General features: G+C 47.0%; 1 protein-coding gene, 1 long non-coding RNA gene and 3 other non-coding genes across 5 annotated transcripts; 3 read left to right on the forward strand and 2 right to left on the reverse strand.

Moving 5' to 3' along the window:
• The first annotated feature begins 24,771 nt into the window (after positions 1–24,771).
• Positions 24,772–24,844, forward strand: trnar-acg. Its single transcript has one exon. It is a non-coding gene; the product is annotated as a tRNA-Arg (tRNA).
• Positions 24,845–26,357: 1,513 nt separating this feature from the next.
• Positions 26,358–26,430, forward strand: trnar-acg. Its single transcript has one exon. It is a non-coding gene; the product is annotated as a tRNA-Arg (tRNA).
• Positions 26,431–28,336: 1,906 nt separating this feature from the next.
• On the forward strand, positions 28,337–28,409 carry trnar-acg. The gene has a single exon. It is a non-coding gene; the product is annotated as a tRNA-Arg (tRNA).
• A 2,278-nt stretch (positions 28,410–30,687) lies between these two features.
• LOC121558006 (kinesin-like protein kif7) lies at positions 30,688–47,387 on the reverse strand. Its single transcript, XM_041871492.2, has 20 exons — positions 47,267–47,387; positions 43,040–43,454; positions 42,341–42,541; positions 41,760–42,162; positions 41,280–41,627; positions 40,893–41,082; positions 39,957–40,100; positions 39,565–39,723; positions 39,272–39,429; positions 39,044–39,156; positions 38,797–38,931; positions 37,500–37,708; positions 37,197–37,394; positions 36,663–36,788; positions 35,127–35,303; positions 34,705–34,920; positions 34,296–34,502; positions 33,901–34,099; positions 31,850–32,011; positions 30,688–31,473 (listed from the first exon to the last, which is right to left on the reverse strand). Exons 2-20 carry the CDS (start codon positions 43,365–43,367, stop codon positions 31,082–31,084), a joined length of 4,065 nt encoding a protein of 1,354 aa, XP_041727426.2. The 5' UTR covers positions 43,368–43,454; positions 47,267–47,387; the 3' UTR covers positions 30,688–31,081.
• A 3,560-nt stretch (positions 47,388–50,947) lies between these two features.
• LOC121558025 lies at positions 50,948–60,356 on the reverse strand. The gene is made up of 2 exons (XR_005998452.2): positions 60,057–60,356; positions 50,948–51,338 (listed from the first exon to the last, which is right to left on the reverse strand). It is a non-coding gene; the product is annotated as an uncharacterized LOC121558025 (long non-coding RNA).
• Between the last annotated feature and the right edge of the window lie 11,452 nt (positions 60,357–71,808).

Consider the following 71,808-nt stretch of genomic DNA (forward strand, 5'->3'; position numbering starts at 1 on the left):
GGTACCACAGAGTGGGCTGCCGACATGAGACCCAAAAGTGACATGATCGATACGCCGTTACTGTGTGATTCGGACGACACTTCCTCGGGGCTAGTACAATGCTGCCTTCGAGGGTCGAAATTCGCGCCCTCATCATTACAGGTCAGCTGTAGTCCCAGGTAGACAATCTGATGACTGGGTGCGCTCTTTTTCCAATTCACAGCGAACCCAGACGCGTGAGATGAATCACTGTCTGTGTCGTGTGCGTGAACGCCAGCTCTGCTGACGGGGCGAACCAGCAGGTCGTCTAGGTAGGCTAATATCCTTATCCCTTGACGACGCAGCGGATTCCAATGCCGCCTCCACACATTTGGAAAACGTTCGAGGTGCCAGGGCGCCCAACGGCATCCTCGTGAACCGCCATCCCTTGAAAGGCGAACCGCAGAAACTTTCTGTGGCGAAATTGAATCGGCACATGAAAGTACGCTAGGTCTATGCTTGTACAAAAGTCTCCCTTCTGGACACATTCCAGTAGACGTTTTGTCGTCAGCATTCGGAAGGGCCGTTTGGTTATGCTCTCGTTGAGAATGCGTAAATCCAAAATCGGCCTCACTCCCGTTTTTGGGCACTAGGAAATAGGGCGAATCAGAGCCCTTTGTTCCTTTGCTCTCGGGGAACTACTGTGACCGCTTCGCAAAAGTTCCGTGATCTCTGATATCAGAGCGGCTACTTGTCCGGCGTTTTCATCACGTTTCCACCACTCCCCGAAACGGGGGTGGGGTCGATGGATTGGAGGGCATAACCCTTCTCTAACGTCTGTTCTAGCCAGCGTGAGAGGGTACAGCTTCGTTGCCACCGCCAGCAATGCAGAGAAAAGCGGACGTGCACGAAGCTCTTTACGTCAGTAGGAAGGACCTGTATTCCTCTATGGCCCTTGCCGCCGCTATTCCCCAGCACTGAGTTGGTGGAATAGCCCAGGGGCCCCTCGAAAGGGGAGAGGAAACATCAGCTGGTTCGTGAATCGGAGGCCTTGATACGTTGAGTTACGCCCGTAACTCCAGTAATCCGGCCCTCCGTGAACGCAGCACGGTTCTGAACTGCGCTGTCTGAGGCATTAACCTGAGACGGCGCGCTCTCCCCGGATAGCGATTGCGTCATACGTCATTGTCTGACTGAGACTGCCGCTTGCCATGAGATCCATCCATTACAGTACTCATCTGAGTCTGAAAGGTGTAATCTCTGACTGGTACCACACGGTGGTGCCATAACACCTCTTTACTGGTCTCATGCGGCTGCTCAACAACACACTCAGTGAGTGGTGGGCTGCGCTCAGAGCCCTGGGTATTGCTACGTTCATGATAGACCGGAGGCGTCCATACCTTGATTACACTTGTAACTCTGGTATTCCCGCTCTCCGTGAACGTCGCACGGTCTGAACTGCGCCGGCTGAGGCATTAGCCTGCAGCAAGGCGTTCTTCCGGCTAGCGGCTGCGCTTCATGTCACATTGGGACAGAGACAGCTGCCTGCTATGAGAGACCTTTACTACAGAGCTCCTAGGAGTCTGTAGTAAGAGAGATCTTTATTAGGTGAGCTAAGGCTGCGCCTTGCTACCTCTTCCCTTTTCCTCTCCTGGCGCGCTCAGCAACGCACTCTGGGTGGGTTGAGCTACACTCAGATGGTGAGGGGGTGCCATAGAACGTGAAGTGTTCTGTACCTTATGGAATACGTGTCTTTCTTTGACAATGTCAGTGAGACTCCGCTCTTTATTCACATAATTACACACAATGCCCTCACGCCTGAACAGTGGGGTGGGGAACAGTAGGCTCTCGTCACGCCCGGGCCGTCTCTGCTCTCTCCGCCTCGCTCGTCAGAGATGCCGCCTCTTTTGGGAGACCTTCTGGTGCTGCCAGGCTGGCTTCTGGACGACCTCTCTCGCCGGCGGAACCGACGCCGTCACCGTCGCTGCTGGAGGGGCCGAGCCCGCTCTCCTGCCGCCTGGGGTGTGCGCCTGTCGCCTGCCCTTCGCCTCCCAGCGGATTTACTGGGGGCGTTAGAGGTGGACGGGTTGGCTGGGGCTCTGCTGGCCTTCTTGCCAGCGGCAAATGCTTCGCCAGGTGCCTCTCTCCTCGTCCAGCGGCGATGCGCTCTGTGGGTCCTTCACAGCGAGGCCAAATAGGCCTTCGCTGGAGACGGGGCGTTGAGCAAGGGGATGCTCTGTCGGTCTCTTCATAGCCGTCATCGACAGCCAGAGGTGCCGCTCCGTGACCACCGGGGTGGCCATGGTCCTGCCCGCACATAAGCGACGCTTCGCGTCAGGTGGAGGATGGCTCCGGAAATCCTGGAGGCCTCCTCCACTTCCTCGCTGGTCACTCAGACCTGCCCGTTGTGAGACGGGACAGGAGGCCGCGAGGAGGGCGATGTGTTCGCCGCCGCAACGCTCTGGGCTCCCAGCGTGAAGGATTTCTCAGCCAACTGGGCTGTGAACCTGTCCTTCTGTGCTGGCAGGGTGGCCTTCTTGGAGGCTGCCCAGGGACTCGAACCCGGCACTAGGAACGCCGTCATGGCGCCCCTCGAGCCTGGGGGATTCCCCTAGCCGCCCACTCATATCCAGCCACTCTGGTGAATGGGGTGTACACTCTGGCGGCGACCGCCGCCAGAGGTGCCCCCACGAGCTCGACATATTTGCCAAGAGAGGGCAAGGCTGGAGCCATTGGCTCAGCCGCCCTTCTCGGCTTGGAGTAGGGGCCGCTCCATCAAATCCCACCTCCATCGGAGGGGAGGTGGGGGCAGCGCAATCTCCAGTCGAGTGGCCGCCTTCTCATGAGTTCGGGAAAGTCCGAGCCGAGAGGCAGCCGCGAAGGACAGAGCCTCTGACCTAACAGAGCTCATGTCTTCCTCGCACAGGGAACCTTCAGACCTCACGTTCCCGATGGAAAGGGGGGTCTTAAAGGCATGGCGCCAGAGCTCTGGCTTGCCCCACTGGGACATCGGCTCGGCGCTCTCCCCGTCATCCTCTGATTCCGCACTGCCCGCTGATGCCTCTGAGCCAGAGGCGAGCACGACATTGCATCATCAAGAGGACATCCTCCTTGAAAACGCCCAGCGCTGCTTTCTCTCCTTCATAGGGAAGGGAGAGCGCAGGAAGCGCAATTAGGAGGTCGCCGAGACCATCCTTGGCATGCAGCGGTCCCAAACACACGAAACATAGGTGGGGGGTCCGTGGTTTGCCATGGAGGTGGGCACAGGGCCCTGAAAAGGGCCTTTGGGGTGGATAACTTGGCGTGCTCATTTAGAAATGGCGTTCGGCTGGCAGTCACCAGCCGAAATTCTTCTTGAGTCTTCTAGGCTTCTTCACTCTAGTCCAGTCGCTGAAGATAATGGGGGGCAGATTGAGGGTTCCTTATATAGGGACACCTGTGCTCTATTGGCTGTAGGTGTGCATAAATTTGCTTCAGGCTGTTCTGCCCTGGCAGAGGGTTAAACCACTAGGAGCATAGCTCCTGAGGCGGAGCTCCACGATATAGAACGATTAGTTCTATATCGTGGAGCTCCGCCCTAGGGAGCTATGCTTCCTAGTGGTTTACCCTGCCCTAGGGCAGAACAGCCTGAAGCAAAATTATGCACACACCTACAGCCAATAGAGTACAGGTGTCCCAATAGGAACGTTCCCATCAATCTGCCTCCCATTATCTTCAGCGACTGGACTAGAGTGAAGAAGCCTAAGAAGACTCGAGAAGAACATTCGATGTGACAGCGTCAACGTCTTCTAAATGAGCACGGCAATATCCACCCAAAGGCCCTTTTTCAGGGCCGCTTTGTCGTTGACACTTCCATGGCCACTGCGGGTCCCCACGACCCTATGTTTCGTGCTGGGACCAGTACGCCAAGGACGGTCTCGACACCCTCCAATTGCGCCTGCGCTCTCCTTCCTATGAAGGAGAGAAAGCTGGCTGTGCGTTTCAGGAGGATGTCCTGCTGATGATGCAATGTCGTGCCGCCTGGCTCAGAGGCATCAGCGGACAGTGCGTGAATCAGAGGATGACAGGAGAGCGCCGAGCCGGATGTCCCAGTGGGGCAATCGGAGCTCTGGCGCCAGCCTTTAAGACCCCTTTCCACAGGCGTGAGTGAGGTTCCCTGTGCGAGAGGACATGAGCTCTGTTAGGTCAGAAGCTCTGTCCTCGCGGCAGCTCTCTGCGTTCGGGACTTTCCCGAACTCGACTGAGAAGGCGGCCACTCGGCTGGAGATTGCGCTGCCACCTCGATGGAGGTGGATTGATGGAGGCGGCTCTGCCGAGAAGGCGGCTGTGGCTCCAGCCTTGCCTGGCAAATGTCGAGGCACGTGGAGCACCTCTGGCGGCGGTAGAGGCACCCCATTCACCAGAGTGGCTGGATATGGTGGGCAGCTAGGGAATCCCCAGGCTGGCGCCATGACGGCGTCTAGTGCGGGTGAGTCCTGGGCAGCCTCAAGAGGCCTGCCAGCACAGAAGGACAGGTTACAGCCATGGCTGAGAAATCCTAGCTGGGAGCGAGGCGCTGCGGCGGCACATCGCCCTCCTCGCGGCCTCTGTCCCGTCTCACAACGGGCAGGTCTGAGATGACCAGCAGGAAGTGGAGAGGCCTCCGGGATTTCCGAGCCATCCTCCACCTGACGCATGCTGACGTTGCTATGTGGGCAGGGACCATGGCCACCTCGTGGTCACGGAGCGGCACTTGGCTGTCGATGACGGCTATGAAGGAGACCGACAGAGCATCCTTGCTCAACGCCCCGTCTCAGCGAAGGCCTATTTGCCTCGCTGTGAACGACGCTACAGAACGCATCGCCAAGCTGGACGAGGAGAGGAGGCACCTGGCGGCACGTGCCGCTGGCAATGAAGGCTGCAGAGCCCCAGCCAACCGTCCACCTCTAACGCCCCCAGTAAATCGCTGGGAGGCGAAGAACTGGCGACAGACGACACCCGGCGGCAGGAGAGCGGCTCGGCCTCCAGAGCGACGGTGACGTCGGTTCGCCGGCAGAGAGTCGTCAGAAGCCAGCCTGAGCAGAACGTCTCCCAAAAGAGGCGGCATCTTGACGAGGCGAGGGGAGAGAGCAGAGACGGCCCGGCGGCGCAGTAGCTACTGTTCCCCCCACCCCACTGTTCCGAGGCTATGGAGGGCTGTTTTTATAATTATGTGAATAAAGAGATGATTCTCACTGACATTGTCAAAGAGGGACATTTATTCCATAAGGTTAAGAACACTTCACGTTCTATGTCTCCCTCACCATCTTGAGTGTAGCTCAACCCACTACAGAGTGTGTAGCTGAGCGCGCTCAAGAGAGGAAAAGGGTAAAGGTAGCAAGGCACTGCCTTGCTCACCTAACAAAGATCTCTTACTACAGACTCCTAGGAGCTCTGTAGTAAAGGCTCTCATAGCAGGCAGCTGTCTCTGTCCCAATGTGACATGAGCGCAGCCCTGCGCGGAAGAACGCCTTGCTGCAGGCTAATGTCAGCGGCGCAGTTCAGACCCGTGCGTTCACGGAGAGCGGACTACCAGAGTTGCAATGTAACCAAGGTATGGACGCTCCGGTCTATCATGAACGTATCAATACCCAGGGCTCTGAGCGCAGCCCACCACTCACTGAGTGTGTTGTTGAGCAGCCGCATGAGACCAGTAAAGAGGGTGTTATGGTACCACCGTGTGGTACCAGTCAGAGATTACACCTTTCAGACTCAGATGAGTACTCGTAATGGATGGGTCTCATGGCAAGCGGCAGTCTCAGTCAGACAAGACGTGATGACGCATCGCTATCCGGGGAGAGCGCGCCGTCTCAGGTTAATGCCTCGGACAGCGCGTGTTCAGAACGTGCTGCGTTCACGAGGGCCGATTACTGGAGTTACGGCGTAACTAACGTATCAAGGCCTCCCGATTCACGAACCAGCTGATGTTTCCTCTCCCTTTCGAGGGGCCCCCGGGCTATTCCACCAACTCAGTGCTGGGGAATACGGCGGCAAGGGCCATAGAGGAACACAGGTCCTTCCTACTGGACGTAAAGCTTCGTGTACGTCCGCTTTCTCTGCATTGCTGGCAGTGGCACGGCTGTGCCCTCTCACGCTGGCTAGAACAGACGTTAGAGAAGGGTTATGCCCTCCAATTCCATCGGACCCCACCCCCGTTTCGGGAGTGGTGAAACGGTGATGAAAACGCCGGACAAAGTAGCCGCTCTGATATCAGAGATCACGGAACTTTTGGCGAAGGAGGCGGTCACAGTAGTTCCCGAGCAAAGGAACAAAGGGCTCTATTCGCCCTATTTCCTAGTGCCCAAAAGACGGGGGAGTGAGGCGATTTTGGATTTCACGCATTCTCAACGAGAGCATAACCAAACGGCCTTCCGAATGCTGACGACAAAGCGTCTACTGGAATGTGTCCAGAAGGGAGACTTTTGTACAAGCATAGACCTAAGGACGCGTACTTTCATGTGCGATTCAACTCGCCACAGAAAGTTTCTGCGGTTCGCCTTTCAAGGGGTGGCGTACGAGTTCACGAGGATGCCGTTTGGGTACGCCCTGGCACCTCGAAACGTTTTCCAAATGTGTGGAGCGGCATTGGAACAGCTGCGTCGTCAAGGGATAAGGATATTAGCCTACCTAGACGACCTGCTGGTCTCGCCCGTCAGCAGAGCTGGCGTTCACGCCACGACACAACAGTGATTCATCTCACGCGTCTGGGGTTCGGCCGTGAATTGGAAAAAGAGCGCACCCTGGCCCAGTCATCAGATTGTCTACCTGGGACTACAGCTAGACACTGTAATGATGAGGCGCGAATTGACCCTCGAAGGGGCAGCATTGGTACTAGCCCTGAGGAAGTGTCGTCCGAATCACACAGTAACGGCGCTATCGATCATGTCACTTTGGGTCTCATGTCGGCAGCCCACTCTGTGGTACCGCTGGGGGATTCTGCACATGCGCAGAACACAGCGGTGGTTCGCCAACTAAGACTAGACCCAGTGCGTCAACGTCATCGGTTGGTGGTGGTTCCTCTCTCGCTAAGAGCAGACCTGGACTATTGGAGGAACCCGGCGTTCTCACGCACGAGTCCCGATGGGCAAGGTGTCATCCTACATTCCAGTGTATACAGATGCCTGTCTAACTGGATGGGGGAGGGACATGTCAGTCTCCAAGCGATAGGTGGTGCATGGCCTCAATCAGGTCGGCACATAAACCTCTTGGAGTTGAAACGGTTCGACTGGTTTGAACCACTTCGCGATCTACCCTTCGGGGTCGCGATGTGTTGGTTTGGTCAGACAACCGACCACAGTAGCTCACATAAATCGCCAGGGAGGGGTCAGGTCTCCTGCCCTCCACAGGGCGGCAGAGGAATGTGGCTGTGGGCTCACAAGCACCTTCGCTCGTTGAGAGCAGCGCACATTCCGGGGCTACTTGAACGTAGGGGCAGATCTCATGTCAAGAGGGGGTCCTCGAGCGAGTGGTGTCTGCACCCAGACAGTTCTCCAAATTTGGAAACAATTCGGGAGAGCGAGTGGATCTGTTCGCGTCACGTGTGAACGCGCAGTGTCCCCTATGGTTCTCCCTGAGACAACAGGACGAGCCGCCATTGGGAAGAGACGCGTTCGCGCACTGCCCGTGGCGAAAGTTCTCCTGTATGCATTCCCTCGCTGTCTTGCATTCTCCCACTGCTAGCCAGGGTGAGATCAGAGGAGCTAACAGTGATAGCTGATAGCCCGATCGCCCGGGGGCTCCGTGGTTTGCAGAGATGAGTCAGATGTTGATTGTGCCACCTTGGACAATTCCACATCGACCGAGACGCGTTGAGCCAGGCGGGGGGAAGGGCAGTGGCCCATATCGGCCACCACTGAAGGCTTGGTTCCTGAACGGGACAGGTTGAGGCGCCGTGGGTTATCTGATGCAGTGATCAGAACCATACAGAGCGCTAGGGCCAGTTCCACTTCCAGGATATACACAAGCAGATGGAATGTTTTCTCACAGTGGTGTAACACACAGGACGTAGACCCCATGAGCTGTCAGGTAGAGAGTGTGTCTCATTCCTGCAGTTTATGTTTGATAAGCAGAAATGCTCCGCCACCATTCGAGTGTTTGCAGCGGCAATTTCAGCTGGTCATGAAGGGTTTAACGGGAAAAACCTGTTCAGTCACCCATTAGTGAAATGTTTCTTATTGGGAACGCGACGGCTTAGGCCAATGCCTAGAGCTACGCTGCCCGAGTGGAGATTTGGCTTTGGTTCTCGGCGCTATGTAAGTCGCCGTTCGAGCCATTGAATCAAATACCCCTCAAAATGCTGTCTATCAAGACGGCGCTGTTGCTACGCCTTGACTACCGCTAGCGAGTCAGTGATTTGAGTGCACTGTCGGCGAGACCGACTGCCTTGCCATTAATGGCGATTTGAGCAGAGCGGTGTTACGTCCTAACCGGCATTTGTGCCGAAGGTTATTAACAGTGCATATAGATCACAGACCGTGGAATTGTGGGCTTTTTATCCCCCTCCTCATGGGGAGAGGAGTGAGAAAAAGCTTCATTGTCTGTGCCCAGTACGCGCTTTGGCGTGTTCGTTGAGCGCACAGCAGCGATTAGGTCATCGCCTCAGCTGTTTGTGTGTCACGGTGCGGCTGCATTGGGTAGACCACTTTCTAAACAGCGTTTGTCTCATTGGCTTTGTGAAGGCATTGAGACGGCGTGCTGAGGCGGCGGGGCAACAACCGCCTCAGGGTATTAAAGCGCATTCCACTCGTGGAGTAGCAGCTTCTACTGCCCTCTTCAGAGGTACAGAGGTAGTGGATATTTGTAGAGCGGCGTCTTGGTCGACACCGTCTCCTTTTATTCGCTTCTATCTGTTGGATATGTCTTCTAACTCTTTGGCTCGATCTGTACTCAGCGTGGCTGAAGGGAGATCTTGAGAAAGTAACAGAGAAAGAAAGCAGGATTGTGACCATGTTCATAAATCCGCTTGTATTAGAAGGAACATATTATGGCACGGTTTTTTCCAACTCTTTAGCTCGGTCGGCATTCAGCAGAGCTGAAAGGCGATTTTGAGCTAGAAAGGAGAGGACAGAGCAGGACCTGGGACAGGTTCCAATCAGGTCCGCCTTGGTTAGGAAAGCGTGTTATGTCAGGAATAGGCTTTTCAACTTTCAAGCTCGATTGCACTCAGCATAGCTGAAGGAGAATCTTGAGCTAGAGGAAAGAGAAGCAGGACGATAGACAGGTCTCTATCAGGTCCGCTTTGGATGAAAGGCTATCTGTGGCATGTCTCTTGACTCAGGGTCAGTACATAGAGACATGTATTGAACTGACAGAATGTGAGGTCATCTATCTGATTCAGATAGTATGACCTTTGTATTTTGTTCCTGCCTACTAATCTATGGATTCATAGAGTGAGTAAGGCGGTCTGTTGGACACTTAATGTAGAATGACTGATGTCATTCCATTAGTGGACGATAGTGTTATCACAGAATATTGAGGCATGGCTATCTGTTGGTACAGATTAGCACGGCGTCTATTCTGATGATCTGCCCACTAGCCATTGGCATTGCCATTTGAGCTAGATGGGGGCGGGTCTATAACCAATGACGCGGTATATTGTGACGCCCAAGGGGTTTTTAGTCACAGTACGGCGGGGAATTGGTTGCAGCCATTGCTGGGCTTGACCTTTTTCATTTTTTAATGGGAAGTGTTAGGCTCGGCAGGGAGTACATTTTGGAGCGTTTCGCTCCGCCTTAAACCACTAGGAGCATAGCTCCCCTATGGGGCGGAGCTCCACGATATAGAACGACTAGTTACCGGAGTGTAACTCCAGTTCTATGAGTGGAGCCGGAGCCCCATAGACTAAGGCCCTACCGATCCTCTCTAGTCTCGCTGAAGATAATATCTCGGGAGGCAGATTGATGGAACGGGGTTCCTTATATAGGGACACCTGTACTCCCTATTGGCTGTAGGTGTGTGCATAATTTGCTTCAGGCTGTTCTGCCCTAGGGCAGAGGGTAAACCACTAGGAGCATAGCTCCTATAGAGCTCCGCTCACTCATAGAACTGGAGTTACACTCCGGACTAGTCGTTACCGGAGTGTAACTCCAGTTCTATGAGTGGAGCGGAGCTCCCACAGGGGAGCTCTGCTCCTAGTGGTTTACCCTCTGCCCTAAGGCAACCGCAGCCTGAAACAAATTTATGCACACACCTGCAGCCAATGGGAGCACAGGTGTCCCTATAAGAGGGGATGCCTCCCCTCAATCTGCCTCCCGAGATATGATCTTCAGCGAGACTAGAGAGGGTCGGCAGGGGCCTTGTCTCTATGGGGCTCCGCTCCACTCATAGAACTGGAGTTACACTCGGTGACTAATCGTTCTATATCGTGGAGCTCCGCCACAGGGGAGCTCTGCTCCTAGTGGTTTAAGGCGGAGCGTAGCGCTCCAAAATGTACTCTGCCGAGCCTAACACTTCCCATTAAAAAAATGAAAAGGTCAAGCCTAGCAATGGCCGCAACCAATTCCCGCAGTACTGCAACTAAAAACCCCTATGGGCGTCACAATATACCGCGTCATCGGTTAAAGACCCACCCCACCTAGTTCAATGGCAATGCCAATGACTAGTGGGCAGATCACCAGAATAGAAGCTACACTAATCTGTACTAGCAGATAGATGTGCCTCAATATCCTGTGAAAACACTACCGACCACTAATGGAATGACACCAAGTGTCACTCTACATCATGTGCACAGTAGACCGCCTCACTCACTCAATGGAATCCCAGAGATTAGTAGGCAGGAACAAAATATAAGTCATACTAAACTGAACAATCAGATAGATGACCTCACATTCTGTCAATTCAATACATGCCTCTACTGTACTGAACCTGTCAGTCAAGAGTCATGCCACAAGATATGCTTTCCATCCAAAGCGGACTTGATAGAAACCTGTGTCCATCGTCCTGCTTTTCTCTCTTCTAGCTCAAGATTCCCCTTCAGCTATGCTGAGTACAATCGAGCCAGAGAGATAGAAAGCCTATCTATCAAAAAACATGTTTTCCTAACCAAAGCGGACCTGATGGGAACCTGTCCATAGTCCTTCTTTATCCTCTCTTCCTGGCTCAAAATCTCCTTTCAGCTTTGCTGAGTACAGACCGAGCCAAAGAGTTAGAAAACATATCTGTCAAGAATACGTCTTCCTAACCAAAGCGGACCTGATGGACACCCATGTCCACAGTCCTGCTTTTTCTCTCTTCCTTGCTCAAGATCTCCCTTCAGCCACGCTGAGTACAGATCGAGCCAAAGAGTTAGAAGACATATCTAAGAGATAGAAACGGATAAATGGAGACGGTGTGAGCCATGACGCTGCTCTACAAATATCCTCTACCCCTGTTCCTCTGAAGAGGGCAGTAGAAGCTGCTACTCCACGAGTGGAGTGAGCTCTGATACCCTGAGGCAGTTGTTGCCCCGCTGCCTCGTAAGCTGTCTCAATACCTTCACAAAGCCAATGAGACAATCGCTGTTTTGAAAGTGGTCTACCTAATGCAGCCGCACCATGACACACAAACAGCTGAGGCGATGACCTAATCGCTGCTGTGCGCTCAACGTAACACGCCAAAGCTCGCACTGGGCACAGACAATGAAGCTTTTCCTCACTCCTCTCCCCATGAGGAGGGGGAGAAAAAGCCCACAACTCCACGGTCTGTGATCTATATGCACTGCTAATAACCTTCGGCACAAACGCCTGGTTAGGACGTAACACCGCTCTGCTCAGATCGCCATTAATGGCAAGGCAGTCGGGTCTCGTCGACAGGGCACACAAATCACTGACACGCTTAGCGGTAGTCAAGGCGTAGCAACAGTGCCGTCTTGATAGACAGCATCTTGAGGGGTATTTGATTCAATGGCTCGAACGGCGACTTTCATAGCGCCCGAGTACCAAAGCCAAATCCCACTGGGGGCGTGGCTCTAGGCATTGGCCTAAGCCGCGTTCCCAATAAGAAACGTTTCACTAAAGGGGTGGCTGAACACGTTCGTTCCGCCAAACCCCTCATGACCAGCTGAAATTGCCGCTGCAAACACTCTAATGGTGGAGGGCGATTTCTGCTTATCAAACATAAACTGCAGAAAAGAGAGCACACTCTCAACCTGACAGTTCATGGGGTCCACACCTTGTGTGTCACACCATCGTGAAAAAACGTTCCATCTGCTGGTATACATCCTAGAAGTGGAACCGGCTCGTGCACCTTGTATGGTTCTGATCACTGCATCAGATAACCCACGGCGCCTCAACCTGTCCCATTCAGGAACCAAGCCTTCAGTGGTTGGCCGATTATGGGCCACTGCCCTATCGAGCCTCCCGCCTGGGTCAACGCGTCCCGTCGATGTGGAATTGGCCAAGGTGGCGCAATCAACACCTGACTCATCTCCGCAAACCACGGAGCCCCCGGGCGATCGGGCGCTATCAGTATCACTGACAGCCCCTCTGACCTCACCCTGGCTAGCAGTGGGAGAATGCAAGACAGCGGAGGGAATGCATACAGGAGAACTTTCGGCCACGGGTAGTGTGCGAATGCGTCTCTTCCCAGTGGTGGTTCGTCCTGTTCCCTCAGAGAGAACCATAGGGGACATTGCGCGTTCACGCGTGACGCGAATAGATCCACCTCGGCTCTCCAGAACTGTTCCCAAATTTGGAGAACAATGTCCGGATGCAGACACCACTCGTCGTCTTGAGGACCCCCTCTTGACATGAGGTCTGCTCCTACGTTCAAGTAGCCCGGAATGTGTGCTGCTCTCAACGAGCGAAGGTGCTTGTGAGCCCACAGCCACAATTCCTCTGCCGCCCGGTGGAGAACAGGAGACCTGACTCCTCCCTGGCGATTTATGTGAGCCACTGTGGTCCGGTTGTCTGACCAGACCAGCACATCGCGACCCCGAAGGGTAGGCGCGAAGTGGGTCAGAACCAGTCGAACCGTTTCCAACTCCAAGAGGTTTATGTGACGACCTGATTGAGGCCACACACCTCCTATCGCTTGAGTCTGACATGTCCCTCCCCATCCAGTCAGAGAATAAGTAAATACTGGAATGTAGGATGACACCTTGCCCATCGGGACTCCGTGCGTGAGAACGCTCGGATTCCTCCAATAGTCCAGGTCTGCTCTTAGCGAGAGAGGAACCACCACCAACCGATGACGTTGACGCACTGGGTCTAGTCTTAGTTGGGCGAACCATCGCTGTATTCTGCGCATGTGCAGGAGTCCCAGCGGAACCACAGAGTGGGCTGACGACATGAGACCCAAAAGTGACATGATCGACAGCACCATCACTGTGCGATTCGGACGACACTTCCTCAGGGCTAGCAACAATGCTACCCTTCGAGGGTCCGAAATTCGAGCCCTCATCATTACAGTGTCTAGCTGTAGCCCCAGGTAGACAATCTGATGACTGGGCCAGGGTGCGCTCTTTTTCCAATTCACAGCGAACCCCAGACGCGTGAGATGAATCACTGTCTGTGTTGTGTGAGTGAACGCCAGCTCTGCTGACGGGGCGAGAACCAGCAGGTCGTCTAGGAAGGCTAATAGCCTTATCCCCTGACGACGCAACGGTTCCAATGCCGCCTCCACACATTTGGAAAACGTTTGAGGTGCCAGGGCGTACCCGAATGGCATCCTCGTGAACTCGTACGCCACCCCTTGAAAGGCGAACCGCAGAAACTTCCTGTGACGCGATTGTATCGGCTCAGGAAGTACGCGTCTTTAGGTCTATGCTTGTACAAAGTCTCCTTTCTGGACACATTCCAGTAGACGTTTTGTCGTCAGCATTCGGAAGGGGTCGTTTGGTTATGCTCTCGTTGAGAGTGCGTGAATCCAAATCGGCCTCACTCCCCCCGTCTTTTTGGGCACTAGGAAATAAGGCGAATATAGCCCTTTGTTCCTTTGCTCCCGGGGAACTACTGTGACCGCCTCCTTCGCCAAAAGTTCCGTAATCTCTGACATCAGAGCGGCCACTTTGTCTGGTGTTTTCATCACCGTCTCCACCACTCCCCTGAACGGGGGTGGGGTTCGATGGAATTGGAGGGCATAACCCTTCTGCAACGTCTGTTCTAGCCAGCGTGAGAGGGTACAGCTTCGTTGCCACTGACAGCAATGCAGAGAAAGCGGGCGCGCACGAAGCTGTGGTGCATCCAGTAGGAAGGACCTGTATTCCTCTATGGCCCTCGCCGCCGCTATTCCCCAACACTGGGTTGGTGGAATAGCCCAAGGCGGGCCCCCTCGAAAAGGGAGAGGAAACATCAGCTCGTTCTGAGAGAATCGGAGGCCTTGATACGTCAGTTACGTCTGTAACTCTAGTATTCCGGCCCTCCGTGAACGTAGCACGGTTTTGAGCTGCACTGACTGAGGTATTAACCTGAGACAGAGCGCCCTCCCGGATAGCAATTGCGTCATCATGTCATTGTCTGACTGAGACTGCTGCTTGCCATGAGATCCGTCCACTGCAGTACTCAACAGAGTCTGGAAAGTGTGGTCTCTAACTGGTACCACAAGGTGGCGCCACAATACCTCTTTTTCACTGGTCTCATGAGGTTGCTCAACTACACACTCTAGGTGTGGTGAGCTGTACTCAGAGTAGTGGGTATTGTTACGTTCTGAATTAACCGGGGGCGCCCATACATCGGTTACACCTGTAACTCTAGTATTCGGCCCTCCGTGAACGTCGCACAGGTCTGAACTGCGCTTGCTGAGGCGTTAGCCTGAATCAAGGCGTCATTCCCAGCTAGCGGCTGCGTCTTCATAATAATAATAATATGCCATTTAGCAGACGCTTTTATCCAAAGCGACTTACAGTCATGCGTGCATACAGTTTTGTGTATGGGTGGTCCCGGGGATTGAACCCACTACCTTGGCGTTACAAGCGCCGTGCTCTACCAGCTGAGCTACAGAGGACCACGTCATACTTAGACTGAGACAGCTGCCTGCTATGTGAGACCTTTACTACAGAGCTCCTAGGAGTCTGTAGTAAAATATCTTTATTAGGTGAGCTAAGGCTATGCCTTGCTACCTTTTTCTCCTTCCTCTCCTGTGTGTGTTCAACTACGCACCTTCGGTGGGTTGAGCTACACTCAGGATGGTGGGAGAGATTCATCGGACATGTAGTACTCTGCAATGTGTCATGGAAAAAGGGCTCTTTTGTGACAATGTCAGTGGGAGCCAACTCTTTATTCACATAACAACAATAAACATTTCCCTCCATGCCCTGAACAATAGGGTGGGGGGGAACAGCGGGCTCTGTCGCGTCCAGCGCCGAGCCGTCATCCATCCACTCCCCCTCGTCCCGTCATTGACGCCGTCGTTTCTGGCTGACCTTCTGGTGTTGCCAGGACGGTTTTGTGACGACCTCTCTCGCCGGCGGAATCGTCGCCACCACTGTCGTCGCTGGGGGGGCCGAGCCCGCTCGCCTGCTGTCGGTGGTAGGCACCTGTCGCCTGGCCCGTCGCCTCCTGTAGTTCTACTGGGGCGTTAGAGGTTGACGGGGTTAGTTGAGGCCCTGCTAAACTTGCCTGCCAATGGCAGGTGTTTAGCCAGGTGCTTCCTCTCTTCGTCTAGCTTGCCGAAACGCTCCGTCGCCTCCTTAACGGCGACCCCAAAGAGGCCCTCGCTAGAGACGGGAGCGTTTAGCAGCAAGGCTTTGTCCGTCTCCTTCATGGCCGTCATTGACAGCCAGAGGTGACGTTCCATGACCACCGAGGTGGCCATGGACCGGCCTGCGCATATCGCTGACACCTGTGTCAGATGAAGAATAGCGCCAGAAATCCTGGACGCCTCTTCAATCTCCTCGCTGGTCAACTCAGACCTACCCGTTGTTAGACGGGATAGGGAGGCCACGAGGAGGGCAATGTTGTTAGCCGCTGACACAGCCTGGGCTCCCAGCGTAAAGGACTTCTCAGCCAGCTGTGCTGTGAGTCTGTCCTTTTGTGCTGGCAAGGTGGCTTTCTTGGAGGCCGCCCAGGGACTCGAACCCGGCACTAGATACGCCGCCATGGCGCTCTCGAGCCTAGGGATTCCCTTGGCAGCCCACTCACGTCCAGCCACTCTCGTGAATGGGGTGTACACTCTGGCCGGCGAACGCGCCGCCAGGGGTGTATCCCATGAGCCCTCGACATATTTTCAGAGAGAAGGCATAGCAGGAGCCATTGGCTCAGCTGCCTTTCTCGGTCTAGAGTAGGGGCCGCCCTCCATCATGTCGACCTCCACAGGGGGGGAAGCAGGGGGCAGCGCTATCTCAAGTCGATTCGCGGCTCTCTCAATGAGTTCGGGAAAGTCTGAACGCAGAGAGGCCGCTGCGAAGGACAGGGCTGCTGACGTAACAGAGCCTGTGTCGTCATCGCACAAGGAGCCTTCAGATCTCACACTCCCCAAAGGGAAGGGGGTCTTGAAGGTTGGCGTCAGAGGGTCGGATTGTTCCATTGGAACATCCATCTCTGCGTCTCTCTCCTTGTCATCCCCTGAGTCAGCACTGTCCGTCGACGCCTCTGAAGCAGAGGCGAGAAGAGACAGTACATCATCTAGGGGGATATCCTCCCTAAAAAACGCCCAACGCTGCTTCCTCACCTTCATAGGAAGGAGGGCGCAGGAGGCGCAATTAGGGGGTTGCCGGTCCCTTCCTTGGCATGCTGCGGCCCCAAACACACGAAACAGAGGTCGTGGGGGTCCGTAGATGCCATGGAGGTACATCGGCACTGAGCCCTGAAAAGGGCTTTTGGGGGTGGAAAATCTCCTGGTGTGCTCATATTAGAAGACGTCGATGGCTGGCTCATCGACGGCGATTTCTTCCTGAGTCTTCTCTTCGTCTCTTCTTGGCTTCTTCAGTCTAGTCGTCCAGTCGCTGAAGATAATGGGAGCCAGATTGAGGGGAGGCATCCCCTCTTATAGGGACACCTGTGCTCCCATTGGCTGCAGGTGTGTGCATAAATTTGTTTCAGGCTGCTGCTGCCTTAGGGCAGAGGGTAAACCACTAGGAGCAGAGCTCCCCTATGGGGCGGAGCTCCACGATATAGAACGACTAGTTACCGGAGTGTAACTCCAGTTCTATGAGTGGAGCGGAGCCCCATAGGGGAGCTATGCTCCTAGTGGTTTACCCTCTGCCCTAGGGCAGAACAGCCTGAAGCAAATTTATGCACACACCTACAGCCAATAGGAGTACAGGTGTCCCTATATAAGGAACCCCGTTCCATCAATCTGCCTCCCGAGATATTATCTTCAGCGAGACTAGAGAGGATCGGTAGGGCCTTAAGTCCTATGGGGCTCCGCTCCACTCATAGAACTGGAGTTACACTCCGGTAACTAGTCGTTCTATATCGTGGAGCTCCGCCCCCACAGGGGAGCTATGCTCCTAGTGGTTTAAGGCGGAGCGAAACGCTCCAAAATGTACTCCCTGCCGAGCCTAACACTTCCCATTAAAAAATGAAAATGTCAAGCCCAGCAATGGCTGCAACCAATTCCCGCCGTACTGTGACTAAAAACCCCTTGGCGTCACAATATACCGCGTCATTGGTTATAGACCCGCCCCATCTAGCTCAAATGGCAATGCCAATGGCTAGTGGGCAGATCATCAGAATAGACGCTGCTGCTAATCTGTACCAACAGATAGCCGTGCCTCAATATTCTGTGATAACACTATCGTCCACTAATGGAATGACATCAGTCATTCTACATTAAGTGTCCAATAGACCGCCTTACTCACTCTATGAATCCATAGATTAGTAGGCAGGAACAAAATATAAAGGTCATACTATCTGAATCAGATAGATGACCTCACATTCTGTCAGTTCAATACATGTCTCTATGTACTGACCCTGAATCAAGAGACATGCCACAGATAGCCTTTCATCCAAAGCGGACCTGATAGAGACCTGTCTATCGTCCTGCTTCTCTTTCCTCTAGCTCAAGATTCTCCTTCAGCTATGCTGAGTGCAATCGAGCTTGAAAGTTGAAAAGCCTATTCCTGACATAACACGCTTTCCTAACCAAGGCGGACCTGATTGGAACCTGTCCCAGGTCCTGCTCTGTCCTCTCTTTCTAGCTCAAAATCGCCTTTCAGCTCTGCTGAATGCCGACCGAGCTAAAGAGTTGGAAAAAACGTGCCCTAATATGTTCCTTCTAATACAAGCGGACTTTATGAACATGGTCACAATCCTGCTTTCTTTCTCTGTTACTTTCTCAAGATCTCCCCTCAGCCACGCTGAGTACAGATCGAGCCAAAGAGTTAGAAGACATATCCAACAGATAGAAGCGAATAAAAGGAGACGGTGACGACCAAGACGCCGCTCTACAAATATCCACTACCTCTGTACCTCTGAAGAGGGCAGTAGAAGCTGCTACTCCACGAGTGGAATGCGCTTTAATACCCTGAGGCGGTTGTTGCCCCGCTGCCTCGTACGCCGTCTCAATGCCTTCACAAAGCCAATGAGACAAACGCTGTTTAGAAAGTGGTCTACCCAATGCAGCCGCACCGTGACACACAAACAGCTGAGGCGATGACCTAATCGCTGCTGTGCGCTCAACGTAACACGCCAAAGCGCGTACTGGGCACAGACAATGAAGCTTTTTCTCACTCCTCTCCCCATGAGGAGGGGGATAAAAAAGCCCACAATTCCACGGTCTGTGATCTATATGCACTGTTAATAACCTTCGGCACAAATGCCGGGTTAGGACGTAACACCGCTCTGCTCAAATCGCCATTAATGGCAAGGCAGTCGGGTCTCGTCGACAGTGCACTCAAATCACTGACTCGCTTAGCGGTAGTCAAGGCGAGCAACAGCGCCGTCTTGATAGACAGCATTTTGAGGGGTATTTGATTCAATGGCTCGAACGGCGACTTACATAGCGCTTCGAGAACCAAAGCCAAATCCCATCGGGGCAGCGTAGCTCTAGGCATTGGCCTAAGCCGTCGCGTTCCCAATAAGAAACGTTTCACTAATGGGTGACTGAACAGGTTTTTCCCGTTAAACCCTTCATGACCAGCTGAAATTGCCGCTGCAAACACTCGAATGGTGGCGGGCGATTTCTGCTTATCAAACATAAACTGCAGGAATGAGAGCACACTCTCTACCTGACAGCTCATGGGGTCTACGTCCTGTGTGTTACACCACTGTGAGAAAACATTCCATCTGCTTGTGTACATCCTGGAAGTGGAACTGGCCCTAGCGCTCTGTATGGTTCTGATCACTGCATCAGATAACCCACGGCGCCTCAACCTGTCCCGTTCAGGAACCAAGCCTTCAGTGGTTGGCCGATTATGGGCCACTGCCCTATCGCGCCTCCCGCCTGGCTCAACGCGTCTCGTCGATGTGGAATTGTCCAAGGTGGCACAATCAACATCTGACTCATCTCTGCAAACCACGGAGCCCCCGGGCGATCGGGCGCTATCAGTATCACTGTTAGCTCCTCTGATCTCACCCTGGCTAGCAGTGGGAGAATGCAAGACAGCGGAGGGAATGCATACAGGAGAACTTTCGGCCACGGGCAGTGCGCGAACGCGTCTCTTCCCAATGGCGGCTCGTCCTGTTGTCTCAGGGAGAACCATAGGGGACACTGCGCGTTCACACGTGACGCGAACAGATCCACCTCGGCTCTCCCGAATTGTTTCCAAATTTGGAGAACAATGTCTGGGTGCAGACACCACTCGTCGTCTCGAGGACCCCCTCTTGACATGAGATCTGCCCCTACGTTCAAGTAGCCCGGAATGTGCGCTGCTCTCAACGAGCGAAGGTGCTTGTGAGCCCACAGCCACAATTCCTCTGCCGCCCTGTGGAGGGCAGGAGACCTGACCCCTCCCTGGCGATTTATGTGAGCTACTGTGGTCCGGTTGTCTGACCAAACCAACACATCGCGACCCCGAAGGGTAGACGCGAAGTGGTTCAAAACCAGTCGAACCGTTTCCAACTCCAAGAGGTTTATGTGCCGACCTGATTGAGGCCATGCACCACCTATCGCTTGAGACTGACATGTCCCTCCCCATCCAGTTAGACAGGCATCTGTATACACTGGAATGTAGGATGACACCTTGCCCATCGGGACTCCGTGCGTGAGAACGCACGGGTTCCTCCAATAGTCCAGGTCTGCTCTTAGCGAGAGAGGAACCACCACCAACCGATGACGTTGACGCACTGGGTCTAGTCTTAGTTGGCGAACCACCGCTGTGTTCTGCGCATGTGCAGAAGCCCCAGCGGTACCACAGAGTGGGCTGCCGACATGAGACCCAAAAGTGACATGATCGATAGCGCCGTTACTGTGTGATTCGGACGACACTTCCTCAGGGCTAGTACCAATGCTGCCCTTCGAGGGTCCGAAATTCGCGCCCTCATCATTACAGTGTCTAGCTGTAGTCCCAGGTAGACAATCTGATGACTGGGCCAGGGGTGCGCTCTTTTTCCAATTCACAGCGAACCCCAGACGCGTGAGATGAATCACTGTCTGTGTCGTGTGCGTGAACGCCAGCTCTGCTGACGGGGCGAGAACCAGCAGGTCGTCTAGGTAGGCTAATATCCTTATCCCTTGACGACGCAGCGGTTCCAATGCCGCCTCCACACATTTGGAAAACGTTCGAGGTGCCAGGGCGTACCCAAACGGCATCCTCGTGAACTCGTACGCCACCCCCTTGAAAGGCGAACCGCAGAAACTTTCTGTGGCGAAATTGAATCGGCACATGAAAGTACGCGTCCTTTAGGTCTATGCTTGTACAAAAGTCTCCCTTCTGGACACATTCCAGTAGACGTTTTGTCGTCAGCATTCGGAAGGGCCGTTTGGTTATGCTCTCGTTGAGAATGCGTAAATCCAAAATCGGCCTCACTCCCCCCCGTCTTTGGGCACTAGGAAATAGGGCGAATAGAGCCCTTTGTTCCTTTGCTCTCGGGGAACTACTGTGACCGCCTCCTTCGCCAAAAGTTCCGTGATCTCTGATATCAGAGCGGCTACTTTGTCCGGCGTTTTCATCACCGTTTCCACCACTCCCCCGAAACGGGGGTGGGGTCCGATGGAATTGGAGGGCATAACCCTTCTCTAACGTCTGTTCTAGCCAGCGTGAGAGGGTACAGCTTCGTTGCCACTGCCAGCAATGCAGAGAAAGCGGACGTGCACGAAGCTCTTTTACGTCCAGTAGGAAGGACCTGTATTCCTCTATGGCCCTTGCCGCCGCTATTCCCCAGCACTGAGTTGGTGGAATAGCCCAGGGGGGGCCCCCCTCGAAAGGGAGAGGAAACATCAGCTGGTTCGTGAATCGGAGGCCTTGATACGTTAGTTACGCCCGTAACTCCAGTAATCCGGCCCTCCGTGAACGCAGCACGGTTCTGAACTGCGCTGTCTGAGGCATTAACCTGAGACGGCGCGCCCTCCCCGGATAGCGATTGCGTCATCACGTCATTGTCTGACTGAGACTGCCGCTTGCCATGAGACCCATCCATTACAGTACTCATCTGAGTCTGAAAGGTGTAATCTCTGACTGGTACCACACGGTGGTGCCATAACACCTCTTTACTGGTCTCATGCGGCTGCTCAACAACACACTCAGTGAGTGGTGGGCTGCGCTCAGAGCCCTGGGTATTGCTACGTTCATGATAGACCGGAGGCGTCCATACCTTGATTACACTTGTAACTCTGGTATTCCCGCTCTCCGTGAACGTCGCACGGGTCTGAACTGCGCCGGCTGAGGCATTAGCCTGCAGCAAGGCGTTCTTCCCGGCTAGCGGCTGCGCCTTCATGTCACATTGGGACAGAGACAGCTGCCTGCTATGAGAGACCTTTACTACAGAGCTCCTAGGAGTCTGTAGTAAGAGATCTTTATTAGGTGAGCTAAGGCTGCGCCTTGCTACCTCTTCCCTTTTCCTCTCCTGAGCGCGCTCAGCAACGCACTCTGGGTGGGTTGAGCTACACTCAGGATGGTGAGGGGGTGCCATAGAACGTGAAGTGTTCTGTACCTTATGGAATACGTGTCTTTCTTTGACAATGTCAGTGAGACTCCGCTCTTTATTCACATAATTACACACAATGCCCTCCACGCCCTGAACAGTGGGGTGGGGGGGAACAGTAGGGCCCTCTCGCGTCACGCGCCGGGCCGTCCTCTGCTCTCTCCCCTCGTCTCGTCAGAGATGCCGCCTCTTTTGGGAGACCTTCTGGTGCTGCCAGGCTGGCTTCTGGACGACCTCTCTCGCCGGCGGAACCGACGCCGTCACCGTCGCTGCTGGAGGGCCGAGCCCGCTCTCCTGCCGCCTGGGGTGTGCGCCTGTCGCCTGGCCCTTCGCCTCCCAGCGGATTTACTGGGGGCGTTAGAGGTGGACGGGTTGGCTGGGGCTCTGCTGGCCTTCATTGCCAGCGGCAAATGCTTCGCCAGGTGCCTCCTCTCCTCGTCCAGCTTGGCGATGCGCTCTGTGGCGTCCTTCACAGCGAGGCCAAATAGGCCTTCGCTGGAGACGGGGGCGTTGAGCAAGGATGCTCTGTCGGTCTCCTTCATAGCCGTCATCGACAGCCAGAGGTGCCGCTCCGTGACCACCGGGGTGGCCATGGTCCTGCCCGCACATATAGCGACCGCTTGCGTCAGGTGGAGGATGGCTCCGGAAATCCTGGAGGCCTCCTCCACTTCCTCGCTGGTCATCTCAGACCTGCCCGTTGTGAGACGGGACAGGGAGGCCGCGAGGAGGGCGATGTTGTTCGCCGCCGCAACGCTCTGGGCTCCCAGCGTGAAGGATTTCTCAGCCAACTGGGCTGTGAACCTGTCCTTCTGTGCTGGCAGGGTGGCCTTCTTGGAGGCTGCCCAGGGACTCGAACCCGGCACTAGGAACGCCGTCATGGCGCCCTCGAGCCTGGGGATTCCCCTAGCCGCCCACTCATATCCAGCCACTCTGGTGAATGGGGTGTACACTCTGGCCGTGAACGCGCCGCCAGAGGTGCCCCACGAGCCCTCGACATATTTGCCAGAGAGAGGCAAGGCTGGAGCCATTGGCTCAGCCGCCCTTCTCGGCTTGGGAGTAGGGGCCGCCCTCCATCAAATCCACCTCCATCGGAGGGGGAGGTGGGGGGCAGCGCAATCTCCAGTCGAGTGGCCGCCTTCTCAATGAGTTCGGGAAAGTCCGAACGCAGAGAGGCAGCCGCGAAGGACAGAGCCTCTGACCTAACAGAGCTCATGTCTTCCTCGCACAGGGAACCTTCAGACCTCACGCTTCCCGATGGAAAGGGGGTCTTAAAGGCTGGCGCCAGAGCTCTGGCTTGCCCCACTGGGACATCCGGCTCGGCGCTCTCCCCGTCATCCTCTGATTCCGCACTGCCCGCTGATGCCTCTGAGCCAGAGGCGAGCACGGACATTGCATCATCAAGAGGGACATCCTCCTTGAAAACGCCCAGCGCTGCTTTCTCTCCTTCATAGGAAGGAGAGCGCAGGAGGCGCAATTAGGAGGGTCGCCGAGACCATCCTTGGCATGCAGCGGTCCCAAACACACGAAACATAGGTCGTGGGGGTCCGTGGTTGCCATGGAGGTACAGCGGCACAGGGCCCTGAAAAGGGCCTTTGGGGGGTGGATAACTTGGCGTGCTCATTTAGAAGACGTTGACGGCTGGCAGTCAACGCACTAAATTCTTCTTGAGTCTTCTAGGCTTCTTCACTCTAGTCCAGTCGCTGAAGATAATGGGAGGCAGATTGATGGAACGGGGTTCCTTATATAGGGACACCTGTACTCCTATTGGCTGTAGGTGTGTGCATAAATTTGCTTCAGGCTGTTCTGCCCTAGGGCAGAGGGTAAACCACTAGGAGCATAGCTCCCCTATGGGGCGGAGCTCCACGATATAGAACTAATCGTTTAGGCTGATTCTAATCTGGCTCCTTCAACTGCACAGAGAGAGTGGATGCTCCTGTATCTCTGTGCTGCTCCTTTCACCTCTAGACTTCTCCATCCAACTATTACCACCTCCAGACACCTTTCCTCTGGACTCCTTTAGTGTGTGTGCGTCACTGCCCAAAGTAAGTGGACTTAGTGGAGCCAGACTGTCTTTGTGTATTAGTTTATGTACCTATTGTATTCTATGTAACAAACCCTTATTACCTGTTTACTAACTATTCAACTGTTATCCAACTGGTATTTGGTGTAATTTGGTTAGTATAATCTGTTGCAGAAATATGCTTTACCATGTTGCATAGCCATAATGGCGTTATGGTCTAGTTATGAGTAGTTTTACTGTTGTGGCCAATCGTCATAGCCTACTTATTTGCCATTGAAACCTAGGCCTAAAATGCCTGCCGGCCACAGTTGCAACAACCACATTTACAGTGTTGACCAACATTGGAGTAACGACAGTTAAGTTCACGAGGCATTTAGTTATATTTCTATTATATTTAGGGGGGGAAAATACATGCAAATCAAATTGTATTTGTCACATTCGACGAATACAAATGGTGTAGACTTTACCGTGAAATGCTTGCTTATGAGCCCTCCCCAACAATGCAGAGTTTAAAAATAAAATAGTAACACAAGAGTAATAAAATACAATACACAAGAATAGAACTATATGTATGTTATAATGAAAAAATACAGTTTCAACAATAGGTCTACTGGGCAAAATGCTCGACGAGTAGTTGAATCAGATAAACGCCTAAAAAAATGCATCTACGAAAATCTTTGATGTCCCGGAATATTAACAGCAGGGTGAGAACCAATCATATAGCTGTCCGCCTCCGAAGAAATTACGCACAAGCCAATCACAGACGATTTCACTACAAGAAGTTACAAGAAAGTAACCAATGATAAAACAGCAATGGCGGACGCTTTCATCAGAAGCGGGCTTGTGGCGCAATGGATAACGCGTCTGACTACGGATCAGAAGATTCTAGGTTCGACTCCTGGCAAGCTCGTTCATTTTATTTTTGCTCCATCCATCCAAATCCCAAAACGAGATTTTCACATGATGTGATGTCTATTCAGTTCGTCCAAATTAAAAGGCTCTGCAGAAAATATACATTGTTATCACCAGAGAGGCATATGTGAAGCTAAGTGGTCTAAGGCACTGCTACGCAGTGCTAGCTGTGCCACTAGAGATCCTGGTTGGAATCCAGGCTCTGTCGTAGACGGCCGTGACCGGGAGACCCATGGGGCGGTGCACAATTGGCCCAGGGTAGGGGAGGGAATGGCCGGCAGGGATGTAGCTCAGTTGGTAGAGCATGGCGTTTGCAACACCAGGGGTGTGTGTTCGATTCCCATGGGGGGCCAGTATAAAAAAATAATATATGTACTCACTAACTGTAAGTTGCTCTGGATAAGAGTGTATGCTAAATGACTAAAATGTAAATGTTGGCTATGGGGGTGCCGGGTTAGCAACATTAAGAGCCAATTTATGCTTGATCCTGTGGGCGGAGGCGCCATATGGATGGTGTGATGCAATCGCGGAGGCATGCAGAGGCCAAATTGAGCTCCATACAGCATTGCTTTGCACCTCCCAAATTTTGTAACAATGTGGAGGGCTCCATATAGCTCTGCATTTATATGATTGGTTGACGGTAGGTGTACAAACACAAACTCACTTCTTTGACAACTTTTTTCACAACAGCTCTGCTCCATGAAGCACAAGAAGTATGAATGCCCTGACTTCTTCAAAGGCAAAAAAGAAAGGAGGGTGGTTGGTCATGTAATGCGAATGTTTAACAACCCAAAGGTTTTGAGTTCAAATCTCATAATGACAACTTTAGCATTTTAGCTAATTAGCTACTTTGCAACTACTTAGCATGTTAGCTAATCCTTCCCCATAACCCTAAATGTAACCCTTTTAGCTAACCCAATCCTTAACCCATTAACCTAACACCTAAACTTAATTAACATTAACCCTAACCCCTAGCCTAGCTAACATTAGCCAGCTAGCTAATGTTAGCCACCTAGCTAGAATTCGTAACATATTGTACATTTAGCAAATTCGTAATATATCATACGAATTGGGTATTGGACATCCACAAATTAATACATACCATACGAAACATAACATATCATACTAAATGGAGCGTCTTCGGATTTAGTTACAGAGTAATACAAAATGCTCTGAGACCAGGTTGCAAATCGAGCTCTGTCTGACTCTGTACCACACGACCTCCCAAATTTTGTAACAATTCTGAGGGCTCCATATAGGTCCGCAATGAGATTATTGGTTGACCGTAGGTGGGGGCGGTACGTCCTGTAAACACAAACTCCCTTCCTTGCCAACTTCCTTCACAAAAGCTCTGCTCCACGAAGTATGAATGCCCTGACTTCTGCAGAGGCCGCATCTCAGTAAACGCTGTATGGCTATTGCAGACACTGGATTTACCATGCTGCTAGCTATTTCACTGCCAAGAATTTAGCAATAAAAAACTAGCTATTTTGGCTATGTCTTTGAGTAGGGGGCTTGTGGCGCAATGGATAACGCGTCTGACTACGGATCAGAAGATTCTAGGTTCGACTCCTGGCAAGCTCGTTCATTTTCTTCTTGCTCCATCCGTCCACATTCCAAAACGAGTTCTCACATGATGTGGTCTATTCAGTTAATCCAAATCAAAATAAACTGCATTGTTATCACCAAGAGAGGGATATGTGAAGCTAAGTAACGTTAACTAGCTACAGTAGCTAACGTTAGCTTTATTCCACAGTCTTTGTTATCATCACCCAGGCTATTCATAACACAGTTACCAACCCCAAATCGGGCCCGGGTTGCTGTACTGAGTGAGATAAAACGTTCAGAACATTGTCGATATTTCAGTAGGAGTGGGGTGATTTGTTATGGGGGTGCCCGGTTATCAACACAGACAGTAACTTTAAGAGCCAATTTATGCTTGATCAGAAAATATGGTCGGAGGCGCCATATGGATGGTGTGATGCAAATCGTCTCCGGAGGCACGCAGAAGCCAAATTGAGCTCTATACCACATCGCATTGCTCCTCCCAAATTTTGTAACAATGTGGAGGGCTCCATATAGCTCCGCATTTACATGATTGGTTGACAGTAGGTGGGGGCGGGAGGTCCTGTATAAACACAAACTCACTTCCTTGACAACTTCCTTCACAACAGCTCTGCTCTGCTCCATGAAGGCCAAGAAGTATGAATGCCCAGACTTCTGGAGAGGTCAACAAAAAAACGAAAGGAGGGTGGATGGCCATGTAATGCGAACGTCTACCAACCCAAAAGTTGCGAGTTCAAATCTCGTAACAGACAATTTTAGCAAATGTTCAACTAATTACTACTTTTTAGCTACTTTGCAACTACTTAGCATGTTAGCTAACCCTTCCCCTAACCTTAACCCTTGTATCTAACCCTAACCTTAACCCTTTAACCTAACTTTAAGTGTCAGTTGTCAGAGCAGCTTACAGATCACTGCACCTGTACACAGCCATTCTGAAATTAGCCCACCCAACTACCTCATCCCCATATTGTTATTTATTTTGCTAATTTGCACCCCAGTATCTCTATTTGCACATCATCTTTTGCACATCTATCATTCCAGTGTTAATTACGAAATTGTAACTATTTTTGCACTATGGCCTATTTATTTATTGCCTTACCTCCATAACTTACTACATTCGCACACACTGTATATATATTTTCTGTTGTATTTTTGACTTTATGTTTTGTTTACCCCATATGTAACTCTGTGTTGTTGTTTTTATCGGACTGCTTTGCTTTATCTTGGCCAGGTTGCAGTTGTAAATGAGAACTTGTTCTCAACTGGCTTACCTGGTAAAATAAAGGTTTTTAAAAAAACAACTTAAAAACCTAACTCCTAACCTTAACCCTAAACCCTAGCCTAGCTAACATTAGCCAGCTAGCTAGAATTTGTAACATATCATATGTTTAGCAAATTCTAAACATATTGTACATTTTGTAAATTCGTAATATATCATACGAATTGGGTGATTGATATCCACAAATTAATACATACCATACGAAATGTAACATAGCATACTAAATGGAGTGTCTCGTATTTACGTACAGAATAATACGAAATGCTCCGAGACCAGGTTGCAAATCGAGCTCTGTCTGTACCACACAGCCTCTCAAATTTTGTAACAATGCTGAGGGCTCCATATAGCTCCGCAATGAGATGATTGGTTGACGGTAGGTGGGGGCGGTACGTCCTGTATATACACAAACTCCCTTCCTTGACAACGTTCTTCACATATCTGCTCTGCTCAACGAAGTGCAAGAGGTATGAATGCCCTGACGTCTGCAGAGGTCGCATCTCAGTAAACGCACTATGGCTATTGCATACACTGGATTGACCATGCTGCTAGCTTTATTCCAGCCAATCACATACAATTTCATTACCAAGAAGTTACCAGGAATTGGCCAATTACAAAATAGCTATTTTGTAGTGTTTTATCAGAAGCGGGCTTGTGGCGCAATGGATAACGCGTCTGACTACGGATCAGAAGATTCTAGGTTCGACTCCTGGCAAGCTCGTTCATTTTTTCACCCCTTAAATTGATCAATGTCTTATCCAGGATCGTTGTATCAGTATTATAAATAATTGTGTGCCCTCTGTAGCAGCAGAACACATTTATAGACTATGTGCGGGGGCGTAGGGTCAGTCTGTCCTATCTGTGTACAGTGTATTCTTCTTATAATCTCCACCCCGCACAGCCATAAGAGGGCTGGCCACATAGAGAGCCAATTTAATTACTAGAGGGGCTGTCATAAATCCTCAAAGTTCCAGAATGTGGTGAAACCAGTCTAATTGGAATTAATGGCAGTAGAGGCATAATCCTGATTTTACTTATGCAGGAAAATAAAAGGCATGTGATATATCAGAAATTGTGTAATATAATTATTGTCAACCTAAGATAGTCATAATTATAAATAGCTTATATACCAATTTTCTGTATAAATAGCCTCTAAAATACACGATATATACAGAAGTATGTGGACACCTCTTCAAATTAGTGGATTTGGCTATTCAGCCACACCCATTGCTGACAGATGTATACAATCGAGCACACAGCCATGCAATCGCCATAGACAAACACTGGCAATAGAATGGCCTTACTGAAGAGCTCAGTGACTTTCAATGTGGTACCATCATAGGATGCCACCTTTCCAACAAGTCAGTTTGTCAAATTTCTGCCCTGCTCGAGCTGCCCCTGTCAACTGTAAGTGCTGTTATTGTTAAGTGGAAACGTCTTAGAGCAACAACAGCTCAGCCGCAAAGTGGTAGGCCACACAAACTCACAGAATGGGACCGCCGACTGCTGAAGTGCGTATAAATCATGTCCCCAGTTGCAACACTCACTGCCAAGTTCCAAACTGCCTCTGGAAGCAACGTCAGCACAATAACTGTTTGTCAGGAGCTTAATGAAATGTGTTTCCATGGTCGAGCAGACGCACATAAGCCTAAGATCACCATGCACAATGCCAAGCATCGGCTGGAGTGGTGTAAAGCTTGCCGCCATTGGACTATGGAGCAGTGGAAACGTGTTCTCTGGAGTGATGAATCAGGCTTCACCAGCTGGCAGTCAGACAGACGAATCTGGGTTTGGCCGATGCCAGGAGAACGCTACCTGCCCCAAGTTTGGTGGAGGAGACATAATGGTCTTGGGCTGTTTTTCATGGTTCGGGCTAGGCCCCTTAGTTCCAGTGAAGGAAAATCTTAACGCTACAGCATACAATTACATTCTAGACGATTCTGTGCTTTCAACTTTGTGGCAACAGTTTGGGGAAGGCCCTTTCCGGTTTCAGCATGACAATGCCCCCGTGCACAAAGCGAGGTCCATACAGAAATGGTTTGTCGATATCAGTGTGGAAGAACTTGACTGGCCTGCACAGAGCCCTGACCTCAACACCTTTGGGATGAATTGGAATACTGACTGTGAGCCAGACCTAATCGCCCAACTTCACTAATGCTCGTAGCTGAATGGAAGCAAGTCCCTGCAGCAATGTTCCAACATCTAGCCATCCCAGAAGAGTGGAGGCTGTTATAGCAGCAAACGGGGGACCAACTCCATACTAATACCCATGATTTTAGAATGAGATGTTCGATGAGCAGGTGTCCACATACTGTTGGTCATGTAGTGTATATGTAAACAGACCATAAATGTCTACATTTTCGTTTTTTTGGAAAGCCATGAGTGCTATTATATGATACAATATCAGTACTTGTTGCATTTACAACTAGTAATCAACTGATTTCAGCCAGTGTATGGCTGCGGATTGACTGCATTGTTTGAATGTAATGTTTGCATATTAGCAGTTAATTGAAAGATGTATGGAATAATTCCTCTAAAACTGTCTGGCTAGCTCACTAACATACACTGCAGATAAATTATTCAAATTCATTATTTTACACAATATTTGATCACAGCACTGTCAAACCATGGTTCACCAACTCCCTGACCAAAATGGTTGATCTTTATCCCATCACATTAAGTTTCATGCCCATTCTAGTTTTCTAATTGTATGACTGGCCACCCCTCAGAGCCTGGTTCCTCTCTAGGTTCTGCCCTTCTAGGGAGTTTTTCCCTAGCCACTGAGCTTCTGCATCTGCAATGCTTGCTCTTTGGGGTTTTAAGCTGGGTATCTGTATAGCACTTGTGACTACTGCTGATGTAAAAAGGGCTTTATAAAATACATTTGATTGATGTCCAAATGTATGGCATTATGCATTTAAGATAGCATCTGAGCCACCAAACCACGGCTTTCGATATGTTTTATATTATGCCTTTACAACATATTAGTCAGTCAGAGATTACAGAAGCAAGAATCTTATTTTATTTCACATACAGAAATGGGTATTGATGACAAAATAGCAACAGTGAACAGTATAACCTGTTTTCGATGACGACGTCTATTATTGTACAAGCGGAGATGAATTACATGGTGGAAAAGAAAAGTGCTTGATATAAAAAATGAAGAGCATTCTTCCAACATTTATTTATAAAACTACAAATATAAAAAATAAGAACAGATGAATACAAAATATACTTACCGGTTATAAAACAAACACATAATTGTAACAGTATGAAAACAAGCCCATTTTGACACACGTTGAATTTAACTTGATTCTGTTGCATTTTAAACAGGATCCTGCCATTAAGTCCTTTGGCATTTAAACTTGATTCTGCCATGAGGTCCTTGTGCTTTTAAACAGGATTTTTCCTCACATCAATTATGGAATTATTTGAGATCAGTGGTCCGGTGTTGAGGCTGGATCGGCGGGACTCTCTGCGTGATTTGGAAAATGGCAGAGATGTTGTCCCACTCCAAGGCCCCGTGCCTGTCTGAACCACCCGGTTTACAGACGTCTCCACGGCCATCTGCTGCTGTAGCTCCTCCATGCCGCAGGGGTCCTCGGTGGGGAGGGAGGAGCGCCTCCATGTGGCAGGGAGAGTGGCGTTGACCAGCTCCCTTATTTCCTCCCGGGATCTGGTTGGTCTCTCTGTCTCCCCTGGCCCTCCCCTACGGCTGTCATCTGGGCCTCGGCTCAGCCTCTCCACACTGCCACTGCCTGCTGTTCTTCCCTCAAAGACCGGAACTGCAACGCAACATACAAAGTACTAAATATTCACATGCCTCACAGCCCAGCACTGAACAGGACAGACTAGGACAGAAACAGAATACTCAGTCACAAACACTAAATGTTGAATACTTATTATACCCTGACAGATGTGCATTTTACATATGTACTTAAAAAAAAATCTGAGATAGAGAGAGCAGATGTCTTGAGTATTTGAGCAGATGAGGATTATTTTAACAGAAATCAGAGACTGGATTACGTTTTTTGATACCCATACCTTCTGTTATCTTATTATACCAACATTATGTTACATTAATGTACCTTACCCACTGACTAGGGCGCTTTGAAAAAAATGACAATAGTATGCCCCTATCCAAAATGAGCCATACAGTACCCTTTCCCTGCTCCATGGGTTGGCTGGCGTTGCCACACAGCTCCCTAAGCCTGTTGCTCAGTTCCAGGTTGGCAGCCTTGTAGTGGTTGAGCTCTTTACGGAGGTTATGGATCCAGCCTTCGTACTGCCTCTGCCTCCCTGCCAGGCCCTCGTCAATTTGCTCTGTAGGGAAGTAAACATTAGGGGGACCACAACAATACCTGAGGAACACTGCACTGCAGATAATGGGCCTGGTGGCTGTTATCATACGGAGTGTGTGGGAGGATTGAATGGGGGTAAAGACATGGCAAACTGAATGGAAAAATCCATTATATAAAAATAAATAAATAAATAGAGAAACGCGTAGTTGTGCCTGTGACTCATTTTGTTGTCTTGAGGTGGAGCAATAATGGCAAATGTGACTTTGTTGAAAACAAAAAATGTTGTATATACACACTGCTCAAAAAAATAAAGGGAACACTTAAACAACACAATGTAACTCCAAGTCAATCACACTTCTGTGAAATCAAACTGTCCACTTAGGAAGCAACACTGATTGACAATAAATTTCACATGCTGTTGTGCTAATGGAATAGACAACAGGTGGAAATTATAGGCAATTAGCAAGACACCCCCAATAAAGGACTGGTTTTGCAGGTGGTGACCACAGACCACTTCTCAGTTCCTATGCTTCCTGGCTGATGTTTTGGTCACTTTGAATGCTGGCGGTGCTTTCACTCTAGTGGTAGCATGAGACGGAGTCTACAACCCACACAAGTGGCTCAGGTAGTGCAGCTCATCCAGGATGGCACATCAATGCGAGCTGTGGCAAGAAGGTTTGCTGTGTCTGTCAGCGTAGTGTCCAGAGCATGGAGGCACTACCAGGAGACAGGCCAGTACATCAGGAGACGTGGAGGAGGCCGTAGGAGGGCAACAACCCAGCAGCAGGACTGCTACCTCCGCCTTTGTGCAAGGAGGAGCACTGCCAGAGCCCTGCAAAATGACCTCCAGCAGGCCACAAATGTGCATGTGTCTGCTCAAACGGTCAGAAACAGACTCCATGAGGGTGGTATGAGGGCCCGACGTCCACAGGTGGGAGTTGTGCTTACAGCCCAACACACTGCAGGACGTTTGGCATTTGCCAGAGAACACCAAGATTGGCAAATTCGCCACTGGCGCCCTGTGCTCTTCACAGATGAAAGCAGGTTCACACTGAGCACGTGACAGAGTCTGGAGACGCCGTGGAAAACGTTCTGCTGCCTGCAACATCCTCCAGCATGACCGGTTTGGCGGTGGGTCAGTCATGGTGTGGGGTGGCATTTCTTTGGGGGGCCGCACAGCCCTCCATGTGCTCGCCAGAGGTAGCCTGACTGCCATTAGGTACCGAGATGAGATCCTCAGACCCCTTGTGAGACCATATGCTGGTGCGGTTGGCCCTGGGTTCCTCCTAATGCAAGACAATGCTAGACCTCATGTGGCTGGAGTGTGTCAGCAGTTCCTGCAAGAGGAAGGCATTGATGCTATGGACTGGCCCGCCCGTTCCCCAGACCTGAATCCAATTGAGCACATCTGGGACATCATGTCTCGCTCCATCCACCAACGCCACGTTGCACCACAGACTGTCCAGGAGTTGGCGGATGCTTTAGTCCAGGTCTGGGAGGAGATCCCTCAGGAGACCATCCGCCACCTCATCAGGAGCATGCCCAGGCGTTGTAGGGAGGTCATACAGGCACGTGGAGGCCACACACACTACTGAGCCTCATTTTGACTTGTTTTAAGGACATTACATCAAAGTTGGATCAGCCTGTAGTGTGGTTTTCCACTTTAATTTTGAGGGTGACTCCAAATCCAGACCTCCATGGGTTGATACATTTGATTTCCATTAATAATTTGTGTGATTTTGTTGTCAGCACATTCAACTAGGTAAAGAAAAAAGTATTTAATAAGATTATTTCATTCATTCAGATCTAGGATGTGTTATTTTAGTGTTCCCTTTATTTTTAAGAGCAGTGTATTTTGACATGTTCTACCTAAATCCTATAGGTGTGTGTATTTATTTGTGTGAGGCCCACCTCGGCACTGCTGCAGCAGTAGCTGTACACTCCTCTCATGCTCCTTCTGCTGCTGTGTGAGCCTGCGGTCAGTGTCGAGCTGCGTGCGGTCCAGAGCGTTCTCCAGCCACTGCACCAGCTGCTGCTGCTCCTCACCACGCATCTCCAGATCTGCCAGGGCCAGCTGCAGCTTACGCTCCTCCTCACGCAGCGACACCACCTACACACACAATTCATATTATCAGTCAGTCAGCTGCAATTTTACAATTTACATTCCCCATCTTTCTCTCTCACTCCATTTCAATGCTGCTTTGAATCATAATGGAGATTTGCTGTGTACTCATAGGCTATGCGGCACTGTATTTGAGCCGACAGTGAAAACCACAACAGCAAGGAAGAGGGCCACACAGACAGACCTTGTCAAAGTACTTGCAGAGCAGCGCACGGGTCTCTGAGGCAGACAGGTAGCTGAGTTTGGCCATGAGGTTCATCTCCCATTGGGAGAGCATGCTGGCAGAGGCCCTCAGCTGCCTCTGTCTCTGGGTTATGGCCTCGTTCTTATACTCTATAGCCGCATCCAGAGCCTCGATGGCCTCGTCCAGCTGGAACACAGTCCGCTCCTCCTGGGGACAGAACAAAGAGAACCACAGGGGTTGAAATGGGGGGGGGAAATACAGGCACAGACAATATACCAAACTACAGGGGCACCGACAGCATAGACACTCCGCGCCTAACACACCAAACTACAGAAACTACAAATACTACGTATGGAAAGAAGTGTTGGGGCAGTGTTAGAAGCTTCTGTAAGCCTGTGGAGTCTCTGACCTCTGGTGAGAGCAGGCTGCCCTGCCGTAGCTTGTCATCCAGCTCCACCCTCTGTTTGAGCAGTGTGTCCTTCTCCAGGCGCAGGTTGTTGATCTCCTGGCGGATCTGCTGGGAGTCCTGGGCACTGCTGCTGCGGAGCAGGCCGTTCCTCTCACTCAGCTCCCTCTCCAGAGACTCGATACGGCCAGACAGCGTCACCAGGTCCTTACTGAGGGCCTACGTGGAGAGAAGAGATATACTACAGTTGAAGGAAAGACACTATATATTCGGCCACACTAGTCAATCATTAAATTGACTATGAAATGAGCCCGGCAAACCACTTTACCTGTAGGGCCACTTTGAGTGTGTGTTTGGGAGTGTGTAGGCAACCTAACTGGAATCTCTGTCACACTCCTGCAGTGGGGCCTGTTTAATGTGTGTACCTGACTGGAGCGGAGTCTCTTGGTCTCCAGGCCACTGCGCTCCTGCAACAGGGCCTCCTTCTTGGCTAGGATCTGTTCCCTCTTGGTCAGCTCTCCCTCTAGGTCCTCCAGTCCTTTCCTCTGCTCCAGAACACTCTCCATCTCCTCATCCAGCCAGCGCTTCTGCTCCTCAATCTTCTGCTCACACGGGAACACATGCAGACACACTTCATTTGGATCCACAAAGAAACACGGTAGTACCGTACAAAGAAACTAAATATTTCAGAAGTAACACACATTGCACCCAAAGGGACACACAGCAAATGTAGAGACACACCCCACATCTGAAGAACGTTCAATAACAAGAAATAATTAAACACTTACGTCTCAGTAATTGTAAATCTATAACTGACGCCAGCTGAGAAATAAACAATCTGATTGCCCATCGCTCAGTGTATTGATCCATATCGCACCTATCTCCATCACATAGAGTGCCAGGTCTCTTACTCTCTTCATTAAAAAGCCCATGCTAAGAGACCCACTAAAACAGGCTTCTTTCTCACAGAGTTCAGTATGGTGGCTATACGTCACGCTGGTCCAGTGTGAGAGTGTCAGCGTGAGGGTCATTGCTCTGGGCCTGTCCAGGCACATCAGTGAATGACAGACTTGAGACTCTCTCCACTCAATGTGCACTGTGAAAGTCTGAGATATAAGAACACAAAGGGAAAATCAGCTGCATATAGTTTCTGCGGGATACGAGGCATTTTTCATCTTTCACTCTTAACAATGGAAATAAAGCCTTTGGATGTTTAGGTTTTGTGTCCAGTTGGAAGGTGAACCTTTGCCCCAGTCGGAGGTCCAGAGAGCAGGATCTCTCTGTACTTTGCTCCGTTCATCTTTCCCTCGATCCTGACTAGTCTCCCAGTCCCTGGAGCTGAAAAACACCCCCACAGCATGATGCTGCCACCACCATGCTTCACCATAGGGATGGTGTCAGTGTGAGCTCTGGGCCTGTCCAGGCACATCAGTGAATGACAGACTTGAGACTCTCTCCACACACAGGGAAAATCAGCTGCATATAGTTTCTGGGAGATACAAGGAATTTTTCATCTTTCACTCTTAACAACGGAAATAACGCCTTTGGATGTTGAAACATGTCTTTTGGAAAACTGGCTTTCACGAGAAACAAAGGAAAAAGCCCATATTGCACAAAAAACAAACATGATGACAGGCTAAATATGTAGCCAGCTGATCTCCCGGCCAGGCTAGTTTTGAGTTGTTTATGTCCTTGGCTCATACTGTATATAGAGGAAACCTTGTGTAAAACCACATGGTAAAAAAAATACTTTAAAAGGCTGTAGAATTACTTTATAAATGGTGTAGAACTACTGCATAGAGGTGAATGAACATGGTTTGTATGTAACATCTGTATAAATGACTGTATAAATGCTTTTTAGATTCTATGCCTATTGTTTAACTGGTATATAAATACTTAATCAACTGTTTATATGTGCTATATAAATGCTTCATAAGCATTGTAGAAGCCCCATGTCCCACCAGCTGCTCCTCCAGTGGGATGACAGAGCCGTTGCTGCCGCTGCGTCTCTGTCTCTGGAAGGCAGCAATCTCCTCCGTCTTTATTCTCAGGATCTTCTGCTGCTGTTCATTCTTTATCTCCAGCTCCTGGGGAGGGAGGGATGGAAAGAGGGAGGGAGGGATGGAGGGAAGGAGGAGTCAGTAAAAACAGAGGGATACCAAGACAGGTAGGCACCATATTCTATTAGCAACAATATAATTTCTATCCAACTGCCTAGTCCTTCTCTCATTTGAGATAACTGATGTGGGGAAATAGCTGCTTAAAATAGTGCTGTGCATAATTCAGGTGTTAGTTACATGTTGGAATTCTGCCCACTCTGTATTTAGGCCACAGTGGAGCGTATGGAATACACTATGAATGCAAATGAGTCATGTGTTGATGTCACGTGATCACTGGAGACTTTAGATGTCACAAATGCCAATCTGTAAAAACCACAGCATTGTCCTGCTCCACTCTTTTTCTTAGCAGGTATTCTACATTCTCCTGGGCTACACCTTGACTCTGTGCGTGCGTCGCTGCATCTCCGTCTCCAGGCGTCGTTTCTGTTGGCTCTCGTGTCGCAGACGTCTCTGCAGCTGCTCCTGCTGCTGCCTCATGCCCTGCACGCTGCGCTCCAGCTCCGATACACGCCGCTCGCTCTGCGCAGACAGCGAGGCCAGCCGCGCCGTGTCCCTCTGACGCTGGCTCAGGACCTAACACACACACACATATATATATATATATATATATATATATGAACAAACCGACACAGGCAAGTACAAACATGCACTATGAGCAGACACTAGTGACAGACAGACCTGTACTTTGCTCTGTGCTGCAGCTATCTTCCTGCGACACTCCTGGGCCCTGGTCCTGTCAGTGACACCGCTGGTCTCCTTCTCCTGTTTCTCCAGGTCCTGAAGCTGTCTCTGGGCCTCCTGGACCTCCTGCCTGGCCTGCTCAGCCTCCCCCTCCAGGGCAGAGATCTTACGGCTGTACTGCCTGTTCAGAGCCTGGGCGTCCTTACCTACATTAACACACAGGCAAGATAACATCTGACCCATCACTCAATGGTACATTCCGTATTGTTTATGGGGAGAAAACAGGCATGTGATTGCCATCATATAGAAAGCCAGGAAGGAAAGGTCTTAGAGGGGTACAGTGCATTCGGAAAGTATTCAGACCCATTTACTTTTCCCACATTTTGTTACGTTACAGCCTTATTCTAAAATGGATTAAATTGTTTTTTTTTCTGCATCAATCTACACACAATACCACATAATGACAAAGCAAAAACAGGTTTTTAGACATTTTTGCAAATGTATAAAAAAAAAAAAATGGAAATATCACATTTACATAAGTATTCAGACCCTTTACTCAGTACTTTGTTGAAGCACCTTTGGCAGCGATTACAGCATCGAGTCTTCTTGGGAATGGCGCTACAAGCTTGGCACACCTGTATTTGGGGAGTTTCTCCCATTCTTCTCTGCAGATCCTCTCATGGGGAGCGTCGCTGCACAGCTATTTTCAGGTCTCTCCAGAGATTTTCAATCGGGTTCAAGTCTGGGCTCTGGCTGGGCCACTCATGGACATTCAGAGACTTGTCCCGAAGCCACTGCTGCATTGTCTTGGCTGTGTGCTTAGGGTCATTGTCCTGTTGGAAGGTAACCCTTCGACCCAGTCTGATGTCCTGAGAGCTCTGGAGCAGGTTTTCATCAAGTATCTTTCTGTACTTTGCTCCGTTCATCTTCGCCTCGATCATGACTAGTCTCCCAGTCCCTGCCACTGAAAAACATCCCCACAGCATGATGCTGCCACCACCATGCTTCACCATAGGGATGGTGCCAGGTTTCCTCCAGACGTGATACTTGGCATTCAGGCCAAAGAGTTTAAGATTGGTTTCATCAGACCAGAGAATCTTGTTTCTCATGGTCTGAGAGTCATTTAGGTGTCTTATATATATATATATACATACATTTGCCAAAAAAAACTGTTTTCGCTTTGTCATTATGGGGTATTGTGTGTAGATTGATGAGGAAAATAAATAATGTAATCCATTTTAGAATAAGACTAACGTCAAGGTGTCTGAATACTTTCCAAATGCACTGTATGTACCTGTCTTGACCAGTTCTCTGATGAGCTCCTCCTTCATGCGGATAGTGACAGACAGCTCTCTGATCTTCTGCTGGGCCTGTAGCAGGCCCCACTCTGACCCCAGACCCACTGAGCTCTCCCCTACACTGGAGTTGGCTGCACAGAGAGAAGGGGACGCAAACACACGTTAGTTCTTCCACAGTCATGAGTTAACTTTGAATGAGTTAATTTAGAATTTGATTAGGCTCTGTCCTGCTGTGGGACTCACATGGTCGCCGGGTGGAGAGTTGTTCAGAGGCAGGCAGCTGAGACAGGAGACCTCTCCCTACAGCTGCTGATCCACCCATGACATCTCTCTTAGCCCAAGTCAGATTCACCTGTCTAAGAGATACATACAGTAGCCATCAATAACCTAGACAGTCAATTATGCTTGGGCATCATATAATCTGCTTGATCTCACTCTGTTTCAAATAAATATGTGATATTCTGTCCATACTTCCGTCTGTCTTGGCTCATGTTGACGTAAGCGTCCTCTTCCTCAGAGTCCTTCACCTCTCCCACTCCTAGATCCTCGTGGTCATGAGAAGATTGAGCATAACCACACTGGACCTGGTCACCAAATGATCTGCTCTCCACACAGTCCACTGGACCAACCTAGAGCCAACACAGTCACACTCTCATAGCACACAGCGACATACACTGTGGAACACACTACTGATTAACGTTGAGACTGTGGAACTTCATGCCAGTTTTCATTCCCCTACTAAGATGTGCTGATCAGTCAGTTACCCGTTTGTTGGTGAGTCCGTTGTGGGCGTGGCGTGTGGAGCCCAGGGGGGCCGTGTGGGGGCGTGGTGTCAGGTGTAATCCCAGCCCCAGTACACCTGGCCCAGAGAGCAGACACTGCAGCTCCACTATCACGTCCTGCTGCTCCTGTAGCTTATCACTCTAGGGGAGGGGGAGAGAATATAACATTGAATCAATTAACAATGTTGATCATCTTCTCAATGATTATCTACCGAGACTAGTACTAAAATCTAGGAGGCAAGTGAGGACAGACACTAAGAAAATAGACTAAATGTATTTGGAAATGTATTTGCCTTTATTCTTTGATGATTACAGTGCTGTCATGTTGAACACCAAAATGTCAGTAAGAAGTCAAAATGCTTTGTAGTTCTGACCTGCTGTTTGTACTGCTCCATGGCGTCCTCCAGCGCAGCCAGGAAGTCTGTGTTCTCTCTCTCCAGCTGCTGGACCTGGCCCTGGAGCTGAGCCACACTCTCCTCCCTCTCACGGCCCCACTCCTCCCCACCAGTCTCTGCCTCCTGTGGGGTTCAATGACAGATACAGTATGAGTCAGAGAGCACAACAGCACTTCCTGGATTGTTCTGTGAGATGAATGATGCCTTGCCACCATAACTCCATCAGGTTGTTTGAATGCTTTTAGGATAGGATGAACTAGGGCTGTGTGATATGGCCAAACTATCACATCACAATATAATACGCTATGGCAGTATTTTATGTTTCTGAAAAATAAACATTCTAAATATGTTTTATGAGCAGTGAAACCTCTCTCTTCACCTCTTCCTCTCTGAACCTTCTCTGCATGTGCAGGGTATCATTTATCCAAAATAAAATACTTTTGACCACTAGCATCGGGTACGCATGCACTAATGGAGATCCGACGGATGAGAGTGGACCAAAGTGCTTAAAAGTATACCACCCTGTGCACACAGAGGAAAAGGTTATCCAGCACTCTGGCAACATCTTTACTTTGGTGAGTTACCACAACAAATTCATTTTAAGTGGTTTTAATGGGCTTTCTCCAGTCTGACTGCTTTAAACTCAAATCATACTAGGAAAACATTGACAGTGAAGTAGTCCACTTTATAGAAATGTTCATTTATTTAACACTGTATCAACATATCGCTATAGACAGCATTGTAAAAATCCATACCAGTATGTGGATCCATACCAGTATACCTTAAAATACGATATATTGCTCAGCCCTAGGATGAATCTCTAGTTGATAAGATTAACATTTTGTTAAACATTTTCTTTAAATAGCTTTATGAATATGTAGTGAGTGATGTAGCGATTGTTAATTTGTGTATGACCTGGTTCTTGACGGCAGCCCTCCCCCTCAGAGCGGCGGTGTCCTCGGTGGAGCTGCTCTCGATGCCGCTGTCAGGTCCTGAGGCGGTGGTCAGGCCGCTCCGTTCTTCCTCCACAGAACACAGCCAGTCCTTCACCCTCAGGCCCTGCTCCGCAGTCAGCGCCCCCTCACCCTGCAGCTCACGCAGCAACCTGGGGATGGGTACACAGACTTACATATTCAGACTACTCCTGAGCTCATTAGCCAAACAACACCCACACACACATCAGTCCTCACAATAAAGTGCACTTTGTTTATGAAACTGATTATATTACTTCTAGTCAACTACTGAACTTATTGCCAGTGATTATTAAGAAAATTAGAGCAGTTTGTGGGTGTTTCATCTCACCTGTATGCAGTGTCAGTACAGGTCCTGTAGTGGGCACTCTGGGCTTGCAGTCTGATGATCTCTCCCTCTCCGGGGCGCGACCGCCTGTCTGGGTCGGAGCGGGCGATGATACGGGTCTCTGAGCGTTGACGGTTCTCAAGGGCCCTGCGGAGAGCCCGGATCTGCTGCTCCAGCCCCTCCACGCGGTCCGGCTCTCCTCGGCAGTTTACTGTGGCCCGGTTCTGGATGTTGCGGGCCCGCTTGGCGTAGTTCAGTGTGTTCAGGCTCTCGTCAAAGTCCGCAGAGGAGGGGCTGATGCAGGCAATCATCAGCGTCTTGGCGTTTCCTCCCAGAGAATCTTTCAAGATCCTGAATACAGAATTTAAATGTCAGACTTAAATACACATGTCAATAGGGGGTAAATGATTTGCTTTAAAAAATATATATATATCCTGCAAACCATTTTATGAGTCCCCAAATGTTAGTTAGAGGACTATATACCTGGTGATTTTGGAGTCCCTGTATGGTATATGGGTGCCTCTCCTTTTGGGGTCTCCCAGGGCTTCTATGACATTCCCCAGGGCCAGCAGGCCACTGTTGATCTGGATGCTCTCCTTCAGCCTCTCCCCTGTGTTCCCTGTGCGGAGGATCCTCTCCGACCCCGCCAGGTCCACAAAGTGGAACTTAGAGGAGAGGACGTGAGGCCCGGTGCCCGTGGTGGTGTTACCATGGGCCCGGGAGCCGCCGCGGCGCTGGTCCATGTGCACGCTGAAGATGGTGTGTGAGCGGCTGGAGTGGGGGTTCATCTGGGTGGCGCCCGTGTGTCTGGCCGTGTTGCCAGACTCCAGCAGGCTCAGCACCTCGTCCAGCCCCTCCACCTCACACTCCTTCACCCCGCACAGCACTGCAGAGAAGCGCACACACGAGCACAGACAGAGACATGAATAACTAACACACATGACTTTGACTACTCCCTACCCTCATGTTGAACTTAAAGATCCCTGACAACAAAGAGATGCTTGTTTGCAATAAATATTTGTTGAAAAAACAAAAAAATATATAATAACAAAAAACATCCATACCAATGTTGCCCTTGTCATCCTCTCTGATGTGGATGTCCTTGCTGGCTGTCTCCACCTCCAGCAGGTCCCTGAAGTCCTCCTTGTACACCTCCAGGTAAGACACTCGGACAGAGAAGTCACTGAGGTCATTCTCATCCAGCAGCTTGAAGACCTCAGCCACAGCCCTGGGGATGATGCCCTGCTCCTCATCCCTAAAGGAAGCTACACACAGACACTGGGTTCATATACCCTGTATGGTATAGCCTAGTAACCTCTCTGAGGACAAATAAGTATGTAGGTACAGTATATAAAATCATTGCCTGCAGCTTTGCACTGTTTTCATTGAAGGAACACGTACCACTGACACACACATGCACCACAGAACTTCATCACACACAAACGCTCTGTGTTATAACCATAATCCACCCACACAGTTTTGCCATCTCACACACCAGTAGCTCAGATGGCAAGCCTGTCTGGTATGGACTGTTCCCGCAGGCTGTGGCAGCTGCATTGTAGGAAGTGCAGTTGGCTTCCAGGATGGGTGTGAACTCTCTGCCTATCAGCATTTCTATATCACACACCAGAAGACGTGCATCTATTCTCCGCTCCACTACACTACAAGCTAGTACATCTCCTCTGATGGGAATCAAAAGCCATAGAAAAAAATGATGAAATCACCAAACATTGCAGGTTGAGGGGAAATAACCAGAAACTCACAAATGTTGGCCTCTCCGATAGTGTATGTCTTGCCAGAGCCTGTCTGTCCATAGGCGAAGACAGTGGCGTTGAAACCCTGAAAGAAGGCCTCTATGAGGGGCTGGACACACACAGCGTACACCTCCTCCTGGCAGCTGGTCTCCTCAAACAGGAAGTCACAGTGGAAGTGTCGGTCGTGACCCAGAGTGACCCTGCGCTGCTCAGGGTCAGCCGTCATGCAGCTCTCGTGGCTGTGCAGCAGCTCCTTGGGCAGCAGGGGGCGCACTCGAACAGCGACCTGCACCGCCGTGTCCTCCGCCCTGCCATGGCTAGGCACTTTGGGAGACATCGCTGGCAGGCTGGGCTAGTAGTCAGCGGTCCAGGACTCCCTTCAGGGTCTCTGGTTTGTGAGTTCAGTCATCTTAGACAGGACATCCTACACAGGCCAAAAGATCCACACCCAACATCACTCATACAGAAAAAAATAAATAATAATCCTCATACAGAATATATGTTAACATTCAATGTGATCCATGTTGGAAAGAAAGTAAATGTGTGAAAGAAAGAAAATGCTAGTAGAAAGAGGCAAAGAAATATATCATGTAAATAACATAAAATAGGCCTTGCTCTATCTAGTTATATAGACAAAGCCAAACTGCTTGTCATTCAGGAGAAGTCCATGCTATGATGGGAACTTCATAGATGGCATTGTTATCTGGTCATAATAAAATAAGCATCTAGTAAAACAAGATGTGGATTTGTGTAACTGGCTAGTCATCTGCTAAACAGCACATTCAGTCTGAATTAGTTTTGGGGATTTGTATACATTAATTACTTTAATTAGCATGGAAAAGATGTCTGACGTCTTGGCCGCCAAGTAAACAAAAACTTTGAGTTGGAACTCGCACAGCCTGCAGGCTAGCTTTAGCTTAGCTACACACAGGATAGCATAGCTCTGGTCCATTGCGTCTCCATTGCATAGACGAACCCAATCAACGATTTGTAGAGAATTTTATTTATTTATTTATTTTTATTTCACCTTTATTTAACCAGGTAAGCCAGTTGAGAACAGGTTCTCATTTACAACTGCGACCTGGCCAAGATAAAGCAAAGTAGTGCAATAAAAACAACACAGAGTTACATATGGGGTAAAAAAAAAACATAAAGTCAGAAATACAACAGAAAATATATATACAGTGTGTGCAAATGTAGCAAGTTATGGAGGTAAGGCAATAAATAGGCTATAGTGCAGAATAATTACAATAGTATTAACACTGGAATGCTAGATGTGCAAGAGATTATGTGCAAATAGAGATACTGGGGTGCAAAAGAGCAAATTAAATAACAATATAGGGATGAGGTAGTTGGGTGGGCTAATTTCAGATGGGCTGTGTACAGGTGCAGTGATCGGTAAGGTGCTCTGACAACTGATGCTTAAAGTTATTGGGGGAGATAAGAGTCTCCAGCTTCAGAGATTTTTGCAATTCGTTCCAGTCATTGGCAGCAGAGAACTGGAAGGAATGGCGGCCAAAGGAGGTGTTGGCTTTGGGAATGACCAGTGAGATATACCTGCTGGAGCGCAGACTGCGGGTGGGTGCTGCTATGGTGACCAATGAGCTAAGATAAGGCGGGGATTTGCCTAGCAGTGATTTATAGATGGCCTGGAGCCAGTGGGTTTGACGACGAACATGTAGTGAGGACCAGCCAACAAGAGCGTACAGGTCACAGTGGTGGGTAGTGTATGGGGGCTTTGGAGACAAAACGGATGGCACTGTGATAGACTACATCCAATTTGCTGAGTAGAGTGTTGGAGGCTATTTTGTAAATGACATCGCTGAAGTCAAGGATCGGTAGGATAGTCAGTTTTACGAGGGCATGTTTGGCAGCATGAGTGAAGGAGGCTTTGTTGCGAAATAGGAAGCCGATTCTAGATTTAACTTTGGATTGGAGATTCTTTATGTGAGTCTGGAAGTTGAGTTTACAGTCTAACCAGACACCTAGATATTTGTAGTTGTCCACATACTCTAGGTCAGACCCGTCGAGAGTGGTGATTCTAGTCGGGTGGGCGGGTGCTAGCAGCGTTCGATTGAAAAGCATGCATTTAGTTTTACTAGTGTTTAAGAGCAGTTGAAGGCTACTGAAGGATTGTTGTATGGCATTGAAGCTCGTTTGGAGGTTTGTTAACACAGTGTCCAATGAAGGGCCAGATGTATACAAAATGGTGTCGTCTGCGTGAGGTGGATCTGAGAGTCACCAGCAGCAAGAGCGACATCATTGATATACACGGAGAAAAGTGTCGGCCCAAGAATTGAACCCTGTGGCACCCCCATAGAGACTGCCATAGGTCCAGACAACAGGCCCTCCGATTTGACACACTGAACTCTATCTGAGAAGTAGTTGGTGAACCAGGCGAGGCAGTCATTTGAGAAACCAAGGCTATTTAGTCTGCCAATAAGAATGCGGTGGTTGACAGAGTCGAAAGCCTTGGCCAGGTCGATGAAGACGGCTGCACAGTACTGTCTATTATCAATCGCGGTTATAATATCGTTTAGGACCTTGAGCGTGGCTGAAGTGCACCCGTGACCAGCTCGGAAACCGGATTGCATAGCGGAGAAGGTACGGTGGTATTCGAAATGGTCGATGATCTGTTTGTTAACTTGGCTTTCGAATACTTTCGAAAGGCAGGGCAGGATGGATATAGGTCTGTAGCAGTTTGGATCTAGAGTGTCACCCCCTTTGAAGAGGGGGATGACCGCGGCAGCTTTCAATCTCTGGGGATCTCAGACGTTATGAAAGAGAGGTTGAACAGACTAGTAATAGGGGTTGCGACAATTTCGGCGGCTAGTTTTAGGAAGAAAGGGTCCAGATTGTCTAGCCCAGCTGATTTGTAGGGGTCCAGATTTTGCAGCGCTTTCAAAACATCAGCTGTCTGAATTTGTGTGAAGGAGAAGCGGGGGGGCATGGGCAAGTTGCAGCAGAGGGTGCAGAGTTGGTGGCCGGGTTAGTGGTAGCCAGATGGAAAGCATGGCCAGCTGTAGCAAAATGCTTGTTGAAATTCTCGATTATTGTAGATTTATCGGTGGTGATAGTGTTTCCTAGCCTCAGTGCAGTGGGCAGCTGGGAGGAAGTGCTCTTATTCTCCATGGACTTTACAGTGTCCCAAAACTTTTTGGAGTTAGTGCTACAGGATGCAAATTTCTGTTTGAAAAAGTTAGCCTTTGCTTTCCTGACTGCTTGTGTATATTGGTTCCTAACTTCCCTGAAAAGTTGCATATCGCGGGGGCTATTTGATGCTAATGCTGTACGCCACAGGATGTTTTTGTGCTGGTCAAGGGCAGTCAAGTCTGAGGAGAATAGACCCAAAGGTAAAGACCCAAAGGTAAAGATGTTGCCAGACTGCTGACTGGAGAACTTTTCCAGTGATCTGTATATAATGACGAGGTGTTCATGTCTCCGCCCTACTAATGGGAAGGCAGGCGACAAGTTTAGGTAAAAAATAAGCCCATACAAACGCATTGGGCTTATTTCGGACATATTCTGGCGAGAGTGAAAGCTCTCGCGTCGCATCTTACTCTCTGACCCTTCTCTGCGTGTAAAGTGTACCATTTATCCAAAATAAAATACTTTCAACCACTAGCGTCGTGTGCGCACGCACTAGTGGAGATCCGACGGATGAGAGTGGACCAAAGTGCTTAAAAGTATACCACCCTGTGCACACAGAGGAAAAGGTTATCCAGCACTCTGGCAACATCTTTACTTTGGTGAGTTACGGCAGTATTATCTGGATGCCAGTCACTAAACAAAAGTAATTTACAGCCAAAAATAACACTCATTCAGACTGAAGATGCTGTTAGGAGATGACCAGCCAATTCGTTGTCGTCGCGCGATGGACCAGATCTAATGATAGCCCTCGGTAGCTAGTTAGATAGCTAGCGAGGAAAGCAACTTTTGTTGCTAACTAACTAGCTGGCTAACCTTGTTTTATGAGAACAACAAAATACATGCATGTACACCGTAACGTTAGTTGCCAAAATAGCTAGTTTGGTTGAGCATCTTCACAGAACGCCATGGTTAGCTAGCAGTAGTTGGCCAAAAAAGTTTTAGCTAGCTAGTTATGCTAGCTAAGTTAGCTACACCGTTTTTTGTTGTTGTTGCACATAAATGAGTTATCGCGTACCTCTCATGCACACATAAAGCATGCAAAAACAAATGTGTGAAATTAATACGTAAATAACATATTGCACTTACTGAAAACTTTAACTTTTCATCTTCCAATCTATTAACCTCCAGCAGAGAAACTTGAGTTGCAGGAACAGTGTGGGAATGTTTGGATGAAGTGATGTCATTCAGTAGACACTAGCAGATGCCTGTCCGAAGGGTTTTGACTAAATCTTTGGGTATCCAGCCATGACCGGAAGTGACTTTTTCGTAGCAGGGAGAATTTACGCAGCAGGTTAGGATAATTAGGTTAATGTCAGGAAAAGGGTTAGCTAAAATCCTCTACTAGCCTGCTATGAAAAGTCACTTCTGGTCGTAGCTGTACTGTATCGCTCTGGTCCAATGATCCATAGACTGTAATCAAACAAACCATGATTCTGAATCTTATTGTTTTACATTTGAATAAGACAGGAGAAATAAGAGTACTCTAGCAAATATGCAGTAGGTTATTTGGCAGTTTATCCTTAAATATTAAAACATGGTTAATCATAGTCTCATTATTATTATTATTGCAATATCCACATGGTTATATTATGTTATCTATGTGATTGAATATAAAGTGCATTCAGAAAGTATTCAGACACCTTCCCTTTTTCCACGTTGTTACGTTACGGCCTTATTCTAAAATTGATTAAATACAACATTTTCCTCATCAATCTACACACAATACCCCATAATGACAAAGCGAAAACAGGTTTTTAGAAATTTTTGCAAATGTATTACAAATAAAAAACAGAAATACCTTATTTACATAAGTATTCAGACCCTTTGCTATGAGACTCGAAATTTAGCTCAGGTGCATCCTGTTTCCATTGGTCATCCTTGGGATTTTTCTACAACTTGATTGGAGTCCACTTTTGATTGATAAATGATTGATACTACACAGAAAACGCCACAGTCTTTGATTTCATTCATACTTCATTTTGAAGATTCCATGAGACAGATTACCGCTTGTTCTGGCTTTGTTGGTGATGTCATGCTGTTTTCTTCAGCATTGAAGGTCCCCAAGAACACAGTGTCCTCCATAATTTTTAAATGGAAGAAGTTTGGAACCACCAAGACTCTTCCGAGAGCTGGCCGCCCGGCCAAACTGTGCAATCGGGGAGAAGAGCCTTGGTCAGGGAGGTGACCAAAACCCGATGGTCACTCTGACAGAGCTCCAGAGGTCCTCTGTGGAGATGGGAGAACCTTCCAGAAGGACAACCATCTCTGCAGCACTCTACCAATCAGGCCTTTATGGTAGAGTGGCCAGACGGAAGCCACTCCTCAGTAAAAGGCACATGAAAGCCCGCTTGGAGTTTGCCAGATGGCACCTAAAGGACTCTCGGACTTGAACCCGATCGAACATCTCTGGAGAGACCTGACAATAGCTGTGCAGCGACGCTCCCCATCCAACCTGACAGAGCTTGAGAGGATCTGCAGAGAAGAATGTGAGAAACTCCCCAAATACAGGTGTGCCAAGCTTGTAGCGTCATACCCAAGAAGACTCGAGGCTGTAATCGCTGCCAAAGGTGCTTCAACAAAGTACTGAGTAAAGGGTCTGAATACTTATGTAAATGTGATATTTCAGTATATTTGTATTTTATAAATTTGCAAAAATGTCTAAAAACCAGTTTTTGCTTTGTCATTATGGGTTATTGTGTGTAGATTGATGAGGAAAAAAACAATCAATTTTTAGAATAAGGTTGTAGCATAACAAAATGTAGAAAAAGTCAAGAGGTCTGAATACTTTCCAAATGCACTGTATGGATCATGTTTTGTCATGTTTCTGCAGAAAGCCAGCTGGAGTCATGTTAAAAATGACCTTTCCCAAATAAATAAATGCAAATTTCAAATAAACCAGTAATAACACTATCAATTTATGTAAAGGTCTTGTTTTGGGTATAGTATCATGTCCTTGCTCATTAAAGGCCCAGTGCAGTCAACAGCTAGTTTTCACTTTTCCCCTCACCACTCCCGGACAGTCTACAAAATGATTGCTTGAGAAATTGCTCTTTGCTATTAGAAGTAATTTTTGTTTCGACCATTTTAGTTGAAAACAATCACAGTAAGGTTCTTAATTGTTACCCAGAAATGATTTGATATTGAGATAAAAGTGGCTGCATTGGATCTTTAAGAAATTGATTTGGAAACTCAGAAATATTGGATCTATGCTTGGAAAGTCATTTCAGTAGGCTATTGCTGCTGAGCCGTCTCAAACCCACTCAACCTAACCCTATGGCACAATTAATGACCTAAGAAAAATGTAGACAGAGGAGGCCTACTCCTAAAATTATCCCAAAGGTATTTCTCCAACATTGAGTTCAGCTTTGTATCATCTATTATGGATTAATTTCAAAATTCACTGTATAAAACATAATATTTTCACTGTACTTCAGGCCATTTTAATACTCAATTTTGCAAAAAGACCTTGGAGATGATTTTTCCTGCAGTATAGCCTGAGATTATTATAACATTTAGCAGTTAGATCTTTATCTTTTGGTTGTTTGTCCATTTCAGTTAAGAGGCACCATCAAATTATCCAGCTTTCTACAGCATGCCGCTTTTCCATAGAGATGCATTTCTACAGCACAGTGAAAGGGTTGTTGAGTTTCACCAACAATGACCCTCAAGGCCATGGAAATCAGACTATTCCATACTGATTTGTTCTAGGCCGATGTCTGTATTTTAGTAAAGGTTGCCATGGTAGTAACCATGGAAACATCCTACACTGATCTCAGAGTTGAAGGTAACGCCCACTCTCATTGTTACTCTCTGTGATGCATATTCATAGCCACGAAAAAGCTATTACAAATTGGAGTCATTAGGCTTCCATTTAATATCTGTCCATCTCTCTCTGCATCCAGTAACTACTGTAAATGCAATAAATACAACTAATTTCCACCAATACATTCTTCTTTCCTTGCGGCGAATGAATTTATAATTCTATAGAGGTCAAGAATTTCACTAAATTGTCAAGGCTATACTGCTGGGACATTATACAGGCTTACCTGTTCAAGGTTTACTGCTTACTATTTGCCACTCAAGGGCTATGGAATGACATCTGTAAACAGAGTGTGTGCATTGTGTTATTACAGTGTTAATAGCCTTCTGATTGGTAACACTAAAGAAAAAGTTAAGAACCTACGCTAACATTTCATAAGACTTGATCGAATAAGAAATCACAACACATAATCCATTATTTTATAAAATATTTCAATACATTTGCATTTTCTGTTAAGATGTATAAATCCCATTACTGATCATGGATGGTAGTTCACAGCTCACACTGGTAATATCAGATATATAAAGTTCAATAAGACGTGCTCAACTCTTACCAAGTTCACTAGTATTAATCTTTGAGTATTTATTCATGCTGAGTATTTATTAATTTAGACAGAAAACCTTGAGAAGAACCGTGGCGAAAGAGATGAAGGACTATGGCCTGTCATGGAATACCATTCCCAAAAAGGCTGGAGATCGGCAGCAGTGGCGCTCTCTCATGGAAAACTTGTGTTCCACATAGGAACGAAGAGGATTAAGTATGAGTATTTATTCCATATCAACACTCACAATGGACCCACTTCGGCTGGCCATTAAGCCTTCATCAGCATCTGATGACTGAAGGATCTATGGCCGAAATGTGTCCATTTTAACATCAGATGTAGCCAAAACACAGAACTGACAAAAGCCATTATATTTTAAAAGAAGAATAAAAGACGCCTCTCAATCAAGATGGTGAGTGGTCTTTAATGGTAATAGACATACATTATGTGAATTTGTGAAGAAATGTCAAAGAACACATAAGCCATAGGAAATGACAATAGTTTACAGTGCATCCCACAATTTCAAAATAAGAGTCCCCTCTTCCTAACCGTTCTTCGAATATGTCTCTACTAAAAGCTTGAGGAGTCGTTGATGCATGAGTTCTGGACACTGAGGTAGACTATGACTTGTTGTCTGGGTGCTGTATTTACAACAACAAAATCACTAGTCTTCCATAGCGTCCAGGACCACAAAAGTCAGAACTCTTCACCTTGAGCTGTGGCTACGTTTCTGTTGTAGCGTTCTGTAAGGTCAGCTTGTATGGTATCCCTCTGAATTACAACGCAGTGTCATCTCCCTACGGAAAAGAAAAAGACATGACAAGCTCGATCAGGGCCAGCCAGATACATTGTAACATTTCATTTACCACCTGTATTAATTACTAGGAAATTAAGACAAATAAATTCAAGACTGCAGTTATAGCGACTAAACTGTTTGAATTGTACAGTAAGGCTCCATGTGCCCTTACAAACCCTGTTTTGGAGAAGTTAATAATGTCATGGTGTAAAATCCTAATGCCCTTTCCAGTGAGTGGGCAGAGTCTCCCAACTCCATAATATTCTCCTTCATTTCCGGACACTGTCACCTGTGTCCCCCTCCACTCTCAGTGCTCAGGAAGGACACAGTCAATACAGCCACAGCACTCCGAGTCTAATGAAACCCATCAATGGAGGGGCTGTCCTTGTAAACGCTCAAACTGCATTTAATGCATAGTGAAACCAATGGTCCAAGTGACACTGAGGGACACAGAGAAACTAATGTGCAATAGACCGTGTTTATGCACATAATTTTCCTAAGATACCTTCAATCACGATCAGATCTCTTGATTGGATGCATTGAAGTAGAAATAAAAGAGTTCAAATAGGACATGATACTTCACCCGCTATCCTCTCTGATGAATATTTAGCAATTCTGTTTTACAATCTGAACATACTGAGTAGTAGAAGCTAGCACAGTCTTTCAGTGTCAAATTATTAACTTGCTCATCAAAGGCAGTTCAACCTGTCTGGATGATGCTGAAAAGGTGCTGAAAGGGAGTTGGGTCCTTGAATTGTAAACGAGTCAATGTGAAATAAGGCACTTGGGTAAATGAATGATTCGCCACTGATCTTAGCAGGTAGTATAGAGCTGTGTCTAGCACCTCTGACACCGACAGTCTGGACTGGGGCTGTGGCTAATCTGCTTAATTTGAAATGGTATTGTGACTGCTTAGCCTTAGACCGTCTCTCCACTCTTCTCCATCCCCTTTGTCTACACGACAAACACCTACACAAACACATCATCTTATATAAATGAATATATCATTATTAGCCTCTAAATAGCTTTTTGTCATTACCCTCCACTGACAGGCTTGGCAGTGTACTAACTGGCCTGATTAGCCTATATTCAAGTCCCATTTATTTTGCATAAGGAACTGCTTGGGTTATCACAAACAAAAGCAGAGGTCATAATTGGATAGCATTGTATGGGAGTCAGCTCCATTCAATGGGAGCATACTTGGCTGGGGAGGAAAGGGTAACTTGCCACCAACATGGGTAATGTATTACATTAGGAGTCCCACTGTGAGAGTGAAATTGACTTGGATCAAATACGTTTTCCCAATTAAATCTATATTAACCATAATAGGGCCATCCGCTAGTGTGAATATGAGAGACTCTTTCAAAATAGCAGAGCCTGCCTCTGCATCCATTTATATATTTACTTGGGGTCTTCATGAGGAAAAAGGGCTGGAATATGTTCCTCTTATTTCTGCTGGAGTCCTGGCAGAAATAATAGGTGCAGCATGGAATGGTAATGCATTATTAAAGCCGGCTGAATTATGCTCTCCAGCTCAAATGAAGGCCTGTCCTCTATACAATTACCGACACAGCGGGCAAAGAGGGGCCAGGGCCAATTCTGTCCTTGTGCGCTTTGAATGGAAACTAATGTTCAACTAGAGCGCCTGTGATTATGGCAGACTATGATTCATAAAATGCTGGCAATTTGCCATATTTTTGCATCAACACAAAAAGGAGAAAATAACAAACAACAAAAACATGTTTCTTCCTGTCTTGGCCTGACCCCATGACTAAAACACACCACCTCGGAACAGTTCTCCTGTCGACATATGATGCAGAATGGTGAACAACAGAGGAAAAACACCTAGATACAGTATATACAGTGGGGAGAACAAGTATTTGATACACTGCCGATTTTGCAGGTTTTCCTACTTACAAAGCATGTAGAGGTCTGTAATTTTTATCATAGGTACACTTCAACTGTGAGAGACGGAATCTAAAACAAAAATCCAGAAAATCACATTGTATGATTTTTAAGTAATTAATTTGCATTTTATTGCATGACATAAGTATTTGATACATCAGAAAAGCAGAACTTAATATTTGGAAAAGAAACCTTTGTTTGCAATTACAGAGATCATACGTTTCCTGTAGGTCTTGACCAGGTTTGCACACACTGCAGCAGGGATTTTGGCCCACTCCTCCATACAGACCTTCTCCAGATCCTTCAGGTTTCGGGGCTGTCGCTGGGCAATATGGACTTTCAGCTCCCTCCAAAGATTTTCTATTGGGTTCAGGTCTGGAGACTGGCTAGGCCACTCCAGGACCTTGAGATGCTTCTTACGGAGCCACTCTTAGTTGCCCTGGCTGTGTGCTTCAGGTCGTTGTCATCCTGGAAGACGCAGCCACGACCCATCTTCAATGCTCTTACTGAGGGAAGGAGGTTGTTGGCCAAGATCTCGCGATACATGGCCCCATCCATCCTCCCCTCAATACGGTGCAGTCGTCCTGTCCCCTTTGCAGAAAAGCATCCCCAAAGAATGATGTTTCCACCTCCATGCTTCACGGATGGGATGGTGTTCTTGGGGTTGTACTCATCCTTCTTCTTCCTCCAAACACGGCGAGTGGAGTTTAGAACAAAAAGCTATATTTTTGTCTCATCAGACCACATGACCGTCTCCCATTCCTCCTCTGGATCATCCAGATGGTCATTGGCAAACTTCAGACGGGCCTGGACATGCGCTGGCTTGAGCAGGGGGACCTTGTGTACGCTGCAGGATTTGAATCCATGACGGCGTTGTGTGTTTCTAATGGTTTTCTTTGAGACTGTGGTCCCAGCTCTCTTCAGGTCATTGACCAGGTCCTGCCGTGTAGTTCTGGGCTGATCCCTCACCTTCCTCATGATCATTGATGCCCCACAAGGTGAGATCTTGCATGGAGCCCCAGACCGATGGTGATTGACCGTCATCTTGAACTTCTTCCATTTTCTAATAATTGCGCCAACAGTTGTTGCCTTCTCACCAAGCTGCTTGCCTATTGTCCTGTAGCCCATCCCAGCCTTGTGCAGGTCTACAATTTTATCCCTGATGTCCTTACACAGCTCTCTGGTCTTGGCCATTGTGGAGAGGTTGGAGTCTGTTTGATTGAGTGTGTGGACAGGTGTATTTTATACAGGTAACGAGTTCAAACAGGTGCAGTTAATACAGGTAATGAGTGGAGAACAGGAGGGCTTCTTAAAGAAAAACTAACAGGTCTGTGAGAGACGGAATTCTTACGGGTTGGTAGGTGATCAAATACTTATGTCATGCAATAAAATGCAAATTAATTACTTAAAAATCATAGAATGTGATTTTCTGGATTTTTGTTTTAGATTCCGTCTCTCACAGTTGAAGTGTACCTATGATAAATATTACAGACCTCTACATGCTTTGTAAGTAGGAAAACCTGCAAAATCGGCAGTGTATCAAATACTTGTTCTCCCCACTGTATGTCTTTAAATTTAAAATCACAATGTCTAGACAGTCCAGTTGGAAACATTCTGATTCTAAGTAACACTGACAAATTAGACCAGCATGCACCTGGCATGGGGGAGAAAGATAAAACAGACTCCCTTAGGCCAAACAATCAGGTGTAAAAAAAAAAAAAAAAAAATCCAGTTTTCCAGAACCAGACTGAAATGAGGATGAGGGGGAATTTAATTCAATAACTCTGAGTGAGAATAATCATGCCCTTAGGGCAGCTCTCTGGCCTCACCTTATAACTCCATTATAACATCTCATCACCCAGCCCCTGTCAGCAGTGAACATGGCAGGAATTTCTTAAATGGCTTTTTATTCACCCCTCGTTTCATTAGTTCTGTCTCTCCACAGGCATGGAGCGGCTCTGATTAGTGGAGAGACTTATGGAGACAGACAGCCCCTCCCCTATCTCCAATAACAACACACACACGTACATACATACTGTATGATGTGCATGCACAAACACACACACACAGAAACGCACAAACAGATGAACAAACAAACAGGCACTCGCATGCATGCAGGTACACACACACACACACACACACACTGGGAGCTTCCCTATTGATCTCACATTAAGAAGCTTTTTTCAAATTGCAAAAATCTCTGAAGCTGGAGACACTTATCTCCCTCACTAACTTTAAGCATCAGTTGTCAGAGCACCTTACCGATCACTGCACCTGTACACAGCCCATCTGAAATTAGCCCGCCCAACTACCTCATCCCTATATTGTTATTTATTTTGCTCATTTGTACCCCAGTATCTCTATTTGCACATCATCTCTTGCACATCTATCATTCCAGTGTTAATACTAATTGTAATTATTTTGCACTATAGCCTATTTTATTGCCTTACCTCCATAACTTGCTAAATTTGCACACACTGTATATATATGTCTTTCTGTTGTATTTATTTGACTTTGTTTTGTTTTACCCCATATGTAACTCTGTGTTGTTGTTTTTATCGCACTGCTTTGCTTTATCTTGGCCAGGTCGCAGTTGTAAATGAGAACTTGTTCTCAACTGGTTTACCTGGTTAAATAAAGGTGAAATAAAAAAATAAAAAATGAGAGGGAATACCTGTCAGGAGTAGACTGGGAGTCAGGAGCCAAGACAGCCCCCTTCCCATCCACCACTAAATAATCCCTTATGGCTCTCACTCTGTTCCCAGGGGCCTCATCTTTACGCGAGTGACAGCAAATGGCTCAAAATAACAGTTCAATTCGATCTGAAATGCAGTTTGTTTCAATCTGACAGACTAACATTACAGTGGCAGGGGAACATGAAATACAGTAGGCGTTGTTGTTGCTTATTGTATGTAATAATAGAATAGCTGCCTGCAGCCTGTCAGCAGATCTGAGGAGGTATCAGAGCAGTAGAGACAGCACATGATCGAGTGTCTGCTATGACTGGAGCACAGCTCAGCTTCTCTTTACTACCCAAGCATGATGTCTCCCCCGAGGTCTCTCTGTCGAGTTACATGAACAATTTGTTTTATTACAGTAACGAGAGGGCTGCGCTTTGGAAATCAGTCCAGAGTCCCTGAGCTCCTCTTCTTCACGCCCGTCAAAGTGTAAAAAAATCCACTCTGAAATACATCCGGCACAGAAAGAATCTTACACTAGACGGGGAATCGTACTCTATAACGAGGAAAAGCGTTTGGGAGAGCGTGCGGTGCACACTAACTGTTGCTGTAATTGCAATTGAATGATTTCCTACAGTAGCTCATCTACATGGAGTGCTTCCCAACAACACTGTACATGTCCTACTACCTAGAGAGCCTCCCTAGTATTGAATTAAGAATGATCATTATTTAAATAGATTTTTTATCATTGTGTATATTGATTTTGTTTTGTCTTAAACGGTAGTCTTATGGGCCAATGGGGTGCCTTTGGAAACAAGCTCTAAATGTGGGGTTTCTTTCTTGTAAAAAGCTGTGGCTAGAAACTGAATTTTGCACAATGGAAGAAATCCTGTAAGTGATAATATTAAATCTTACCTTACAGCTGCTGACATGCGGTGCAGCAAAATCAAATCCACTACATCCTAAGGCTATCCAGACTGTACTTTCCCTTATCAATTACCCAGCAAATCAAATAAAAACACCTTTGGGTCAATACATATTAGATTACAATTGTCCATCACCTCAAAAAAGGAACGGCAGTTTGATCCCATTTTCAGGAGAAACTAACCGAAATAACATTTTGCTTGTGTATGATCAAACCAAATGACAGTAAAATATCACATTAGGTGTAAACCGACTGCAACTGTCCGCTGTATTTATTCTTTATTCTCCATGTTTCATTGCATTTAGTGTGTAATTTCATGTCAGGTGCTGTGCTATCAGTGACCCTGTTCATGTGTAGGGCACTGATCCAGAGCTGCTGCTGCCACAGACAGTAGGCCAGCTGGAGCCTGGTGACTCACCACCCACAGCCATACCTCAGCAGGGGAGGAGACTGGGGGCAGTGTCCCCCTCCCCTCCAACCCCTCTCCAATGGATGTGCTCTATGGTGACTTAGTTAGTGTGCACTGCACGCTCTCACAATCGTTTTACCTCGTTATAGAGTACGATTCCCCGTCTAGTGTAAGATTCTTTCTGTGCCAGATGTATTTCAGAGTGGATTTTTTACACTTTGACGGGCGTGAAGAAGACGAGCTCAGGGACTCTGGACTGATTTCCAAAGCGCAGCCCTCTCGTTACTGTAATAAAACAAATTGTAGGGAAAGCAAGGCACTGGGGGATGGAGGGAGGGGAGGCAGGGATGGATGTATACAGCGGTGTAGTGGAGGATAAACATGCAGCATCGCCGTTAACCCACCTTTTGCGGAAGAATGCATTGAAAGTATAGGGAACGTTACTTTACTCACCGAGAACTGCGATAACATCACTAGAGGTATATCAAAGTAGTGGTGGGGTGGGATTCTGGGATTAAAGTGGAGGTTGCTGTTGCAGATGGGGTAGGGACGGCATGGGGGGGGGGGGGTTATGAAGGTTAGAGGTGGATGCAGGGTGATAGATTGCGGGTGATCAAGGTGTGGGGGGAGAGTGGTTGGAGGTGATGGTGGGGGTAAGTGTGTAGAAAAGGGTGGGGGTTGGGGTAGTCATAATAGGTAATGTAGTCAGTCATAAGAGAGATATGTGAGTGGTAATAGTATGGTGTATGGATGCAGGGAATTAGTGTGTTGGTTAGAGACAGCGGCTGGGGGGTTAGGGCCATGGTGTTCGTGTCAGTAAGTGAATATGTGGTCCTCTGAGAGGTTTGGGGACTCTCTCTGGGCACACAGCCACACTGACTGACTCTCAACTCATCCATCTGGCCTCAGATCTGCCACGTTCATTCCCCACTCCTCTGCATTACATTAGGACTGAGCTCCACCCCACTGACTGTATTACAGTCTTCTACCATCCATCCACACTGCCACCTCGCCTCCTTCTCCATAGATACTGTTCACACTTTCTCTCCTTCCCTTCTGCTTCAGCGAAACCATGGAAATGTATTCTAAGATACCAAAAGCAGTGTGAAAGATCTATCGTCACAAACCAACAGGGATGGATATGCTTAGACATATGATTCACTTCATATTCTATTATTCATATTCTATTATCCTTTGAAAGCTGACATTAAACACGTTTGTTTTTAGTGGAGCGTAGAAAGATTTGTGAATTGGGAGTGAATGTTTGCTCTCCCTTCCTCTGATCAGCGGTTCTTTCCTGTCTCCTCTCATCTCGGCTGTTGTGGATTTCTTCTTTCTCTATATATATCTGAGTCGTGTGGTGATGAGGAGTCTGGGTGCTCTTTCTCAGTGTGGGTGACCAGCTCCCTGCCCTGACAGGCTGATGAAAGGACAGTTCAGATGCTGGGGCTCCTCCCCTGGGCTCCATGGGGACCCACATACAAACCGGCCACTCGGGCATTAACTGCTGGGACTGCACTTCAGATGTCTCTCTTTAAATGGCATCCATTCTCTCACACACACCCACATACACACACATGCGCACATGCATGCACTCACTCTCAGACACACACCCACACACAACACATAAAAATACACTTAGACCTGTTTGTGTGTGTGTGTGTTTTCTGTACCCTGTGGCGTTTCAAAAGAGCTGCTCTTTCAGAAGCAGATTGCCCTCTTCAAGGTTAGAGCTGAGACTGAATTTCGCATGATGTTCTCCTGGCAGCTGCATCCCTGCTTGCACATATCTGTTTAGCCTTGAGGGGGCCAGAGGCATCAATATGATAAATCCTTTCTCCACAAACAATCAGCCATCAAAGATTGACTCCTAGCGTGAATTGGCTTGGTTCATTTCTACGTTTATGGATACTGGTTGTTCCAAGTATCTACATCAAACCAACTGAATGCATTTAACCAACCTGTTTGTTAAACATGTTTGCTCATATTATATGCTACTCAACCAGTTTAACACAATGCATCAATAAGTACAGGTGCCCTATTCTGCCACTTCAATTGGTTAAACAGGAACAATGAACAGACATACTCGTTAACCTGCAATTGTTATGCAAATATGATTTATAGAAAATATAACTACTAGTTTTGTTGTGTTTGCCGTGGATCATTTACAGTGGGCATCTAACAGACCGATTAAACCCAACACAACGCGAAAGGAGCTGTCCACGTCGGTGGTGCTGAACCGGAGATGATAGTGCTGTGCGTGTGTTAGGGAGGGTTTTATATATCGGAAGTAGCATAAAGCAATGATAAATGCTATCTATCAGAAATGGCAATGGTTACATATAGCCTACTTATCGGAAAGCAAAGTAGCAGATAATTATTTGTAAAAACGTCTAACTGCAAATCCGTTTTGCTAAAATGACTAAAATGTAATAGCGACGCACTACGGTTGCTCAATCCTAATCCTAGGAATCGTGAGTAAATATACAATGTAGTCTACGGTTCAAAAGGTCATAGTTTATTGGAAATATATTAACTGTACCTAGCCTACAATAAATCTATTTAAATCGGGGACTCTTTACCAATGACCGACGAATGTAGCCCAAGTAGCTTGCTGTGTCCGTGGAGGAAAAAGCCGTGAGTGCTTGGTTTTTGCTTGCTATAGCCTACCTGTTGCACTGTCCGGCATCCTCTCTCCTTTCACCCCGACCCCAACACACACTCTCACACACACACACACACACACACACACACACACACACACACACACACACACACACAAAGTAAATACAAGTATCTTACCTTCAGAGTACTTAGACACAGCGTACATTTCTTCCTTCAATCCTCCCTGGTTGCTGATGCCTCACGCATCACTGGTTAGCTGAGAAGGACTATCATGTTCAGATGGTATAAACTGCACATCATGAATTAGCGCCAACCTATAGCACTTCCATCTCTCTCTCTCCTACTCTTTCTCTCTCTACCTGTCAAACTCTATCTCTGTTCCTCCGTTTATTTGTCGCTTACTCTCTTGCTATCTGTTGAGGAAGAAAGATGACGGCCCGTCTCGTTGCCATGTGTAGAGAGAGAAGTCTAGCGTTGTTTCAGTCCTGCGGCTTTAAAGAGCAGCTCGCCCGACAGGTGGCCTGTCAATATTCTGAACATAGGTGACGTCACAATCGAGGAGACAGATTTTGAAAGTCCCTGAATACAATTTTTTTTTAAAGGGCACACCACAACTCCAGCCAATCTTCCAACCAGCCATTCAACAGATACGTATGAATATGCAAGATACTACCTGTTCATATTAGAGAGATAGATATCACAGCTGTTGCCTGTTGGGACTAGATCTGGTTAAACCCCTCCCACATTTTTTGCATGCATTGTGAAAATCCAATTGGCAACACCTCCAATTAACCCCTTAATGCATTAAGAATGCATCTATAATCTTAATGCCTTGATAATCATAGGGAAATTAGCAACTGTATGAATGATTATGACAAATCATGTAATTCCTTTTTGATGTGATAAAAGTCACTATATGTATTATTCACAAGGCATTTTATTGTTCAAATAAGACACACACTATTCTGTTCATGTTGACCATTGAAAAAGAGTCTCACTGTATTCCTGACCTGTTAAACAAGTAGCTGTATAGTACCCTACCAGCGTGCTTGCCTGACTACATCTGGCTGATCTGCTCTTACTTTGTCCCACTGTGTGTGGACTACAGTATACAGAACATCGCCTCCATTTTCCGCTGGAGATCACCACCTCAGCCTTTCAAAGAAACAGCTTGTATTTAAGCACAGTGTCTCCCCCCTCAGGAAGAACGCATGGAGGCAAATTGTTCTCTGAATTCATCTCAAATGGGGCTTTTTACATGCGTAATTCCTCTCTTTTATCCAAGACAGCAGCAAAGAGTCTGTAACTGGCATTTAGCAGTTTCATAATGTTTCACAAAGCAAGAGACCATGTAATATTTTCAAATGTCAATGTGCTGCTTTTAACAGTATTATCTACTCAAAACATGTAACGTTTTTTCTGATTGAATGAACACCTGAAATGTGTATATTGTCCAAAGAAATGTGCTTGTCTTGGTGGGTAGAAATTACGCATATGGAAATATATCTTATGAAGAGAGCACAAAAATATAGTTTGTCGAGCATTATACTAATGACTTCAATATAATATACTAGCTTTTTTATTGTGTGGCGCTAAATGTTAGGGTCTGACATACTGTAGTCGAGGAAAACACATTTGCATATATCACAGATCTAGATATTATTTAATGTATGAAACATTATTACTGAAACATTCTGGTTATAATGATGTTGGTGTAGTATTTCTACAATACCAGTCCATACCATCATTTTCTCTGTAAGGGTGTGATTCTATTCTAATCCCTGTGTATAAAGAGTGCTTAATGAGACAACAATAAAAAGCCTGGACCAGGGGGAGTGGCTCACATCGTGTTTATACATCATGGTTAATCATGCTCCCCGATGGTTCTAATCAGCCACTCAGAGTTCTCAGGAGATGATAAGGGCTTTGCTACCTGCCATGAAAACAGAGCTGGGGTTCAAAGGTCACTGGAACAGATGTCTGTACTCGGTATCAGTACTACAACACACACACCTGTCTGCGATGGACTGGGTTTGTTTAGGCATATGGGTAATTCACTGTGCTGCATGAGAGCGAGCATCTGCTCATGTATTATCTCTCTCTCTCGCTCTCTCGCTCGCTCTCTATCTATCTATTTCTATCTCTCCAGCCAACAGGAAAGCGGGATCACCCACCAGGTGCCTCTCTTCCAGGTAACTGCCCTCATCAGCTAATGACCTTTTCTTTGGTAGGGTGTAAAACCTCAAACAAGGATAATGCTCTCCAACCTGGCAATGCATGCTGCAGAACCATGACCTTCATTTAGGTCCTAACTAATCTCTTGTGGACAGACGAGACGTATCTGACCAAATTACGCAATATTTTAGTTCTGGGTTAACTGAGATTAGGACCTAACTGAGAATCAGATTGATTTGATCTCTTTGGGTATAACGGCAGCGTGAGGTCCTGTGGCAAATGAAAAGAAAACCACTGGCAGTCCAATTTGGTAATAAAAAACAACAACATTGTGCATGAGTAGATTACTCCCTCCAACTGGCCCCATTGTGAATATGAGCCGCCGACTCCCCAGTGTTTCTCCTGTTGAGTTCAGGTGTCAGTCTGTCCTCACTTCAGCCCACCCACAGTGCTGCTTGACCACTTAGTGCTCTGCTCTTCATTTAGAAAATGGAGGGAATAATTTATTGGCCAATCTCTATTCCATTTCTCCTCCTTCGCTCGGTACCTTGGTCTCCCTGAAACTCTCATTAGTGTTCTCCTACGGTTCACCCCACACTCCAGCAGCACCAGCTCTCGAAAAGAAAGTGTGAAAAAAACAAAAAGATGTAACGTAATTTCATTTATGTAGTGGTGCAGTGCAAAAAAATATCAGTATCAAACTTGACTGTAGTGGGTGATATGACTGTAGGCGATACGAACATTCATTTAGCCTTCAGTTTGACTGGACTAGGCGATATACTCCTTGAATGTTTCAGAGAAAAACACTTTTCAATACTATGCCTATTCATAGTTCGTAGTAATATCAAAGAATACTGACAGGGTGATGATAGATTAAGTCCCTTATGCAGAATAGCTCACCACATGAGAGAAGACTAGTTTAATAGCAAACAACCATGCACCACCAAGAGCGTAGTCATCCAATCTGTCAGGACACCCACGTAAAACCCACACAAACACATGGTCTCTCTCTATCTATCTATCTATCTATCTATCTATCTATCTATCTATCTATCTATCTATCTATATCTCTCTTTCTCTCCCCTCCTCTCTCTTCCTCTTGAACACACACATAAAAGTAGCCAATTAAACACCAATCAATCAAACCAATCAAAAGTCCAAGACGTTTCACACAGATTTACAGGTGTCTTGATGGCTTTTGAACTTCCTTTAAGCAAATAAACACAATTACTCCATCACACCTGAATAAATCTTCTACTAGATGCAAAACAAACCACACACACACGTCACGTGAGTTGTTAAGCTATCTCCTTTCCTTCCTGTTTCTCTTTTTCTCTCTCCCTCTCCCTCTGTCCTTTGTTTGGCACATATCTATTTTCATGGCAACCAGCATTAGAGTAAAAAAGCAACCAAAATGTTCCTGAGCTGTTTTTCAGTGAGTGGCAGACTTTCCTTTTCAGTGTGATTCATGAACAGGATGAAGCTTGGCCAGCAACACAGGCAGGGCGTGAGGAATAGGACTAGGTCCTCCGATTGGGTGGGGAAACAGACAGAGACGGCCACTTTTACACATCACACGTTACTCATGTGTTTTTGAAATATTTTTGGGATATACTTTGCTTTATCTTGGCCAGGTCGCAGTTGTAAATGAGAACTTGTTATCAACTGGCTTACCTGGTTAAAATAAAGGTTAAATAAAAAAAATTATGTGCTATATAGAACTCGTTTTTAAAGGTTCTATAAAGAACCATTAAAAAAAGTTTCTATATAGCACAAAAAATCATTACAACCCTTTTCTGGTACTATAAATAACCTTTTTCTTTTTTTGTATATAACCTTTATGGAGAATCTCAATAGTTCTACAAATAACCTTTTGAAAACCATACAGGGGTATTTATTCTGGTTAGCCATATTATATTGTTTTCTCTTAAATTAAAATTCCATTGTTGTTTTTATAGTGTTAGTTGATTAATCTGGTGTGCTAGCTCTGGAATAGATCATTTACATGGAGCTGCTCGGAGTCCCCAGGGAGAGGTTTGAGAACCACTGATTTAGACAACAGTTCTCAAATGACACCAGGCCTTACGTGAGTCTTTCACGATACACAATTTCTGGCTGTAGTCCTGTTCAACATTTAATGGTATAAGACAACACATTAGAGAAACTGGAATGACACTTACGGTTGCACAAAAAAAGCTGTGTGCAAACCACGCCACAAAATATTCTAATGAGCCACCGCCCCTACATTTTAATTATCACAGAAAGAGGAAAGAACCCTTTTCTGAACTGCAAAGAACCATTGAAGGGCTCAAAGGGTTATTTGAGTCATTATGGTTCAACATAGAACCATCACCCTTACCAAAGAACCCTTGAATAACTATTTTTTATAAGTGTGTACTGGAGAGGGTGCACAGGCCACACATTGTGTGCAAACAATCATCATCAAAGAGGGAATTACAAAGGTTGTTACTGTAATTTGAGGATGCCGTGGTTACACGGAGAGAAACCACAATTGCAGTGGAATAGTCATCTTTCGGCAGGTAGCCTAGAGGTTAGAGTATTGGGCCAGTAACCGAAAAGTCGCTGGTTTGAATACTTGAGCCGACAAGGTGAACAATCTATCGCTGTGCCCTTGAGCAAGGCACTTAACCCCTAATTACTCCAGGGGTGTAGGACAATGGTGATCTTGGCCACGACCACACTTCCTGCAGTGTCTCAGGGGGAGTTCAGATATGCAAGAAACACATTTGCATTACACACTTGTGTGTAACAGGACAAATATAAGCATATATTATTTTATTTTATCTTTATTTTGTGTGGTTTTCACAGCCAAACAACTACAGTATCTTCCCTCTGAGCTTTAGAGTAATAGGGCATTGTGTTATCAAGGGGAGATCATTGTTCAATAAATCTGAATAAACCAGTACCATTTAATCAGGCACATTTTGTCAAGAACATTTTTAAAATGTAATTCCATGCAAGATAAAACTACTCAATTTGATGAGGATGTAGTGAGTCATTCAGTTCATATCTGAATTAGGCTTTTTTCAAAATGTCAGACATTGCTTTTTAGATAACAAAGCATATATTTGTTTTATTATCTGGTCCCCCCAAAAAAAGTATATATATATTAATATAATATAATATAAATCCATGTGCTTTTTAGCATCGATAGTAAACTTTTCAGTCACGTCCATCACAGATCCCCGACTGTACCTGCATTTAATTTCCTTTCATAATTTGTCTTTTCTAAAATGGCTTGGCCCACCACCACCATGTATAAACGACGCTGGAGGAACAACTTACCAAAATGCAGCCCCCCTCTTAAGCATCTGATTCCTCCATCCTCCCTCCAACCTCCCTCATGGTCCCTTGCAGAACAAAGGAGTTTTTCACAGATGAGAGGCAGGTGAGAGCCACCAAATGGAGCTCAAGTAGGCCCCGGCCTTCCTCCTTCCTCCGTTGATGGCACAAGCACTGCTCTCTCTCTCCTTCTCCCTGTGTCACCCATAGGTCTAGTCCATCTTCATAATACATCTCAGGCTTCTGCTAAAAGCCTGAGTGAGCAAGACTGGCATAATTGCATTTCTAGAAATACACTAATAATGTCATGTACTCAGGAAAACGCTGGGCCAAATGTGTGTGTCCTCAGAACAACCCTGGACAGACACAGATACAGCCATACCACGTACAGGATGTAAGTTTTACCCTGATGAAAAGATAAAGACCTTTCGTCCCCATAGCCCTTATTGGAGAACATCCACGGTACATACTGCAAGCAATGTTCACGAAGAAACTCTAATGCTGCTATCAAAGAAAATTATAAGTTGTAGAATGGCCATGCGTGGAACAGGGATAATTGGTGTTAGACCCATTATGCTGCACTCAAGGCCATGCGTGCAGTCCTCCCCACTGCTTTAAGCCTTTTTCGCTTTTTTTTCTTTTTCTTTTTTTCTTCACGCATCCATCGATGCTAAAGCGCACAGAATCACAGAGCAAGAACAAACAGGGGTCTGAGAGGACCGTTTCCTTTGTTTGTGTTTTCTTTTTCTTACAAAGAATATCTAAAACCAACATGTTATTCCTTTAAAAAATGCAATACTAAATATAATAGAATACAATAATAGAATACTATAATGTATACCAAAATAGTTTAAAATTCCATTCTTGATCATATTTGATGGACAGACACATGTAAGGGTTGAAAGAACATGGGCTTGAAATAGTTAGGTATGTACTGTATAAAGGAGACTTTTTATTGTAGACTTTGCATTAAGGCCTTTCACAAGACGTCTTACCTAGCCATTGAAACTTATCCTGAAAGGAATACCTAATGCTGCGACATACTGTATGTCCATGGCACATTGCAGGGTTATTAAATGGAATGAAAAAGGCTTGGGCGGTATACCATATGTACCGTATACCGGGGTATTTTGAAATACACATGGTATGATTTTCAATACTGTCCCCCAAAAAGTTTTTTTGGGGGGTTGGACATCATAGGTTTTGAAAACTATCAGAAATAAACAGCACAACGCAGAAGCGTTAATTAACATATCACTTAGCAACAGCTATGGAGGAAAAAGTGGCACTATCGGAACGTTGAGACAGAAACTGCATTGGCCCAATGCTCTATACACACTGAGTGTACAAAACATTAGGAACACCTTCCTAATATTGAGTTGCACCCTTTTTGCCCTCAGAACAGTCTCAATTCGTCAGGGCATGGACTCTACAAGGTGTCGAAAGCGTTCCACAGGGATGCTGGCCCATGTTGACCCCAATGCTTCCCACAGTTGTGTCAAGTTGGCTGGATGTCCTTTGTGTGGTGGACCATTCTTGATACACACAGGAAACTGTTGAGCGTGAAAAACCCAGCAGCGTTGCAGTTCTTGACACACTCAAACCGGTGCGCCTGGCACCTACTACCAGACCCCATTCAAAGGCACTTCAATCTTTTGTCTTGCCCATTCACCCTCTGAATGACACATACACAATCCATGTCTCAAGGTTTAAAAATCCTTCTTTAACCTTTCTCCTCCCCTTCATCTACACTGATTTGAAGTGGCTTTACCAAGTGACATCAGTAAGGGATCATAGCTTTCGCCTGGAGTCACCTGGTCAGTCTATGATGTCCTGCAAAGAGCAGGTGTTCCTAATGTTTCGTAAACTCAATGTATATTTTACTCTGTTAATCTAAGATGTGCCAAATAAATTATCTCCAGCTCAGGGCTCCAGCTATGCATTTGGTTTGCTAACATGCTAGCTAAGTGGCTAGCTTGGAAGATCAAGCTTCTTGGTTACAGCAGAGACAATCAATCCCCTCCACTTCTCCAAACCAACCCTGAAAAGACTGTGCCCCACGTGATGTGCATCCAGATATGATGCCATTCAATATGTGCGGTTCCGCTATGCAGACATCATTCAGGCGCTGAGCAAAGTGGCCAACTCCACATCCACCCCAATTTGTTTTGTGCATTCACCAAACTGTGAGTAGCCTTTTAAGATAGAGTAGTTGTATAACTTTATGAGCTGGGTTGTCTGCCCTTGCAATTAGTTTATGTTCGCGTGTTAGCATTATTATTTTTCTACATTAAAGAAATAGTGCCCCTTGTGTGCACTGCCAGTAATACCGTTTACCCCGGTATGGTACAGTGAAGGTATGAAAATATGGATACCGCCCAACCCTAGTATGAGAAATTGTCCTGTATTAACCTGAATCCTTATTGAAAGCCCTCCATAGAGAAACATACAGTATGTTCTACAGTGAAGGATTGTTTACAGGACTATTGCTAACAGACACTGATCCTTCGGTAGGAAGGAGGGGGGGAAGGGGACAGTGGAGCATTTATTTTTTCACAGTTCTTTATCGGTGGGGCTGTTTGGGGCTGTGGGCTGTTTGTAGGCTACATTGGGGAACTAAGCTTTAGGAGGAAGGACTGTTAAACTATTATTTAGGACAGGATGGCCATCTGGAAGAAAAAAACACAATTTAGAGCGATTGGGCTCAAGAGATGCCAAGGCAGTGTTAGTGGAGCTGGTGCGGCCTCATCTTAGGGTTGAATTTGTGTTCTATGAGCTGGTCGATCATTTATTGGAATATTCTGTGTTAGTTTGTGAATTTGCCTTGATTATGTTATGTGTGTGAGGTGAACTGATAGTGTACAACTCTAATTCTCTTTCGCTCTCTTTCTCTCACTTACCCTCTCTCTCTCTCTGAGAGAGGTTTGATTCTACAGTGTGTGAGAGTGTGTGTATGAGGATGTCCGTCCGCATGTGGAATGCTTTCCATTTGATTTCACCTGAATGCCAGACCTGTAATATGAAATAGAAAACCCTGCAGGAGTCCCTATTTCAGTCTAATCACTTCAGCTCTCTCTCACACTTGGGAAAAGTGAGAATTGCAGGTACTTCATGCAAGAGCAAATGAAATGAAAGTGGATTTTTTAAATTACCATCGCATAGTGACCTTATAAAAGTTTCTCCTCATGGTCGGGGGTATTTCCATATGTAAGTCCATATGTAGTTTGAAGGTAAACAGTTTTTATTTAAGTTGCAAAATCTTTCAAAAATAATCTTGGTTCCCGATGGCTCAGGTTGTTGGAGCATGGTGCTTGCATGCAAGTATATGGCTTTTTTTTTCATTATTTAGCAGATGCTCTTATCCAGAGCAATTAGGGTTAAGTGCCTTGCTCAAGGGCACAACGACAGATTTTTCACCTAGTCGGCTCGGGGATTAGAACCAGCGACCTTTCGGTTACTGGCACAACGCTCTTAACCACTAAGCTACCTGCCGCCACCTTAACTGTAAGCTGTTTTGAATAACATTTGTGCAATGAAACAGTAATCTCATATGTTTAGAAAAAACTGAAACCTGTTGCCATTAATGCTCCACTGCATTTACCATCTGCATTTTGCACACTGAGGCCTTTTGCATACAGGCTGTGTATTTTGGTCATGTTTGACCTTGTGATGTGAACAGGATGAACAGTAGACACTTCTCTATTATTATGGTTCTCTTGAGTAAATATAGTAGATTTGATCAGCAGTGTTGACCTCCCATATTACACAACACACACTAAGACATGAACCATTCCAATGAAGCTTCAGGTGAGCGGCCATCATATAATGCTAGATAAATTAAAAGAGCATGTAACATCAGAGCTGCCAACTCACACGCATTGGCTGTGAGACACACGCATTTTACCCTCTTCTCACGCTCGCACGGCACACCTCTTATATCTCACGCATTGAAAAGTACTGCTGTTATTTTTCTAATTAGTCCATTGTATAGTCAGTGCGTTGACTTTTCAACTGCGCGCCAAATCGTTTTGAGATCGGAGCATCTGCGACTGCAATTTAACATCACAGGCGGAATCTCTTTCATTGTCTTCCCAAAGCACCGTGAACCGCGGCACATTGAAGCATATGATTGGTCTAGTTATGTAAGGGATCAAGAGGATTGGATGCATTTTGTAAAGAAACGCCCCTCAAGATTAGAGTGGCGATGAATGGAGAGAGAGAACGTTCTCTGACGAGTTTATAAAATTGTAAAAAGAGCCGCACCGTAGCTCTGTTTTATGTACAATGTTGTCAACAAAATGAGGTTTCTGTTACTCCCGTCCCTGTTGCAGAATGCAGCCTTTTGACAGCATGTACTAAAGTTGATTTAATCCACACTTGCATTAGTCCCCTCGTTCGGTGATTGGAATGTAGGTTGTGACAACGAAAAGGCAGCAGAGACCTACAGTATGTTTTAGCAGGGAAGTTTGGTAGGGTGAACTGATTTGTAACCATGAATATCATTTTGTCAAACAGTTGTGAACCCATAAGTAAGTGTACGTTTGATTCTATAGGGGGAACAATACATCGAAAACTATTTTGGTTAGGGGGTAGGGACAAATTTATGTAATCTTGTCTTTAGGAGATGTTATTATCTATTTACTTTATTTAGTCTGATCAATAGAATAATTCTCAGTCTTAACAATGGGCTAAAATATAGAGTAGTTCCTGTGCTTGTCAGCGAGAACACTGCTGTTATTCCCCACCCTTATTTTTTTATTCCACTTCTTCACAATTTTTCTAGTGTACTCACATATTTTAAGTCTGATATGCTTACTTTTGTCTTTGAAAATTAACTATATGAGGCTATGTATTATTACCGACATTCATGGACAGTTTTGAATAAGTCATACAAATAAGCATTGGATATGAAATGCTCCATGAATCAAATATAATTTTTGACATTTTAGTATTTTGTACATGCTAGGCAGAGACGGTAGGGGTATTCACAACTCATAAACACATACTATTTTGTCTATGTAGAGTCAAATAGTAGGCATAAACTACCTGAATATTGATATTCATTTGATTTTCTTAAAAGTTTGGTGATTTTGAGAAATTAATTGTTATAACAAAAACATTTTCAAAAACCCAGCACTTGGGAAACATAGATCTGGGTGGCCAACCGTCCTGGAGAGCAAACAGGATTTTCTTCCAGTCCTATTTTAATTGTAATTGTAATTGTAATTGTAATTTATTTTAATATTTTGTAATTTGTTCACCCAAATTACAAAATACAAAATGTTTGTGTCTTTACAAAATGTTTGTGTCTGGTCTCCTGAGTGGCGCAGTGGTCTAAGGCACTGCATCGCAGTGCTGACTGTGCCACTAGAGATCCTGGTTCGAATCCAGGCTCTGTCGCAGCCGGCCGCGACCGGGAGACTCATGGGCGGCGCACAATTGGCCCAGCGTCGTCCAGGGTAGGGGAAGGAATGGCCGGCAGGGATGTAGCTCAGTTGATAGAGCATGGCGTTTGCAACGCCAGGGTTGTGGGTTTGATTCCCACGGGGGGCCAGTATAAAAAAATATATATATGTATTCACTAACTGTAAGTCGCTCTGGATAAGAGCGTCTGCTAAATGACGTAAATGTAAATGTTTACCTTGAAAGCAGTCTATCAACAAGGAGACTGCATCCTATGATTTGGTTACCCACTATCATCAACCATTAATATGAGTATTTCCTGGTAGAGCCTTGGTGTAGTGGTAACACTCCCCGGCACGTGTCGCATACAACTTTCCACCTGAGAACAGGGATCAACCCGTGCTTCCAACCTTCCCACTGTTTCTCCCATTTACCTGTCTCCCTATCACATTTAATTACTGTCTGAATAAAGTGTCAAACCACCTAAAAAATATGTTTAAAAAAGTATTAGCATACTTTACATTTCATCCCCCCCAAAATCTTAAATTAACAAAGTCGTCAACATTTCAAATGTTCATTTAATGTTCAAAGCATCCTGAATACATCTGACCTCTGGTTTTTAGTTAAATTTCCACCCTGGTCATAGGCCCAAGCCATGTCAAAATAAGTAGAATTGCAGGAAATTAGCTTTAAAACAGTAACATTTTCCTGGGGGAGGACACCCAGTCCCCCATCTAGGGGTAGTGCCAGGGGGCATTGAAATTCCCATAGCAAATCTCACTCCAAGCTTTCTTCAAAATTTGGCAACCCTGTGGCATGTGGCAGGTGTAGGCAAAAGTCCTTCTATGCTCAAAGAAACATGGTATCAAATCTCTTCAGAAGCCAAGGTTGATATGACTACACAAAGGAATACAACGAACTGATCAACTAAACCCAATACTTAATGCAACTGCTATTTCAGGCACTATACGTTTTGCTTAGCTTAGATAGTTGTATTTTGATAAATTGTATCCGTCCCCACAGAGAGAAGCCCATGTGCTTCACTCCA

This window comes from Coregonus clupeaformis, unplaced genomic scaffold, assembly GCF_020615455.1.
Source record: "Coregonus clupeaformis isolate EN_2021a unplaced genomic scaffold, ASM2061545v1 scaf0302, whole genome shotgun sequence".
NCBI lineage: Eukaryota > Metazoa > Chordata > Actinopteri > Salmoniformes > Salmonidae > Coregonus > Coregonus clupeaformis.

What these genes read in the sequence shown, in the direction of transcription:
- LOC121558006 (XM_041871492.2), bottom strand. Translation starts at nt 43,367, where the DNA reads ATGTCTCCCAAAGTGCCTAGCCATGGCAGGGCGGAGGACACGGCGGTG. An exon ending in ATGAGCCAAGACAGACGGAA is followed by an intron (nt 39,157 to 39,271) that starts GTATGGACAGAA and finishes TGTATCTCTTAG; the next exon opens with ACAGGTGAATCTGACTTGGG. An exon ending in CAGCACAGAGCAAAGTACAG is followed by an intron (nt 37,395 to 37,499) that starts GTCTGTCTGTCA and finishes TGTGTGTGTTAG; the next exon opens with GTCCTGAGCCAGCGTCAGAG.